Source organism: Arvicola amphibius, chromosome 1 (genome assembly GCF_903992535.2).
Source record: "Arvicola amphibius chromosome 1, mArvAmp1.2, whole genome shotgun sequence".
Classification (NCBI taxonomy): domain Eukaryota; kingdom Metazoa; phylum Chordata; class Mammalia; order Rodentia; family Cricetidae; genus Arvicola; species Arvicola amphibius.
Window position 1 is genome coordinate 147673991 of NC_052047.1, and position 71830 is coordinate 147745820.

The 71830-nt window shown below is 43.4% G+C and overlaps 1 protein-coding gene across 8 annotated transcripts; it reads left to right on the plus strand.

Moving 5' to 3' along the window:
• The first annotated feature begins 2904 nt into the window (after positions 1-2904).
• On the plus strand, positions 2905-52964 carry Kmt5b (lysine methyltransferase 5B). Of its 8 annotated transcripts, none has more exons than XM_038325866.2 (11): positions 2905-3102; positions 20683-20918; positions 26812-26959; positions 30062-30130; positions 36512-36677; positions 37284-37393; positions 39148-39314; positions 39557-39576; positions 39661-39797; positions 42226-42422; positions 48811-52964. In XM_038325866.2, the coding sequence occupies exons 2-11, from the start codon at positions 20759-20761 to the stop codon at positions 50286-50288; spliced, it is 2652 nt and encodes an 883-aa protein (XP_038181794.1). In that variant the 5' UTR covers positions 2905-3102; positions 20683-20758; the 3' UTR covers positions 50289-52964. The 8 variants fall into 8 exon arrangements, with proteins under 8 accessions (XP_038181794.1, XP_038181804.1, XP_038181786.1 ...); XM_038325876.2 differs by lacking the exon at positions 2905-3102 and adding an exon at positions 4295-4700; XM_038325858.2 differs by lacking the exon at positions 2905-3102 and adding an exon at positions 4295-4688.
• Positions 52965-71830: the final 18866 nt, after the last annotated feature.

Genomic DNA, 71830 nt, shown 5'->3' on the forward strand with positions numbered 1-71830 from the left:
TGCAAGCCAATGGCCATTCCTGGCCTTTCACATGGGTTCTGTAGGTTAAACTCAGGTCCTCAAACTTGACAGCAAGCACTTCAATGACAGAGCATCTCTCCAGCCCATGAGGAGCTTTATAAAATGTGAATCAGAGGGAAAGGAGAACTGGCTGAGTGGTTAAGATCACACTCTTCTCCAGAGGATCCAAGTTCAGTACCCAGTATCCCTCAGGTATTCACAGCTGCCTGCTGCTCTAGGGGACCTGATGCCGTCTTCTGGCCCCCAATGGCACATACTCACATGTGCAGAACCACACAAGTATGCATAATCAAAAATAAATCTTAAAAAAGAACAAAGACTTGAACTACCAGTGTTTTCCTGTCTCCCTGTGTGAAGAGCCATCCAGAAGGCAGACACCAGACATAGCATCATGGTCTCAGATTTGCCAGACTGCCCCAACTAATAAACTCCTACCCTTGTCAATGACCTAGCTGCTTAGCCACAGATATGTGGCTATCATAACAAAAGAAGGATGAATAGAGTCCTCTGTGCTTACTTCCAGGTGTGTGAGTTAAGAAAATAGTATCTTATTGAAAATACATTTGTAAATTTTGGAAATTAGTATTACAAATATAAATTGCTTCAAAAGGTCTAGATTTAGTTGTGTGTATGGGGGTGGTGTTAAATGATGCTGTGTTGTGGGAACCCTAAGAATGACATCTTTTGGCCACATTTAACTTGGTCTCTGATTATCCCAGGTAGATGCCCTGAACAAAAATCCAATGTTGTTCACCGCTTCCAAGTTCAAGAATATGAAGAAGAAATGCCATCAACTGAACAACATTGAACCCCTAGAGCTGGGAGAGGGGTCAGCTCCTTTATCCTTGGAGCACCAACTCTGGAACGTTAAATAACTCCTCCCCACTCCCTCCCATAAATCATAATTGAATGAGGATCTGTCCTCCACATGGCATTCCAGGGGCAGCCTTAAAGGCTGGAGAGGCAGCGATGAAAAAGACAAGGCCCCTTAGTGGGAAGGACTAAGGGCTCAAAGAGAGTCAGCTAATGGAACAGTAAGTCAAAGAGGTAAGGTCCTAGGCCACTGGTAATCTGTGCCAGTGCAGGCATTAAAGGACAAAGGGGACAGCACTGGAGCTGAGTGACAGAAGTGCCTGAGAGGAAGCAGTCCTCCAGGGACTTGGTGGTACCCAGACCCATGGCCAGGAAGCCAGCCAGTCACCCAGAGGGTCCCCAGAATGTCCAACTCTATCCTCCATTTCCCCCAGTTTCAGATACTTGTTTTCAGTAGAGCAGCCTTGTATTTGCTGGGAAAGAGGCTGGAGAGGTGCGCATAAGCATGTAAACACCCAGGTGGGCTGTGGTGGCGCATGCCTTTAATCCCAGCACTGGGGAGGCAGAGGCAGATGGATCTCCGAGTTAAAGGCCAGCCTGGTCTACAGAGTGAGTTCCAGGACAGCCAGGGCCACACAGAGAAAATATGTCTCAAAAAAAAAAAAAAAATCCAAACATCCAAACTGCTTTACAAGTAGAAGTGACTTCCCTAACCTGGAATTCCAGGGTCAGCTCCATCTGCAAATACTCTGGGTCTCAGCGAGCAATCCACTGCAGGCAACAGGAACTACTCAAACTGACCTTTTGAGAAGGGGTACCCTGGGGTGGGCCAGGCTGGGTGACCAGAGTGCTCCTGGGCATACTAATCACCGCCTGCTGGGGCCACCGGAACTGACTCTGTGGACTTTGTCTGTCCTGGCAAGGGTATTGCTTGCTCAGGGGACCTGTCAGTAGGACGGTGGCTCCCGCTGGTCAGCTCCAGGGTGCTTCTGCCAGGTCGCACTGAGACCCTCCCGCCAACTCAGCCTTTCTTTAGAGCTGTTAAGCCTTCGCAGTCCAAGCAGTCTGGGTGGGGGCCTAGGCTCTGTGGCTGGCTCTCCCACCATACAGCATCCAGAGGCTTCACGTTGTAAATGCCAAGGCTCCTGTCATGTGGGGGCCCAGCAGGTGCCTGGCCTTCTATTTCCTGACCTTGCTCCTTGCCAGCTGGCAGGAGGAGCCTCTAGATGGCAACTCTCACTACAGGGAAGTCTAATGTTCAGTTTTCCCCAGGAGGGTAGCTCCCAGCTGTGGCAAGGGCCAGCTCAGCCGTGACCTCCCTAGATCGAGACCTCTAAAAGCCCCAAGATTTCAGCACTGCTCAACAAAGGTCCTGAGCCCAGCCCAGTTTCACTAATGATCATGGTTGACTGAGGCCTCACAGGGGCCACAAAAGAGCAGCAGCTGATGTTAGGGACTCAGGACTCAGAAGAACAGCCCAGCACTGGGGGACTCAAGGCTGTGCTGTGCTCACGTGTCTTCCATACCTGGCTGGAATCCCAGCCCACTTCATTGGAAGGCAATGCCCATACCACCAGCCTGGCATTCAGTAGGGAATAAATGGAACCACTGGCATCTGGGAAGGTTAGAGCCTTACAGAGTTGGGAACTTGGGTGAGCCTGGAGGGTCATGTGCTAGTTTGGGGTGGAAAAGACAGGGGCACTTGGGGCCAAGGGATGCTGAGGTTTAGCTGGACTCAGAATCTGAGCACCACACCCCTGAAAGCCAATCTGGGACCATTGGTGCCCATCAGAGTAGATGGTGCCCCACGTGTGCTGACCTCCTCAACAATCAATTTCAGTGTCTCTGGCATGTATTTGGAGCCAAGCCCTACAGAAGTCTTTGGGAGAAAATGTTTAGTAAGAAACTAGGGGAAAAAAATCAAAACAAAGATCAAAAGAATTGTTAGCTGTATCAGCAAAAAGGGAATACAGCATGACAGACCTGATGCCACAGGTGACTGACTGCACTCTGAGCGAAAGGGCAGGAAGTAGACCTGGGCGTGGCAAGACCTGCTTCCCCTGTGGCTGGTCAAGGCTATGCCCACTGCCCACTCCTGACATGGTCTGTGGAGTGAGGATACAGGTCACACTTCTGAGTACCCTGCAGGAGTTTTGGTTTTGAAGAACTACACCCTCCCAGTTACGCGTCCTCACTGAGCCTGTTTCCCGTCGGTGGAAGGACAAACGTCATGTCTACCACTCAAGATCAAAGAGGAAGCAGTAGGAGGTAAGTTGGTAGTAGCTGGACGTTAGGACCACGTCCCTCGCTGAGCTATCTTCTAGAAAACGCCTACTGTGCCAGGGTACGTGCATGGGCGCAGGTGGTGGTGGTGTTTGCCGGGGAACCAAGGCAGGCTGGGGTTCTCCTGGAATCGCCTCAGCTGCCTGCCCTGTCCGATGCGTCTGCGGGATCGGCATGCTTTCTTCTCTTTCACCGCCAGAACATTTTCGTACGTTTCCCTAACACCCTCCACCTCACTCTGGGGTGCTTGCTTCTGTATGCGTGTGGCAATCACAGACGTCTCCTTGCAGGTCCCAACCACCAGCTTTACTAATTTAAAGTCTGAGTTTTAGACAGAGTAGTGTGCAAGGGGCTCTGGCTCCAGCCCGGACCAGTTGAAAAGTCACTTAACCAGTTCGTGCCTCAATTTCCCTGTGTGTAAACTAGGACCCACAATGCTCTCTATCTCCGGGATTACCCTGAGAAGTAAATAAGGTAGTGCACCAGCTCGCTGGGAACGATGTCTGGTTGGGGACGAAGATGTGACCCTAGTTATTGTTGCGTGACACCCCTTATCCGACTGCAAGATCCAAGGGGTGGGGCTTCGCCATACCCCAGGCGTGGGTGCAAGCCACTCCGGATCTTCCGCCCTAAGCTCCCTGAGGACCAAACCTCCTTCCTCGCGCCGGTGAAGCCCGAGGAGGGTGAGGAGTGGCCGTGTCGCGGAAAAGCTGGCACTCAGTAGGTGCTCAAGGAGCAGCCAGTGACAACACGGGTGACCAAACGCAACTCCTTCCCGCCTCCCGCATGGTAACGCTCCGGTGGCCCACATGGTCTTGAAGGGTGTTTCTGCTCCCAACGACACCCATCCCCACAACAAAGAAACTCGCCATCCCCGGCTGCCTCCCCTCGGTGCACCCCGGAGGCACAGCGGGCCCGGAGCGCCGCACGCCGGTAGCTGTCCCCCGAAATCGCGGCTCGGGAGCTGTCCCTGGTAGGTGCAGGTGCGCGCGGGACGGGGGCGGGCGCCGACCCCGAGGGGCAGCGAGCGGCCGGCGAACTAGGTGGCGCCCGCCGGGCGCGCGGCGACACCGCCTCCACCGAGATTTAAAGGGCAGCCGGGCGGAGGGATCTTCGAACGACTCTCGCTGCGATCCCTCCGCCTCGAGGCGCAGCGACGGCCAACGACGCGGCTCCTTCTCGGAAAATCGCTCCTGTGCCTCCGCCGTCGGGTGCCGCGGTGGGGAACTCCATTCTCTCTGGCGTCTCTCCGCCTCCTTCCGCAGAATTCCGTCGAAGCCACCGCGGCGACTGGCGTGGGGCAAAGGAGCGCGTACGCTCGTAGCCTGCGTGGTGTCCCTCCGCCGTCATCCGTGGACTTCTTTTCGTGTCCTTCCACCGAGCCCGGGCGGTGTCCGGGTGGCTCACCGGGGGCGGCGACGCGTCTGCGGCGCGGCAGCGAGGCTCGGGGGCTATGAGGTGAGGACACCCGGGGACCGGAGGCGGCACCCGGCGCTGCGCGAGAACGCAGGACGCGAAGCCCCGAAGCCGGCGGATGCCTCCCAGACCCCGCGGCTGCGCGCGAGGCGGAGGTGAGGCCCGAGGTCTGTGAGGTCGTAGTGGCCCAGCGCTGCGAGTCAGGGCTCGGGGACCGGGGCTGGGCGCGGGCCGCGGTGACGGCCGCGGCGGCGGGGTTGGGGGGGGGCGCTCGGCGGCCGCGGACTCCTTTCTCTCGCCCCCCCCCCCCGTCAGCGGAGGCAGCGGGCGGTGCTACGTCCATGCCGCCATATTGGATTCTACTCTCCAGTTTTTTTCTAAGGAAATATTTTTTTGGTGATTAATTTTCTGGAGGGACGGGAAAGTGTGGCCGGGCGCTTCGGGAGCCCGGTGGCGGGGGTCTCGGATGGGCCCGGTACTGGAAGGCGGGCCGTGCTGGCGGTGAGCCGCGGAGGGTGTGCGTGCGTGCGTGCTTGCGGGAACCGGGCCGCGCGCGGGGCGGGGCTGCGGGGCCGGGGCGGCCGGGCGAGCGAGCGGGCGAGCGCGGCCTGCAGTTGTGGCGGCGGCCGGAAGGGAGCGGTAGCGGTCGGCGGGGGCCGGGTCGCGGCCGCACGAGGGGAGCTGCTCGGCCGCTCGGGATTGGGGGACTGTGTTTTGCCTCTTCTCCAATGGGCGGCCGCGAAGCTTCTCGCCCAATCTGCTCGCGCTGGCGCGCCGAACTTTCGGTTGTTTTTGTTTTGGCCCGAGCCTGGTTTCCTGTCGCTCCAGGCTCAGCCTGTCGCTCTGCGGTACGCGCCCTCCCCTCGGTGCCGTCCCGCGGCGTCGCGGGGCCCGGCTCGGAGGCGCTGGCGTCACCCGGTCGGTCGTCCAGATCGTCCGACCTGGGGGTGCGAGAGGGAGACGAGAAGTTCGTTTTGAAGAACTTTCTGACGGAGTTCACTCTGAGAGACTTCTCTCCAGGGGAGCGGGCAAGATGAATTGCCTGGATTGGTGAAGAGTTTTTTGTTAACCTGCCTTCTAGACTTAAAACCGTGTGCCACAGTTGCCTGAGGGATCGGAAGTCTGCTGAGCGGACGGATCCCTTAGAAGAACTAGCTTCCCCTGCAACTTTTACCCGTTCCGTTTTTGTTTTTTGTTTTTAATCGACAGTAACGCCCGTCAGTTTGGGTAATTAGTAGACAAAACATAAACCCTTTCAGAGGCGAGGAAGAAGTTGTTTTTTTTTTTTTCCTGAAACTACCACAGACGATTTGTGTGTGAAGTCCATGCCTGAAGAATGAATTGCCAAATTCACACCCTTATTGTATAGATTCAGGTTTGACCGAGCCCCTCACTAGGAGCGCAATATGGTCCGGGGTTAAAGTTAGAGTGGAGAAAGCCCAGGCAGTGTTTGAGTCTACACCCTCTCCCAGGCTCACCTGCGCTAGTTTCCCGTCTCAGCACATACCCATCTTCAGAAAAGGCCCCGGAGAATGTGGCCCTCTGGAGCAAGCTTTCTGGCTGGCCCCCACAGAAAGCACCTCACGAAAGAGATAGTTTGTTAATCTCCAACTTGTCAGACTTGTTGGTAGTTTTTCAAAATGTATCCATCCAGTCAGCGCCATTGAAAGTATTCCTTAAATTGTTTTTAAAAAACCAGAAACAAAACCCTTACCTTCAGAGCATTTATACTCCAAGAGGAGAATAGGCCTCCACCCTTTCTCTGTGATTGAAACCAAACTCTTTCAAAAACCGTTTCCAAGGATTCTTTCCTTTCTTTCCCAAGTGCTCCCTAAAACGTGTTTGACTCACTGATGATACTGGGCTGCTACTCTGAGCTCCCCACATTTGTAGGAGATACCCTGGACCATGTCCCGGAAGGCTAGGTGGCAGAACTATATGCAGATGAGAGGGGTGTGTCCCGGGAGTTTGTGTGGTTGAGCAGGGGTTTTATAGGTGGGTGGGGGGGGGAGGAGTCCCTTTAGGCCTTCCTCTGATGTGAGTTCAGAAATGATTTTCTTTTCCATGGGTGTCAGCTTGTAGGTTTATAGGGCCGGCGATGTGGCTGGGTTGTACAACAGATTGTGTATAGTGTCTGAGCAGCTCCCTGTCTTCAGTACCTTTCCAGTGGCTTGCAGAGCAAATCCTCTTAGATGAGCATGGTTCCGTTCCTTTTGCTTTGTCTGCCACCTGTGAACTTTACCTTCTCTCCATTCACCAAAACCCTTCTCTGCTCAGAAGGTCTAGGACTTCGTTAGCTCTAGAGCATTCTTTTCTTGTAAAACAAGGGACCATGTGTCATTCCTCTATGGGGTAACATTATTGGCTACCTAGCATATATTAACTAGGCAGAGACAGCATGGAGTGGTTGTAGCTCAGGTAGAGCCAGCTCTGTGCACCGGAGACTAGCTTTATGTGTATGGTGTAACCTTTACTTTTTCTGCCTTGTTTTTAGTTACCTCTTTGTTTTGGGAGTGGACAAAACACCTGTTTTACTGGCATGTTAGTGAAGAAAGTGGATTTAGTTGTGGTAAGACTCATAAATCAAAGTTACTGCAAGGTCCTGACTTGTTCGCTAGGAATCCTTGTTTGTACAGTAAGTTTATGGAATTCAGCCATTCAAACTTGCTACGTTTGGGGTGTGGAGAGATGGCTCAGTGGTTATGAGTACTTGTTACACTTGCAAAGGATCCAAGTTCAGTTCTCAAAACCCACACTGTGGCTCCTAACCATCTGTAACTCCAGTTCTAAGGGATTGAATGCCCTCTTTGATCATTACCTTTAAATAGGCTCATGAAGAGGGAAAATAGTGTCTGTACTTAGTGAGTCTTGTAGTGACATTTTACTTTGCCATTCTCTTCCCATGGTGCTCAAGGACAGCCAAATCTGTTAGCATCTGCTGCCCCTTGCCTCAGGCCCTGAGTTGGGGATAGCTGGTGTGGGAATGGGACATGCACAGACATATTGCAGCTCTAGGGTTGTTAGTAAAATTGTGGTGCTGTTTATAAATATCATTTAGGGACTAGTCAGAGTACTGTGTAGTCTCTGCTGTCACTGTATTTATGGCACAGATAGGGCCAGGTCTTTCTATAGAATGACTAGACATTCTCACTGAAACTGCTTCTAGTCCTAAATTCTACTAAAGATGAATTCCAAATTCATCTTTCCATATCTTCCCATTTCTAAGAACCTCCTCAATCATATTTAACATCTCTAGTTGGTTTACTTAGCTCATCTGTAGACTTCATTTGGTCTTACATCTTTTGAAGTGTCAAGAAGCTTTGCAGTTCAGGTGGCTTTTCAAATTAAGATACTAGCATACATCAGTGGTCTGAAAATCTTGATATTTACGCCCCATATTGCTCCTATTGGCCATTACATCTTCGCAGCATCTCTTCATTTGTGTGTAGTAGGGCACACTAACCAAGTAAACAGACCCAGCTTCTGTAGGGTTTGCATGTGGTTCAGCCTGAGCTGAATTTAGACAAGAGCTTGAGACCCAGCATTGCCACCTAAGAACAGCTTTATTTGAACAGCAAAATTCACTCCTGAGCCTTCTTGTTTGTGATGCGAATACCTGCAGAGTAGGATAGCTGTACCGAGAGTCCTCAGTCACACATACTAGTGTGAACACTTGGTACAGGTGCTAGGACACCTACATTCTAACTGTGTGCATCTGTGTGTGGATATATATGTGCATGTGAGTACAGGTGGTCATGGAGTCCAGAAGAAGATCCACTGAAGCTAGAGTTACAGGAGGCTGTGAGATGCCTGATGTAGTTGCTGGATACTGAACTTAGTCCTCTGAAAGAGAAGCAAGTGTTCTTAACCACTGAGCCTTCATCTTTTCAACCTTTGGAGTTGTGGCTCTGCATGATTTTTTCTTAAAGTAGAAGCTCTCGGTGGCCCTCTAGTGTTCCATGGCCACAACAGCTATTCCAGCACCACGAACAGTGCCTGAAAGCTCCCAGCAGGCTTTTGCAATGTTTGTGGAAGTGAATGGATTCCAGATCTGCAGAATGAATCATTTCTTATGATCTATATGACTAGATGAATTATCTGGTGTGTCTTAATGACTCAGTTATCTCTGAAAAGTATTTTTGTTTTCAAGGTGATGCTTATGTTGCATCATGGGAAGTATATAGAAGCATAGCCCACACACTAAGAAGAAAGGGTCCTTGACCCTTTAGCCAGTGAACTAGTGGAGTCTGGGGATAGAGAAGCCATAGGAGACCTTTCCCCTTCAAGAAAGAAGCAGAAGTAGGCTTCACTCAGGGTCCTAGAAAGTTCAGGCAAAGTTAGTTGGCTCTTAACTTGTTTGGTGGATGGAAGTAAATAGCCAGAGTGCTTTTCTCTCTCACACCATAAACCTTTTTTATTTTTTCCTAATTAAAGTCTCTTAGTGTAGCTTTTGATTTCCTCAAGTCTTTGTAGTTCTTATCAGATTGTGCTTATTTAGATGCCTTCATATGGAGTCATTTCTTCCCACACTGGACTCAACTCCATGAACACAGAAGACATTACCATTCTGTTCTAGAATCTTCACAGTTAGGGCAAATATATCCAAGATTTGTTTTCATTGAGACCGTATTGCTTCTTTGTATAATACTAGGAGAGTAGTTTTTCAATCTGACCCTGGTTTAATCTTGCCTAATTCTCTTGGCCTTGTTCTCTTTAGTACATTGGGGATGACAGTGGTAGCATTGTGCATGTGTCACAGAGCTACATGTGGACACATGATGGTGTGCCGCCCAGTTCTTGGCACAGCTCTTGAGTGAAGCCATGGTGTGGAGTGCCCAGAACCCTAGTTAGGAGATTGCTTCTGTTGTGCCGGGCAGCCAGGTTCAGGTTTTCACTTTCATCTGAGCTAACGGCTGCATGTTGGACTTGGGTAGATACTCAGCCACACAGTCCTCGTTCACTCACTGTAGGTGGGGTACTACTTTGTAAGACATGGCTCTCTTGCTTAGTGCCCATGTGTCTTGTCATCCTTGTTCCCTTCCTTGTCATTGAACTTCCTGTGGTAAGCCTAGACTATTTTTGTTTTGTTGTGTACCATGTGTTACTGGATATGGTACTTTGTTGGAAGTAAATTACTTTAGTCAAATAACTTACTACTTAAGCCTGCTCAGGTTTTCAATTTATTTTATGAGAGCTCATTCAGTATTGTAGGTCGGCCTCAAACCTTAAGTATCCTTGCCTTAGCCTCCCAAGTAGTTGGGATTACAGATATGGACCAATATGCCCAGCTGAGCCTTTTTCTTTCTTTGGTTTTTATCTTTACCCATGTTTGTGTGAATTTATGCTGTATCTGAGAGTATCCACAGAGGTCAGAATAGGACATTGGACCCCTTGGAGCTGAAGTTACAGTTAGCCACCCAATGTGGGTGCTGGAATCCAAACTCAGTCTTCTGCAAGAGCAGTCTAGTCTCTTACCTGTTGACCCATCTCTCTAGCTCCTGAGCCTGAGACATTTTGCTAGAGATGATAAAATCTATAAAGAGTAGAAGTCTTTTTTTTTTTTAAATCTATTTAGTGGGGGTGGGAAGTGGGCATAGGCATGCCATACGGAGGTCAGAGGACAACTTGCAGACCTTGGTTCTCTCCTTCCACCGTGTGGGCCCTGAGATCAGACTCAGGTTGTCAGAGACAACTCACTGGTCAAATTTGTTGTTGTTAAAAATGAGTGACATAGTGGAGTTTTTTTGTTTTTTTTTTAATGTTTTTGTTGTTGTTTTTTATTTTGTGGGTGAGAAGATGGGAACACTATCTGGCCATCTTTGCTTTTGCCCTAGTTGCTTGGAAAGAACAGGTGGGTACTTTTATTAGTTATTTTTGCTCAGCCTATGTGTCAAACCTTGAAATTGGGACTTATGCTTGGTCACACTGTCAGTAAGCATGGGGTGAAGCCAGTGTGGGCTTCAGTTGTTTTGACTTCAGAATGGTCTCCTACCCACTGTGTGGGCAGCCTTTGGTGGAGCCTACCACTTGGCAAACTCAAGCATAACCCTGAAAGTACAGCCCAAGAACCACCCTTTTTGCTCAGTAGAAATTGAATACTGTTTGGAGCTATGGACAGCTGAGGCTGTACTTACAGGTATGCAGTGGTCAGTGGTATATGTTTCTGGAGGGGTGACTGGAAATACAGCAAAGGAAATGCTGGTTGTATTGGGTGTTCCTATTGAGTGAGCCCTGATCAGGTGGGAAGATGGAGACTCTCTCTCTCTCTGTGTGTGTGTGTGTGTGTGTGTGTGTGTGTGTGTGTGTATGTATACTTGGTTTTTGGTGTTTTGTTTTTGTGAAGTTTCTTTTTTTAAATAATTATTTAGCTTTTTTTTTTTTTTTTGGTGTAAGGGTGTCAGATCCCCTGGAACTAGAGTTACAGACAGTTGTGAACTGCCATATGGGTGCTGGGAATTGAACCCAGGTCCTTTGGAAGAGCAACTGCCAAGCCATCTCTCCAGCCTCTTGTGGAGTTTCTTTCTTTCTTTCTTTCTTTCTTTCTTTCTTTCTTTCTTTCTTTCTTTAAAGATTTATTTATTATTATGTATACAGTATTCTGTCTGTATGTATGCTTGCTGGCCAGAAGAGAGCACCAGATCTCATTACAGATGGCTGTGAGCCACCATGTGGTTGCTGGGAATTGAACTCAGGACATCTGGAAGAGCAGTCAGTGCTCTTAACTTCTGAGCCATCTCTCCAGCCCCTGGAGTTTCTTTAATAACTAAAACCTTTATTTTAGAAATACCTGTTGAGACTGTTAGAGTCAAGGGGTTCTTAGATAAACGCCATGATCAAGCACCCAAATAAACTGTCAATCAGTATTTTCTCTGCTGAACATTTTGGAGAGGACTGTATTTCAGGTCCAGCTCTAGATCGGCAGCCAAGTACTGTAGCTGCCTGTGAGAACTTACCAGTGGAGGGGGTTATTGTTTAAAATGTTTTGGTAAATTGAAATTTCTATCTCAATAGACTTTCCACAAATAGGATAATGTCAGTTATATCATTCTTAAGGAATTATGTTTATGTGGCTTAGCACACGCCACTTTAGTACCTAGATGTGTAGTTGAGAAGCCAGCTGTATTTTTGGAACCCATGTAAGTCTGAACCTGTGTCTCACACCTGTAGTCACAACGGGAAAATAACTGACGGTGTTTTCAATCTGTTGGTTATATAAGAACAGTGTCGATAGTGGTGGGATTTTGTGTGACTAGAAGTTTTTACCTTAGTGTACTTTGTTTGGTCTTTGTAGCAGTTTCCTGTGGCTGCTGGAACAAACTGCCTGGCTCTTGGTGGTTTAAAGCAAGTGAGTGTCACAGTGTGTTGTGGTATCACCTGGCTCTTCTCTGTCTCTCATTCAAGGATATTTTTTAGCATTAGGGTAGCTTACTTAGTAATGAACTATAGAAATGATCCCTGAGAGTATAGTCTTGGGGTAGCTTACTTAAATGATTCAGGATTAATCTTTTTATAAAGCCCTAAATTTAATTTAATAATAGCATCTTCAGAGAACCTTTTCCTCATAATAGGCACAAGTACCAGATGGTAGACTCTAACAAATGTTGCATTTTCAGCCCTCTGCCTTCTTCTTTAGAGTAAATTACCCTAGCCAACTTACCACAATCAATGGTTTTCGAAACTAGCCTTCATATTATCCTGAAAAGGTGGTAGGTGAGGCTCTATAGAGATGTTTTTGACCTCAGACCTGATTCTCTTGGTTCCACATGAAGGTATGACATCTGAGAGCATCTGGAAGTTCTTGATTGACAGAACAGGTACATCTGACCTTAGTTGTATAGAATCTAGAAATAGAAATTGGAAAGAAATTGCAGCTTGTTGGTGTGTGTGTATCTTGTCGTACAAGTATAGAGACCTGTTCTTTGATTCTTTGACTGTAGGTACTGATAAACACGTGTGGGACAGCTCCATTGTAGGTGGAGGCATCCTGTGAGTTTGTAGGAATAAATAAGCTTCCTTCTTTTGTTTCCTAACACTCTTACCAAGTCTCCTGGCTTCTCAGATGGGATGCTTTCCAACAGTACAGTCACAGAAGCAAGAACTGGCCATAAATTTATGGTTGCTGCTGGGCGGTGGTGGCGCATGCCTTTAATCCCAGCACTCTGGAGGCAGAGGCAGGTGGATCTCTGTGAGTTTGAGGCCATCCTGGTCTACAAGAGCTAGTTCCAGGACAGGTTCTAAATAGCTACAGAGAAACCCTGTCTCGAAAAACAAAACAAAACAAAACAAAAAATTCGTGGTTGCGTCCTAGAAAGCCGAGTATTTGTCCCATCAAACTGCCTGAAGTCTCTGTAAGAGCATCTAGTGCCCTTAACCTCTGAACCATCTCTCCACCCCTCTCTGCAGAATTTTTACAAGCAGTTTGTGTAAAACATTAAACAAAAAACTACCATCTTGAAGTTAAAAAGAATTGGAAGCAGAGTTCTCCAAGTGTGCCATGACTGTCAGCTCAGGAGCACTGACTAGCACTGCGCTTTCATCCAGAGACTGGGTGGGTCCATTGTTGGTGGACATAGGGCAGGTGTACTTCCTGAAACAAGTACATTTCCTAAGAAAACTATGCTTTCTTCTGAAATGGCCTAAACTATCTCAGCTTTGGTGTTTTTTCTGACTATAAGTAAGTAGATTCATTATAGTCGTTTAGGGAAAACAATCCCTCCTCCTGTAAATGCAGCTGCCGTGTTCTCATGGGAGTAGCCTGTGGTGGTAGATGGGTCCTCTTTTCCCTATTGATACTATAACACAATATGACTGCAAGTTTCCATTTCATTACTTTTGGAATTATTTTGTACTAGTTTTGAGGCAGGGGGTCATAGCTGGCCTCATTCATGATCTTTTGTTTAAGCTTCCAGAGTGCTGAGATTACAGGTTGTCATGCCTACCTAGCCTTTATCATCCTCCTCCCTCCCCCACAGGGTTTCTCTGTGCAGCCCTGGCTGTCCTGGAGCTCTGTAGACCAGGCTGGCCTTGAACTCACAGAGATCCACTTGCCTCTGCCTCCCAAGTGCTAGTATTAAAGGTGCTGCTACCACCCTGCAACCTTCCCTTCTTTTTAATTCCTTAAATTTTCATACTGGTCCTAAACAGCTCCCATGCTTCTGTTTAGTATTAGAACCTGAGAAACATTACCTCTTCCCCCAGTTGTTGATCCGCTCACTCTTTGTTCCTTAGTGTTGGTGAATTAGCCTCTTGGGAATGATACTGCCATTCCTAGTGCAATCACTGTATGTCTCCTCAGAACCTAGTTGCATCATTTTTAGATGCAGGGTCACCTCTTGGGACTTCATCATCTTCCAGCTAGATAAGCATGTTACCTCAGTCGGGAGAATTAACTTTTAAGTAGCAAATTCTTGATGTATTCTTTGGCAGTATCCTACACAGAAACAATGTATCTTGATCATACCACCAACTCCTCCCTTCTCTCCTCCCAGCAACCCCCAACACACCCTTTCTACTCCTTATGCCTCCCTGTCTTTGTAACCCACTGAGTGCAGTTAGTATTGCCTGTTGCCTGATGGAGTACTGACCGAGGCCACAGGTGACCACAACCGGAGTGCGCTCATGAGCGCAACGGCTCCATCGTGTCTAGAAGACAGCACTTACAGCACTCCTCCCCACCATCCTGCTCTTGCGTTCTTTCCACCCCTTCCTCTCCGATGCTCTCTGAGCCTTGGAGGTAGGAGTAGGTTTGATAGAGATATCCCATTTTGGACTGAGCACTCAATAATCATTTATTCTCAGCACTTTGGCCAGTTTTGAATCTCTGGATTAAGTGCTGACTATTGCAGAAATAACTTCTCTGCCCAAGGTTGAGGGCAACACTGACCTGTATATATAAACAAATATTTAGGAGGCAGTTTGACATGCCCATTTAGCAAGTCAGCAGTAATAGGTTCCCACCATCACTACCCTCCTCCCCATTTTCCTTTGAGGCAGGGGCTTATGTGTTCAGCTGACCTCAAGTTGAGGCTTGTGTTTTAACTACTAATCTTCCTGCTTCTGCATCCCAAGTTTTGGGATCATAGGCATCTATTACCATGTTCACCAGTTGTTAAAGTTTAGCACTAGAGCTAGACAGATGGCTCGGCAGTGTAGAGCACTTACTGCTTTTTCAGGGGCTCCAGGGTTAAGTCCTTCACAGCATCATGTAGCAGTTTACAGCATTCTGTAACTCCAGTTTGAGGTGGTCCAGTATCTCCAGGTAGCACACTCCCTGAAGCACTTTAAGTCCCAGCATTCCAGAGGCAGGGGTGAGGTAGATGGGTGATATTTGAGGCCAGCCTGGTCTACAGAGTGAGTTCAAGGACAGCCAGGGATACACAGAGAAGCCTTATCTCAAAATACCAAAATAAATAAATAAATTTTACTAAAAAGTAAAAAACAGTGCATGCTCTTAACTATTGAGCCATTTAAATCTTTAGTCTTCCAAATAAATAAATTAGACCCTAAAAGCCATCTCAAATTAATCAGTCTATTTATAGCATTCCTCAATCTTTGAGTTTAATTTTCATATATCTTTCCTGACATTTGAGATTTTTTTCTTTTGCTAATCTTCTTTCTCCTGCCATCTTTTTCAGTATATACTCTGTATTCTTCAGTGCATGTTTAGAGACACAAATCCATGTAGGATGCTTATTTCTTAGCAGGGCTATCATCAGTGGCCTGTCCTGACTTGACTTCTGAATCTCTGCAGCCTCTACCCAGATGACTCTTCCTTCAAGTGCTATTCCAGGCTGCTCTTTGTGCCTCCATCCTGCTCCTTGTCCTGGGGTGCTTTGTGCTCACCTTGCTCTTTTTTTTTTTATTGGTAAGATTTACTTATTTATTATGTATACAGTGTTCTGTCTGCATGTGTGCCTGCAGGCCAGAAGAGGGCATCTCGTCTCATTATAGATGGTTGTGAGCCACCATGTGGCTGCTGGGAATTGAATTTGGGACATCTGGAAGAGCAGTTTAGTGCTCTTAACCGCTGAGCCATCTTTCCAGCCCTAGCCCTTGACTTTTGATTATTAGCTGGCTTTCTCAGTTCTTAGACTTACTTTATCCCCATTCAGGCCTAGACAAATTTGGTTCTGTGACTTGAAGTGCCATCAGCACCGTGACACCACATGGTATCCCCAGCTTATTTCTTAGTCCTGTTTCAGTTGCTCTGGTCTACTTGGCTTTCTAGACAGTATTCTAGAAATGATCAAAGCCTGAGATTCCTGTAGTCTTTGTCAACTGCCTCAGGATTCTTCATTTAAACTTAATGAGTCCTCATTGTCTCACTTCCACATTTAGTTTCTCAGTAAGTGCTGTCCATGAAACATTCAGAGAAGATCCTGAAGCCAGCCATTTCTTACTACCTATGCAAGCCAGTGGTACATCTTTACTTTTAATTTGTGAGCTCTTCACAACAGTAACCTGCATGATTATTTAAAATAGAGGTGGATGCTAATACCACTCTGCTTCCTCTGTTTCTTAAGGAATAAATGCTATCTGCAATGGCTTCTAAAATTCTTCTTTCTGTAGCTTGTTCTTTTAGCCTCTCTGCCCTGCCCCTCTACCCTCTTGTCTGCTCAGCCACATTAGGCTGTAAAGGTGTTTCTGCCTTAGGCTGGTGTTTGCCTTCTCTGTTCCTAGTACACTTTTGATTGCAGCTAGCTTCCTCTCTTCCCTTAGCTTTCTGAGAAAAAAAGTCATCACACCTGCTTGACCAGAAACACTCCTGCTTATACTGCTTTTCTGTTCTTTAACAAGAATGTGCTGACAATCTTTTTAAATACTGTTATGAATATCAATGTACAGGTATCCGTGTAGTTCCTGCTTTCAGGGTTTTTAAAGAGATATATTTATGTGTGTGAGTGTTATGCCTACATATGTGTGTGATCTGTATGTAAGCGTGTTCCTGGGGAGGCCAGAAGAGGGTGGTGAATCTCCTGGAACTTGAGTTACAGACAGTTCTGAGCCACCATGTGGGTGCTGGGTGCTGAACCTGGTTCCTCTGCAAGAACAAGTGCTCTTAACTGCTGAGCCATCTCCTCAGCTTCTTAATTGAGTTATTTTTGTTTTTGCATATCCAAGTTTATTACTGCCATGGTGCACATGTGCAGGTCAGGACAACCTCTGCCTTTATGTAGGTCCTGGGAATGGAACTTAAGCTGCCAGGCCTATGAAGAAACCCCCTTATCCACTGAGCCATTTGAGTTTGCTTTGATTATTTATCGTTTCCTGGTGTTTTTCCCACAGCTGAGCTGGGGAGATGGGTCAGTTGGTAAAATTCCTGAGGAACTGAGTTCAGATCCCTAGCACCCATGTAAAAGCTGGATTTAGCAGTATATCATGAAATTAGATAGCAAGCCAGCTGGGTGTGGTGGTCCATGCCTTTAATCCTATGTCTGGGGAGGGAGAAGCAGAAAGGTTCTGTGAGTTTGAGGCCAGCCTTGTCTGTACAGCATGCGTCTATGTAGAACCCTTCCATTCCAACAGAGTCCCCTTCAGGAGCATCAGGTGAGCGGTAGACTCCTGGCACAAGTGCCCCCTATGCTGTGGACCTGTTTAGACACAGCATCATTGACCACAGTGGATCAGCCCTGCTGTAGTTGTTCTTGGCTGGTGATCTATGGCCTGTCACGGTGAGAGCAACTTGCAGTGACTGAAGTGCTGTTGCTGGGATGATTTGCTGCTAAGCTTTTCCTAGAACTCAGGAACAGATTTTTTTTTGGTAGAACTTCAGATATGTTAAATTTCTGTTTCATGAATTTTCTTTTTATATATATATATATATATATATATATATTTATTATGTATGCAGTATTCTGTCTTGTGTATGCCTGCAGGCCAGAAGAGGGCACTAGACCTCATTACAGATGGTTGTGAGCCACCATGTGGCTGCTGGGAATTCAGGACCTTTGGAAGGGCAGGCTATGCTCTTAACCTCTGAGCCATCTCTCCAGCCCCCATGGATTTTCTTGAAAAGAAAATTGGCCTCTTGTCTTTACCCTGGCAGATGGTACAATGAAGGAATGATTTAAAACAGTTGTTCTCAACGCTGTCGTGTGCACCATACTCAGGTTTCATCACAATGGGCTTCTTCGAGTCCCGAGTCGGACTCTCAGCTGGAATTTAAAGATTCTGCACAGAGTAGTTGCTGCTCTATTGGGACCTAAGTTCTGACCCAGCACTCAGGTCAGGCAGCTTACAAATCTGTAACTCCAGCTCTATGGGATATGATGCTCCTTTTTGGCCTTTGTGGGCACTGGCACAAACATCACATAAAAGCCATATCTATTAGTCCTGTTCTACAGAGTTAACACTTCGTACTCCTAAAAACACATTCTTCGGTCACTATTAATAAAGTGTGTGTCACGTGGGACATTCTTTGGACAGATTTCCAAAAGGACCAAAAGAACTTGAGGTTCTCTCTTTCTCTCTCTCTCTCTCTCCCTCCCTCTCTCCTCTCTTTCCTTCTTTTATTTTATTTTCTTCCCCCTAGAGGCACAGAACCAAAGTGCTGAGCCAAAAGCACAGATAGTAGCAAGAGAAGTAGGGAGGTCATAGGTGGTGTCTGTATGTCCTGCTGTATCTGTGTTTGAGCTTTAGCATTGTGGGTGTCTGATAAAAAAATCTATAAAGAGGTCAGGCAGTAACTAATTCACAATTTCAAGACAACATGGACATGTTTCTGCAGTGCATCAGTTTAGACCCCAACCTTTATTAATAGCTTAGAGTTCTGGTCCACTGGAGGTGGAGACAAGAACACTGAATTCTGGGCTGGAGAAATGGTTCAGTAATTAAGAACAGTGGCTGCTCTCACAGGAGACCAGGGTTTGATTCTCAGCACCCACATGGCAGCTCACAGCCATCTATAACTCAGTTTCAGGTGATCTAAAACTCTTCCTCTTTGGGTACCGGGCATGCATGTGGTGCACAAGCATTGCATGCAGGTAAAACATCCATACACAGAAAATAAAAATACTGATTCATTGGTTCTATAATACAAAAAACTTTTATTTGGCCAGTAGTGGTGGCACATGCCTTTAATGCACTCAACTCAAGGAAGCAGAAACAGGTGGATCTCATGAGTTTGGGGCGAACCTGGTCTACAGAGTGAGTTCCAGGACAGCCAGGACTGTTAACACAGAGAAACCCTGTCTTGAAAACAAACAAAAACAGTTTTGTTTTTTTTTTTTAAACTTAGGAGGGTAAGTTATGTAAAGCAGTGCTCATGTGGCAGTGAAAGGTTGTCTTTCAGGATATGGTTTTCTCCTTTTACTTTGTGGATTCTGGGCATCAAACAGGTTGTCAGCCTTGGTGACAAGCAGTCTCACCCACTCAGTCATCTTGTTGCTCTTCCAGAGTACCTGAGTTTGCTTCCCAGCACCCACACAGCTCCAGATGCTGCACACACATGGCTACTGTAATGTAATTCTTCCTTCCCAAGCTCAAACATTGTACACGGTATTTGATCATCAGTAAAAGGTCTTTGGACAAAATTCAAGGCTGAAGAGAGAGATGGTTTAGTGGTTAAAAGTATATACTGCTCTTGTAGAGGACCTGACCAATCTTAGTACCCACATCAAGTATCTCATAGCCCCTCTACCTCCATCTTCCAAGGACTTGATATCTCTGTCTTCCAAGGGCACCAGAATTTGCACATATTCCCACACAGAGACAAATACATATACATATACTTAATAAAAATATTTTGTTTCTAAACAAAATTTGCTGTTTAGATATTTAGCTTATATATGATGTTGTTCACTTACCCTGTCCTGCAGGAGCTTTTCTGAGTTTAATGAAGATCCTACAAGACCTGAAAGACAAGTACAATCAAAGTTCATCAGTGCTTGAATTAGAATAGGAACAGACCCAGAGGATAGTGCCTCGGAGACCGTTCCATCAGCCAGGCATCTTTTATCTGTCAGCTGAGCCTACCCACCCCCCGTTTTCCCTTCCTTGAAGTCATACAAAGAACTCTGAAGGCACATAGAAATCGATGCTTTGTGTTTGTATCATTCAAGGTGTGCATTCCTTGGCAGTCTTCAGAATTTATCATGAGGCAAGGGTTGTGGTTCAGTGCAGAATACATGTTCAGCCTGTGTGAGAGCCTGGCTTCAGTCATCACAACAACGGTTGTCACTTGGAGGTTTCTATGCCTTCGTGAAGAGAAAGATCCAATGTCTGCTGTTGATAAAACCGGGAGAGCTGTACTTGGAAGTGCTGAGTTGCGTTGTTTCTGTTGCAGGCTAGCTGCAGCATTTCACTGTGCACTGACGGGGTTGTGCTAGTATTACAAACTCCCTCCAGTTCTGAGGAACTGCAATTTTACACATTCTCACTTGTGCTCTTTTCTTTAGTCTGACTTGGACTAAAGTGTCATCCTTAGTGAAGTGACATCACAAGCAACATTGTCACTCATTCCATTAACAACAGCAAATGTGACCTATCAGACCCCAAATAAATCCCTATCCCCAAATCCAGTTCATTAAAGTTGAGATAGTGACTACTGTGTACATACACATTGCTTGCCTCAATTTTCTTGCCATTGTGAAGCACAGTAAGGCACATGTTTCCAAATGAGTATGACTGGTACTTGAATAGGGGTCATTAAATGCCTTCAAAGAGTGGAAAAATAGGAAATTCGTGTCATGAATCTGGAGATGAGAGGACACCTTGGGAAAGCTGGTTCTTTCCCACTTGTGGGCCTGGGAATCAGGTGTGGTGCTGGTCAGCTTCTCACACAGAGTGATATGGTAAAGGGTGCAGTAGTCCTTATTTCACCTAGATGCCTTTTCCCAAGCTTTTCTAGCCCCAAGAGAGGTTCATTCCCTGTAGTTTACTAACAGTTCCTAGAGCGTTACCATTGTATCAGCGGGTTCTTGAGCTGTGCCCAGGCAATAATGGTTTTTCTCTCTTGGTAACTGGAAAGGAAATGTTTATGGAGCTGGAGGCTGGCTGTGGGAAGTTTGGGGCACTGCAGTCTTGAGACAGCATGTGGTGGTGGAAGGGAGACAAGAGTGGTCTGTGTGTCTTTCTTACGGTCTGTTGACATAGTCTTTCATATATTTACCTCCCCGTTTTGTTTTGTTTCTCATGTTTTGTTTCTGTTAGGAGAGAACATTGAAATTATTCTCTAAGCTATCAGAAGAGAGTGACTAAATGCTCCTGGGTCAGGCTGTCTGTGGGTATGAAGTGGTTGGGAGACTCCAAGAACATGGTGGTGAATGGCAGGAGAAATGGAGGCAAGTTGTCTAATGACCATCAGCAGAATCAATCAAAATTACAGCACTCGGGCAAGGACACCCTGAAGACTGGCAGAAACGCCGTTGAGAGGCGGTCCAACAGATGTATGTACACGCTTCGTCTCTCTGTTTTCACTGTGGTGCCACCTTGTTCCTTCAGCTTCCACGTCCTCTTGTCATCACGCTCCCTCTGCTCTCACACAGCAGGAGTCTTCATTCTCTGAAGTCCATTCTGAGTCTTTTTCTTATTTTCTCTTTTTTGGTGTGTGTATGTGTGTGTGTGTGTGTGTGTGTGTGTGTGTATGTGTGTGTGTGTGTGTCCCATTATGTTGCCAGAGTTTGACTTAAACTCCTCGGCTCAAGTGATCCTCCTGCTCAGCCTCCCCATAGTTGGGACTACAGACACAATAGCAGTTTTGATTCTTATCATGTAAAATGTGAAACTTAAGTTTCATGCTTTATGTAATTTCTGTGATGCTTATTTACCCATAACTTATAGAAAGTTTATCTGTTCTGTAGGAGTTTTTAAGATGCTACTACTGAATTTCTTATATTTAAGTATAAATAAATGCCTTGATGTAAAATCCTTAAATACTTCATGGAGCAAGCTAAACCATACAGTCACCTCTTCTATATGAGGAGTGGACGAAGAAGAGATGGCTCTTAGGGCACCCTCACAGTCCTTGCCATCTGTTCAAATTTCATGGACTGCTGAAATTTGAAAGCCTATAAGATTGTTGTGACTGTCTATGGTTTTTGGTGGGGATGAGGCTACTTGTTTGAGAGTTGAAGAAATTGTAGGATGGTTCCTGTTTCTTGTCTCCCCTCCACAACACAATACCCTAGAACAAGCCTGTGCCTGAGTGGATAGTTACAGGAATATTATTCAGAAGTGTCTGCCCATGTTTAGGATGACTCTTTCAATTTCTACTTTTCCTAACATTGGTCAGTCATGAATTCCTTGGTTGTGTTGGCTGGGCTGCTGTAGTTCACAATATGGTCTCCTTAGCTTACTAGTCCATGCTGTTCTTTGGGCTCAGGTGCCTTTACTCTTTCCAGATCTGCTCAGATCACTGTTTCTATGGAAAATTGGGCATAATTCCTGTTTGAAATTAGAGTGTGAGGGAGCCCCAAACTAACTAGCTCTTCTCTGCGTGGATACCAGCTCCCCCCAAAACTGCTGTCAGCATAGGCTGAAAACTGTGCCCTCTCAGTGGTATTGTTGTAGTCCGAAAACTAGGCATTTCTGAAACTTTTAAATAAAATTGTTGACTTCTTGTTTCTTAGTAAAAGGTTTTCATTTAAGTTAAATCGTTGAAGATTTAGGATGTGGAGAAGACAGCATCATGCTGAATGTTGTTGGGCAGATTGAATGATGCAGAGAGCCAGTGACAGGAGAAGGAGCAAAGTGTTTGTGTCAAAGAAGATGGTCAACCTGACTTAAAACCAGGGCCCAGAACACATAAACCAAATGCTGACAGCACTTGAGAGAAAATGGACAGTGTAGCAGGAAATCAGGTACTGCAGCGATCCACTTTCAGCAGTGGGCCCAACAATAGGCCAAAGGTGAACAGGAAAAGGGTAGATTTAAACAGCCCCGTAAATGAACTAGACCAGTCAGATATCAGAAGAACATTCTGTTCACCAACAGTGTTACTCATTATTCTCAAAGTACACATGAAACATTCTCTAGGGCATATAATATGCCAGGCTATGTAAAAAAAATAAGCGAACTTAAAAAGATTGAAGTCATAAAAATTTCTACCATAGAATGAAAATTAGAATCAATACAGATTTTCTAGTACACCATCATAAATGACTATTGATTCAAAGAAAAAAATCAAAAAGGAAAGCAAGTTGAGTAAGGTGACACATAACCTTAATCCCAGCACTTGGGAAGCAGAGGCAGGCAGATCTCTTGAGTTCGGGGCCAGCCTGTTCTACAGAGTGAGCTCCAGGACAGGCTCCAAAGCTACACAGAGAAACCCTATCTCAAAAAACCAAAAGAAAAAAAAAACTGTTTCAGTTAATCAAAAATGAAGTGCAGGACTAGAGAGATGGCTCAGCAGTTAAAAGTGTTTACTGTTCTTTCAGAGAACCTAAGTTTAAAGTCTATCACCCTCTTCTGGCCTTGGCAGGCTCCCACATGTATGTGGTGCACATAAACTCAGACAGGCACACATTCATGGGTGTGAAGTACAGAACTTGGGCATAGTGGCACATGCTTGTAATCTTATCTCCTGGCAGGGTGAGGCAGAAAGATTGCCTAAGTTTGAAGTCAGCCTGTGCTATATAACAATATTTTGTCTCAGAAAACAAGCCAGTCAGTGGTCGTACACACCTTTAACCCCAGCACTTGGGAGGCAGAAGCAGGTGAATCTCTTGAGTTCAAGGCTAGCCTGGTCTACAGAGTGAATTCCAGGACAGTCAGGGCTACAAAGAGAAACCCTGTCTTGTGGGGGAAAAAGAGAAGAAGAAAACAAACAAAAACATAGAGATAGAGTTTAAAATTTTTTTCTTTTTCTTTTTTTTTTTAATCCCAACATTCTAAAGGATGAGGCAAGGGAATTGCTAGAGTTCAAGACTAGCCTAGACAACATGGCAAGAACCTTGCTCAAAAAAAAATAAAAACATGGGGCTGGAGAGATGGCTCAGAGGTTAAGAGCATTGCCTGGTCTTCCAAAGGCCCTGAGTTCAATTCCCAGCAACCACATGGTGGCTCACAACCATCTGTAATGGGGTCTGGCCTGCAGGTATACACACAGACAGAATATTGTATACATAAAAAATAAATAAATAAAATCAAAACACTAGTCAGACATGGTAATGAATGCCTTTAATCACAACTCTCGGGATACAGAGACAGGTAAACCACTATGAGTTTGAAGCCAGCCATGTTTACAAGATCCAGGACAGCAAGGGCTACACAGAGAAACTTGTCTTGAAAAACTACAAATGGTGGGGAAAAAAATGTAATTGAGGATATAGCTTTGTGATAGAGTGATTCACTTGTCATGTAGGAGACTCGGTTCAGCCCTGAGCACTCCTAACAGACATCTCATTTGTAGTGCACAAGAATCTGCTAAGTATTAAATGTATTTCTGACAACTGGAAAGCATTGTTAAAAAAATTGAAGCCTTAATAGGTGGACTAACATTGCTTGTTCACTGATACAAAACAAATGTCAATACTCTTCAGGTGTCACAATCCCACTGGCATATTTGAAAAAAAATGACAAATCCTAAAATACAGAAATTCAGGAAACCCAAAATAGCGAACAATGTTTGGGGTTGGGGGAAATGAAGTTAGGAAACTATGCTTTCTTTATTTCAAACGTTCTTAACAGACTGGAGAGCCAGCTCAGAGGTTAAGAACACTGGCTGTTCTTCCAGAGGTCCTTAGTTCAGTTCCCAGCAACCACATGGTGGCTCACAACCATCTATAATGAGATCTAGGCCCTCTTCTGGCATGCAGGGATACGTGCAGGCAGAACACTATACATAATAAATAAATCATTTTTTAAAATATCTCCTAACTGCTGCAGTAATTAGCACAAGGATGATCCAGCACATCTGTGTTCCTGGAATAGATTTGAGAACCAGAATAGATCTCACAGTTTTGATCTGTCTGCAAAGGTAGGAGGGTTTACTAGGATTAAAGCTCATGGTTTCTAGACAAGTGCCTTCCCACTGAACCGCATCCCTAGCCCTGTTTTGTTTCTTGGTTTTTTGTTTTTTATTAAGAGGCCAGGAAAAATACAGTGAAATAAAATCAAATTTCTGCATCCAGAATGAAGGGAACCTGGCACAATATGTGTGTGTGTAAAATTAAAAGTCCCAGGAACAAACATAGGCAACATTTTCCTGACTTCACATTAAGCAAATGTTAAGTAGGATGTTAAAAACACAAGAAACAAGAAAAAATTCAAAATCACAAACCATGTTACAGGTAATCATCAAAAAGTGAAAAGACAAACTTACAAAATATGTCTGTAAAGGGCTATCTCCAGAATATGCAAAAAACTCTTGAACACCAGGGTAAAAGACAAAATCCAATTTTAAAATGGACTAAAGATCTGAGTAGACATATTGCTCCAGAGATACACAAGCAGCCAGTAGCATATTTAGTGAGCCCAGCATATTTAGACAGCACTTCACTGTCTCCTGGATGGTTAGAATGAAGAGGACAGGCAGTAGCTGCTATTGACAAAGACTGGGAGCCTTGGACTTCCCCACTCTGGTGGAGATGAGAGCCCCACTGGGAAGACTTCGTGGACACACAGTATTTTACTGTGCCTGCATTATCCATAATAATCACCAAATGGAAAACAGGTCAGATGTATCTACCAGCTGCAGTGGAGTATTGTTTTACTCATAAGAACAAAAATATTGATAAATGGTGTAACATGATGAATTATGCCAGTTGGAAGAAACTAGTCTCAGAGGATCACACATACTATGGTTCCACCATGTGAGGTTCTCAGAACAGGCAAATTGAAAGAGACAAAGTAGATTAGTGGTTACTTGCAGTCTGAGCCGTTGGGGAGGACAGTAAGGCTTCTTTTGAGTCAAAGTGGAGGGCATGTTGAAAGAACAATTCTGTGACTCTGGTAACCATGGAGCTATTTGTTTCACCTGGTGAATTGTGTTGAAGATCAATTTCAACACAACTTTGAGAAAATGCAGCAGGTGTAGGCCTGAGGATATATAGAGCTCAGTGGTCATTTTGCATGCATGAGGCCCTAGGTTTGACCCAGGCAACAATTTAGATTGCTTTTTATTGTTGTGATTTTTATGTGTATGGGTGTTTTGCCTGCATGTGTGTCTGTATATGTACCTGGTGCCTTCAGAAGTCAGATCCCATGCCACACAGTGATAATACATGCCTTTAATCCCAGCACTCAGGAGTCAAGGCAGGAGGATCTCTCTGAGTTAGAGACCGGTGTGGTCTACAGAGTGAGTTCGAGGACAGCCAGAGCTACACAAAGAAACCCTGTCTCAAAAAAATAAGGGGGGGGGGGGTGGAGTCAGATCCCGTGGGACTGGAGTTGCAGACAGTTGTGAGCTGTTATATGAGTGCTAGGAATTGAACCCAGATCCTCTGGGAGAGTAGCCAGTGCTCTTAATGGCCGAGCCATCTCTCCAGCCTCTTTGATAATTAGGTAACTTTTCACATACCTGATTGCAACAGTCATATACCTACCCCTTAGCAAAGACTCGTATTTGTTTTGTGCAAGAACGGATGAAAAGGTTATACCTCCCACTGTGACTCATTCTTCATGTGCTGGTTTTGAGAACCTAAACTCAGCACTTTGTAAATTGTGTGCTGATTCCAGGAGTGGACTGAACACTACCCATCAGCCCTCACCAGCGTTGATGAAGCTTTGTGCATGCTCTCTGCATTGCTTCTCCACAGTGAAACCCAACCACTTCACGCTATCCATTCAGTTCTCTCATTGAGAATTCTCTCAGACGCAAGTTGGATAGAAATTAGCCTCTCATTTTCATTATACTTCTTTCCCTGCTTCTGTGTAACTCTAATCTCAGGCAAGTTTTTTAACATTTTGCCTTAGTTACTCCTAAAGAGAATATTGACCATTCACCTGCCCAAAAGCCCAAGAAGTGCCATTTAATACCTTCAGACCCTTTGTTTCCTGGAATCCACATTTATGGCCTTTCCTGTGCATCCTTTTTGCTTCCTTCTCCCCCAGCCCTGTCTGTAATGGCCTTGTGTGCTGTCTACTGTTTCTGAAGAGAAAAATAAAGCCAGCTCTCAATTCCCTGGACCCTGTTCTTAGGAAACCTAATATTGTCAACTGCCCACAATCTCTCAATCGTTGGATTATCTGCATCTGGTTGTTTTGCATAAGGGACACTGACTTCTTAATCACTAACAGTGATTGACGTAACTCCAGCTAACAATGCCAGTGGGGATGCAGTGGGGATTTGTTAGCAGATTGAGAAGTTTTCACCAAGTTATGTTTCTTTGTTTTTTACAGGTCATGGTAACTCAGGATTTGAAGGGCAGAGTCGCTATGTGCCGTCCTCTGGAATGTCAGCCAAGGAGCTCTGTGAGAACGACGACTTAGCAACCAGTTTGGTTCTTGATCCCTATTTAGGTTTTCAAACACACAAAATGAATACTAGGTAATTTTAAGTCTTTTTCCTGCATAGAACCAGTAATGATGTCAAGCTTAAGAAAACAGGTGATGAGCTGGTGGTGGCGCACACCTTTAATCCTAGCACCAGGGAGGCCGAGGCAGGCGGATCTCAGTGAGTTCAAGGCCAGCCGGCTCTGCAAAGTGAGTTCCCAGGACAGCTAGAACTGTTACACAGAGAAACCCAGTCAAAAAAAAAAAAAAAAAGATATTTAGAATTCTAAATGATAATAGAAGTAAAGTTCTTTGATGTAGAACAGTTTTCTTTGAGCCAAGAGAAGCAAGCAGAATCTGGAAAGACGACCTCCTTTCCTTCATGTGCTGGTGGGTCAGTTCATTACTTGTGTATTCCACAAGTAAGGAGGAACCTGTTTAGAGTCTAAGATGCTCTGTCAGAAGCTACTGCAGCAGTATTGGAATACCTCATCTGTGATATTGGAGTGTGGGGTCGTGTGTGTGTGTGTGAGAGAGAGAGAGAGAGAGAGAGAGAGAGAGAGAGATTTTCTTTCTGAGTGGTGCTAGGCATGCACCACCATGCCCAGCTGTGGTTCTGTGACATCTGAGGTCTCTGACTCTTAACTCTAGTTTGATCAGTTTATAAGTTTTTTCTCTTTCTGCTTCTGTGGCAAAGGGTTTTGGATCCAGTGGAATTGGTGCCACTGGGGATTTAGAGATAAGTCACAGACTGGGCCTTTTTCTTCTCATCTCCATCACACACAGAGGTTTCTTGTAGCCTAATGTCCATGAAAAATTGGAAAACCAGGTCAGTGAGCTCTAATTGTCAGGGGAGATAGGAACGAGAAGGAAGCCTTGCATACCCTTCCCCCTTTGAGATTTGTCCCTTTCTAGAAGTAAGAACGGGACATAGTTTTTTTCTCACTGCTCTGTTGTGTGCCTAGAAAGAATGACAGCACAAAGGTGTCTTTGGAATTCCATGATTCCTGCCACATGAAGTCATTCACTGAACAGAAATGAAACATGCAAAACTGCACCCTTGTGCCAACCTACGACCTTACACTGCTTTGAGTCCAGGTCCTCTTCTACTCAGTGAGATTGTCTCATTATCCTGGAAAATGATCCTGATAGGATTTCACTCACCCTCTAGTTGTATCCCTGGCTCTCTTGTGTTTTTTAAAATAAGTAGATTAAGTTGTCTTATGTTGGTAACTTCTTGTATGTTGAGATGCAGAGGCATATGAAACATTTTAGAAAGTTATTCCATTAAAAGCACAACAAAAGTTTTAGTGGCTTATGGAAGAATGTCTATTCTGAACCCCTGGCTCTGTTCCAGAGGATGAAGGGGTATACCTGCCATTGGCTGCCCACTAGGAAGTGTTGTGATTTCTTTCTGAGCCACTATGGGTGTTTCTCAGCCCATAGATGGAAACTGGGATTCTGTATTTCTAACAAGCTTTTGATCTGTATTTAGAGTATTTTAGTCTTAACTCAGGTTTCCTGAGACTCACTTAAAACCGTGTGGTCACAAAGTGAATAGAGTCCAGAGGGCTAAGGGTGAGACTCACAGGAGCACTTACCTGTCATGAGAAAAGTAGAGAGAGGAGAGAAGAAAAGAATCTCAGAATTGTCACATTTATTAATACTCTGGACTTTTTGTATGAGAGGACTCCTGAGTTAGCTGTGTTCTGTTCCCGTAGAAGCTAGAGCACCTAAAGTCAGTGTTTCTCACTGCAGCATTTAAGTCCACTCAGCTGAACCAATGTGGGGGAATGGACAGGGCTGCTCTGCCCCCAACAGCATGGCCCCAGGCTCTTCAGGGTCCTGGTACAGTTGACAGCTTCCTCACACAGGAGTTTCAGCAGCTCCTTCTAAGCTCTGTTGAGGAATGCAGTTTCTTCTCTCTTTGTCTCTCTTCCTCTGCTTGCTTCTGGTTCTGGGGATGGCCTCACACCTTCTAAGCAAGACTACCACTGGCCTATAATCTCAGCTCTATTCTCATCTACCATTTACCTCCTCTCTTCATCTTTCAGTGTGCTTTCAGGAATGTGTTTTAAAGAAATAGTAGTTTTATGATTTGAGAATTTACGAAGCCAGCTCTGTTTTGAATGCTTACGCTCTGACTTTTCATTTATTGATTTTTGGTTTTGAGGCAGGGTCTTGCTGTGTAGCCAAGATTGGCCTTCACATTTACAGTTCTTCTGCCTTGGCCTCCTGAGTGCTGTGTTAAAGGCGTGCGGTCCCATGCTTGGCTCAAGTGCTGATGTTTCAATCTGAGTGTCCCAGCAGAGCTATAGCATGAGAGCATAGTAAACATAAAATACAAATTTCCATTTGCTGAGATTTTTTGAGTTGCTTCTTGTCAACTATGAAACATATTTTCTTTGTAGCAATAGACAAGGGCAAGAGAGATGGGTTAGTGGTTAAGAGCACTGGCTGCCCTTCCAGAGAACCCAGGCTCAATTCCCAACACCCAAATGGCAGCTCACAACTGTCTGCAATTCCAGTTCCATGGTACCTGACATCCATAGCAAAACACCAATGCACATAAATTAAAAGGGAGTTGGGGTTAGACAGTGGTGGCACACGCCTTTAATCCCAGCAGAGCCAGGCAATCTGAGTTCAAGGCCAGCCTGGTCTACAGAGTTCCTGGACAGCTGGGACTACACAGAGAAACCCTGTCTTGGGAAGGGGCAGGTGGTTAAGGGCAGGTATAGGTAAAAGAATTGATGTTTATGAAGCAAGAATTATTGTCTGGAATTTTTACTTTGAAACTTTTCCTGATTTTTTTTTCAAGCTAAAGTTGCCTAAAGTCTTAGCTTTCCATCACTATAGCTGTGTAATAATTATCCTGCCATGTGTTTCCTTATGCATATCCTCTCCTGGATGTTCATTTATAAATTATATGTATTTAGAATTTGATGCTTAGAATATATATAAATTTTTTTTGTGAATCAGTAGTAAAGTGGAGAAAAGATTTTAACAACCTGGCATTGCTATGTGCAGAATATCCTTGTGGATTCATAAAATTGTAAATATTGGTGTTTTAAAGATTTGTGCTACTGTGAGTGTTTAGAGACAATGAATACAGATTGTACAAATGGTCTTTACTGTTGTTTGTTTTGCATTTGTATAGCGCTTTTCCTTCAAGGAGCTCAAGACATATTTCAAAAGCTGACGGTTTTTCTCACAGCAACCCTGCAAGGTAGGTAGCTCATGTTTCAGACGCGAGGCACCAGCCCATGGTTCTGTCCTTAGTAATGTGCGTTAATGCTAAGCCATTGGCCCTGTCATTGAACTAGAACGTCTTTTTAATGATTTATTTTTGTTTTATGTGCATTGGTGTTTTACCTGTATGTATGTCTGCCTGAGGGTTTCGGATCCCCTGGAACTGAAGTTACAGACAGTTAAAGGCTGCCATGTAGGTGCTGGGAATTGAACCCTGGTCCTCTGGAAGAACAGCCAATGCTCTTAACACTGAGCTGTCTCACCAGTCCCCTATAAAATAGGACTTTTATAACATTTAGTAAACCTTCTAAATAGTATAATTTTGCTTGGAGGCAGAGCCAGGCAGATCTCTGTGAGTTTGAGGCCAGCCTGGTCTACATAGCAAGTTCCATGCTAGTCAGGGTTACATGGTAACACCCTGCCTTCCTTAAAAAAGAGAGAGAGAGAATAGAATAGAAGGGGGAAGAAAATCTAGTCTTAGCAATTAGTAATTTAAACAAATTAAAAACATTGGTGGGCACCTTTAATCCCATCACTGAAGAGGCAGAGGCAGGCAGATCTCTGAGTTCAAGGCCAGCCTGGTCTACAAAGTCAGATCAGCCAGGGCTACACAGAGAAACCCTGTCTCAGAAAATCACAAAAACGAAAAGACTCCGACTCCAGGAAGAACAAGAAAGGGTCTGAAGTAATGGTCCATCTCCAATCCCATTAGGGAGCGCTTTTTAGCAATGCAAATTATTATAATTATGAATGTGTTGAGACACGGGTCTCACTGTGCAGCCCCTGGCTGATCTGGAACTTACTATGTAGACAGACTGAACCTAGCCAGCTGGCCAGGGTTAGTGAAGTCATGGATCCTAGTGGAGAGCCCACCACTGCCACTTTACTAAAGCAGCACAGTCCCTAACTACATTCTAAATACGTGTCCTTACGCCACAGATAAGGGTAGTCCCTGTCTTTGAAACAGACAGCGTCCATTACAGAAAACCACAACCAATCAAAATGTAGATTAATGCATCTAAAACACAGCTCCTGCACCTGAGGTTCAAGGGTCACTGTGAAAGAGGGGCAGGAAGACTGTAAGAGCCAGATCAGAAAGTCTGCCGTGAGATTGTATCTTCTAGGAAAGTTAGAGAAGCACTTGATTGGCAGAGGCAGGGACATCTCTGAGTTTGAGGCCAGCCTCGTCTACACAGTAATCTACATAATGAAGAAAAAACCTTATGGGCTGGAGAGATGGCTCAGAGGTTAAGAGCATTGCCTACTCTTCCACAGGTCCTGAGTTCAATTCCCAGCAACCACATGGTGGCTCACAACCATCTGTAATGGGGTCTGGTGCCCTCTTCTGGCCTGCAGGCATACACACAGACAGAATATTGTATACATTAATAAATTTTAAAAAAAGAAAGAAAAAACTTTATAACAACAAAAAAAAACCCCAACTTATAACAAGAATTCTCTTGCTTCTAAGATCCTCAGTGACTTTTGCTCTGGTTTTTAATAATTGTTAACAGTTTTGTGTGATTGAATAATTTTTATCTCTCACAGTATTGCTATAGCAGGATTTGACTTAAGCTGTTTGGTCAGGTGATGTTAGTATGTATCTGCAGGGCCACTGAAATACTATCTACCACCACCTCCCTTTCCTCGCCATCATTCATTTTTTTCCTTTTCCAGACAGGGATTCTCTGTGTAGCCCTGGTCTTCCTGGAACTCACAGGTATTTGCCTCCTCTGCCTCCAGAGTGCTGGGATTAAAGGTGTGCACCACCATGTCTGACTGATACAAAGATTCTTGTTTAGTGGGTAGCAAGGGATAATTTTGTGATTTTGTTTGAGGCAATACAAATCAGAAAATGAGAAACAGAGGTCATCTCAGGAGAGGCAGACCCCAGTAAGAATATTACAAACAGGGTTATTTTGTGTTGATTTTAGCTCCTAGGTAGTTTGACATTGTGAACCATGAAAACTAGGGTGCTTGGAAGACAAAGTCATCCTCTGACCTCATTATACATATGAACACACACATGAGCACATACATACACAAACTCATTCACTCTCTTAAGTGTGTGCATGCATGCATGCACCTGTCTCCATTTCAGGTCTGTAGCATATTTTTCTGTATTTTTGGATGAGTTTAGCCTTTTCTGTGATGCCCAGGATGGAGCTGACCTTACATGTTAGGCATATGTTCTACTCTGGCCCACATCCCCATGCTACATCATATCATTAATCTAAACAGAGTCACCATTGGTCACTTCTACATTAGACACAGGAGGACAACCATCTCCCTGTTGTCGGAAGTTTTGCCACTTCACATCATGGATGGCTTATTGGAGTTATTCAGTGCGGAATGTTGCTTTTCTGATCACTGAACACAGTGTATCTGTTTTCCACATTTCATCATTTGTACTGTTGGAAATATGAGGCCGTGACCAACATTTCTGTTTGGCATATCTGTGCTGTTGTGCTGATGTTGGATGATTTTTTAGACTGTACTAAATTGAACTGGGCTTTGTGCATTTAAATGGGAGATCTACCACTGACCTATAGTTCCCTGTTTAACTGTTGTTCATACACTTATTACCTTGTAATGTAGGGTTGCAGCAAGAATGGCTTAAATCTGATTTTAATCCATTGTGGTGGCTACAGATGAGTAGTCTGAAATGATTTGGTGCTTCCCCAACCCTGCACATCTTTAGATGTGCATTCCAGTCACTACGGCTGATTTCACCAGCAGACTCTTTAAAATTCTGCCATTATAAGTGTTATGTTCTGTTTGCAGTTAGGAAATCCACCTCAACTCAGAACTGAAAGTTGTTCTGAATTCTTTAGAAGACCCAAATTCATTAGTCTATGAGAATACATATACTGCCCAAATAGCAGTAAAACATTTCCTCTCGTATCTCGGGTGCATGTGAGTTTGAATTCTCAGATAGCTCCAGAATTATTAAAACTGAAGTATATAAGCTGCTCAGTGGTGGCGCACGCCTTTAATCCCAGCACTCAGGAGGTAGAGGCAGGCGGATCGCTGAGTTTGAGTCAGCCTGGTCTGTAATGTAAGTTCTAGAATAGCCTGGGCTATACAGACAAGCTCTGTCTCAGAAAAAACAAAGAAAGAAAAGCAAATAAGCCTTAATGAAATCTTGTTAATGGACGCTATCTGTGGTAGTGCACACCTATAATCCCAGCACTTGGGAGGTAGAGGCAAGAAAATTTAGCATTCAAAGCCATCCTGCTCTCCAGTGGGAGATCAAGAGCAGTCAGCCAGGGTTATATGAGATCCTGTCTCAAGAAACAGTTAATGCTTTGTGGTAGCTTATTTTGAAGAATGTGATGATGTGTGCTGAACTTGGATGGAGTCTGTGCTAGATCTTAATCTCATTGTTTTCAGACTCTTAAGGTCAGCACTTGAAGATTGATAAGTGTGTAGTTCAAATACTTTTTCGCTTAAGCCACTGATATTTTTTTCCATAGGCTTTATTTGAACAGCAATCTCTAATTCTATTGGGAGCTTTGTTTATTTATTTTTTTTTTTTAACATAAAACTCTATTTGAGAAAAGTAATCAGATGAAACTGACTTGCAAAGAAATTGTTTGCTCTTTTATTTTTGTTTTGTTGCCTTTTTTGTATTTTGAGATAAGGTTTTTCTATGTAGGCTGTCTAGGAACTGTTACTGTAGATCAGGCTGGCCTCGAACTCACAGAGATCTGCCTGCCTCTGCCTCGTGAGTGCTGGGATTAAAGGTGTGTGCCACCACTGCCTGTCAAGAAGAAACTCTACTAGAAGTTCAGTCTTTGCTGAGTGTGGTTCCAAAGGAAAGAACTTACAGAGCCTACGTGGAACCTGACTGTGCCACGTGCTCATATTCCAGTCATTACAGCTGATTTTACCAGCAAACTCTTTAAAATTCTGCCATTATAAGTGTTCTGTTTGCAGTTAGGAAATGCAGAATTCAAAGTGATCTCCTAGCTTGTAAGCAAACTGAGATGCACTATCCCTTTTCTATTAAAAATGAGCTGATGTGTCAGGAAACCAACGCAAGCAAAGTGGATTTCATATCCCCTTCCTTGTGTGTCTTACCTTATTGTTTTGGTTGTTAATATGGTAATAATTGAAATTCAAGTTGAAATTTAAATATTAATATTTCTGATTTATTGAGCTTTGAACTATGCCACAATGCTTATGTTAAAAAAAAAGTGGCGCCATGGTGAAACTTAACAAGACGTAGTTTTTCAGCTCTTATCAGTTTTGATTCTCTTTCCTGTGACCTCTTTCCGGGCTGTCTGGAACCATAGCAAAAGGATACTGCAACTCGTTACTGTAGTGCCGAGGTTATTGAAGTTACAGAAACACATCCAGTCTGTTTCTTAGAAAGGTGTCTGTTAAGTCTTGCTAGGTGACTGACAAGAAAAGTAAATGTGTTGGGGCTGGAGAATTGGCTCAGAGGTTAAGAGCATTTGCCTGTTCTTCCAAAGGTCCTGAGTTCAATTCCCAACAACCACATGGTGGCTCACAACCATCTGTAATGAGGTCTGGTGCCCTCTTCTGGCCTGCAGGCGTACACACAGACAGAATATTGCATGCATAATAAATAAATAAATAAATAAATAAATAAATACTCTTAAAATAAAAAAAAAGTAAATGTGTTTCATGTTTCACACACCAATGCAGCAGGGTTTGTATAACCATATGACTTCATAGTTGTTATCTCAAAGGAACTTCTTTCCTTTTTCTTGCAATTAATGTAAGAATATTCTACGTCTCTAAACTTCTGAAAAATGTTAGCGGTAGAGATGGTTTAGTAAAGATGTAATGTTTATCTATTTAGCATGTGTTTATTTCTCCTTCTGTTCTCAAGGTGATTTGTTCCTTCGACTCAGTGATATCGTAGCTAAAAATGATGAGCAACAATGCTCTCAACCAAACAAATCAGAAGTGATTCTTTTATATTGTGTTGAGTATTTGACTAACACTTTTTTACATTGAAAAGTTTCTTGAAGGTTCTTCATAATTGCATTATAGAAGAAATTATGTCATAAGTAGTTAATTGACATCCAGCTGAAGCATTCATATGTTGCTTAATTTCCCGACAAACCCCATTATGGAAAGACTTAAAAATGAACATGGAAATCTAATACTGAAATTAGATTATCAGGTTCTGTTAAATTGTAACATATGTCTTGCTTAATTTCTGTTTATTAATTTATATCCACCAATTATAAAATAAATTTGGAGGAAACGAAAAAAATTCTGCCATTAACAGTTTCATCCCCAAATTATGCTTTTGGAACTTCCCTGTTCTCTGGATGAAGTCCTAAGCCAGTAGGAGTGATTGGGACATCAGGGTATATTTACTATTTGGACCATGTTAGGGTTTTCTGCTGTGCACACAGCCATTTTGTTATGTCATTGCACTCTGCACTCATTGCCTTCCACTCTTCTATGTGAGTCCACCTGAAACTCCTGCCCTCCGACCTCCACTGGAATTGTTCTATTGTCTTTGATTTTGTGCTGTCCAAAGTAAGTGACTAGTGGAAGTAGGAGACTCGCAGCTTTTGAGTTGTCTCGTTTCACAGTTAATTAGCAGCTAAACAAAAATATCAAAATATTGTTTGAAAAGGAAATTAGGCCTTGGAGAGATGGCTCATTGAATAAAACATATGGCATATGAGTTGAGGACTGGTGTTCTGATTCCCAGAACCTTCATAAAAAGCCACGTAGATGTGGCAGTTTGCCTCTAATCCTAATACTCAAGAGGTGGAGTCAGGGCATTACCTGGGACAAGTGGCTAGCTTCACTAGCTGAATTAGCAATCTCTAAGTTCAGCCAAACACCCTATTTGAATACATAAAATGGAGAGTGATGGAGGAAGGTACCCAATATCAACCTTTGGTATTCGCTTGCACATATATATGCATCTACACATGCAAACATGCATGTGTACTACATGCATACAGAGGAAAAGAAAAAAGGAAGCTCTTAGGTGATTTTTGTAGTAATTGATGATTTAACCATTGAGATTATTGTTTTTTTTCTTTAAATCTTTGATGTAATCACCATGCTGACTATAGAATACTAGTTCCTTGAGATCTCTTCAGTTGGAAGAATTGTGATGGAGAGCTGGAGGGGATGGCTCAATGGTTAAAAGCACTGGTTACTCTTGCAGAGGACCCAGGTTCAGTTCCTAGCACTTATAACTGTCTGTACCTTCATTCTAAGGGATCGGACTTCTCTTGTGGATACACATGTGGTACGCATATGTACATGCAGGCCAAACACATAATACACATAATTTTAAAATTTTTTAAAAAGAATTGTGATAGATAATTAAACTTGCTGTTTTGATTTCTTTCAGATTTCGGCCTATTAAGGGAAGGCAAGAAGAGCTAAAGGAAGTAATTGAACGCTTTAAGAAAGATGAACACTTAGAGAAAGCCTTCAAATGTTTGACTTCAGGTGAATGGGCACGGCATTATTTTCTCAACAAAAACAAAATGCAGGAGAAATTATTCAAGGAACATGTAAGTTAAGTGTATTAATGCTGCTAACCTATGTCCAGATGAGTAGAAACTAGTAGTTGAGGCAGGAAGGTTGTCACAAATTTGAGGCCATCCTGGACTACATAGTGAATTTGGATCAGTTAGACTACAATGTTGAGGCTCTATCTCAAAACAAATCAAACAAAACAAAACCCATAGGCTTACACGTAAACTGAAGCCTGACTATTCATGAGCACTGAGACTTAAGTCTAGTAGTGATGGTGGTGGTTTACAGAGCCTCAGGTTGAGCCCAGGGCCCTGCACATGCTGGACAAGTGCTCTGCCACTGGACTAGTCCCAGCTCCTTGAGTTAGTTTTCATCAAAGCACTGGATGTAAGGAACTGTAGTGCGGATGGTGACGTGGCTGATAATCCAAGAAAAAAGTCTTCATTTAGGAGTGCAGTCTATTATGAGCTTCTAGAGAGCAGAACCAAGCCATTAGGTGCTCGCAGGAGTGAATGTTGAGACTGAAACTAATTTTTTCTTTATTACCCAATAGTTTACGTTGTTGCCAGTGGTATGCTTTTATAATTTTGAGAGAGTCTAGCATAATAGATAATTGTTATCACATTTTCCCCCTGCTTTAGGTCTTTATTTACTTGCGGATGTTTGCGACTGACAGTGGATTTGAAATATTGCCTTGTAATAGATACTCTTCAGAACAAAATGGAGCCAAGATAGTTGCAACAAAAGAGTGGTAATTATTAAACTAGTCAAAACTCAGTGTACTTCTGTTTAAAGATTTCTGACATTGTCCTTCAAGTATGTAAGAAGTCATGGTCAGCCAGAGCCAGTGCTTTCCTTGAGGGACAGTGCAGTACTCTGACCTGTTGATTTAGGGGGTAGTAAATTCAGAACTCTGGGTGACCTGGTCGCATCTCTAGGCCACAGTGTGTTGAGTCTAAATGACTACTCCATATTGGACTGCTGAAAGGTGGAGGATACAGGGTATTACCTGGCTTCCAGGGTTAGGCTGAAAGGTTGGGGATGAAGTCTTAGCAACCTGAGGTCACTTTACAGGCAAAGACACTTGAAAACGTTAACCTGCTTAAAAACATGCATGCATACCAGATTAAATAGAAATAGTAAAGACCATTTTTAATCCCAGCACTCAGGAGACAGAAACAAGCATATCTTGTGAGTTCAAGGCCAGTTTGGTATGCATAACGAGTTCCCAGCCAGCCAAGATATACAATGAGACTCTACCTCAAAATAAAGTCAAACCTCAGTAAGAGGCTTACAAGCCATAGAGGAGAAAGAAAGAGGAGAGAGAAGGTGTAGCTTTCTTTCCTATTAATAATGCCTGTTCCCTTCCTATGGTAGTATGTTCCAGGAAAAGAAGGCAGTCTCTGTGACCCTTACTTTATGTCCCGGGAGAAACAGGCAGTCTCTCTGACCCTTACCATATATCCTAGGAGAAATAGGCAGTCCCTCTGAAAGGTCTTGGCGAGTTTTTTGAGGGGGGGGGGTGAGTGGCCTTGTTTTGTTTTTGTTTTTTAAATGGTTTTTCAAGACAGGATTGTTTTCTCTGTGTAGTCCTGGCTGTCCTGGAACTCGTTCTGTAGACCAGGCTGACCTTGAACTCACAGACATTCATTCACCTACCTCTGCCTCCCAAGTGCTAGAATTACAGGCGTGCACAACCACCATCTAGCTCTGATAGTTCTATAGAATTTCAGTAGCAAAAATTTGAGAGGTCAGGTAACCATAAATAGAACGTACAAAAGAGCATTATTCCCAAATAAGCCCCTGGGGTGTATTTGAAGGTATAGATTGTGATTGAGGTGCTGACTAGCTCTGGTGGCTCCTGTGTTGCAGATGGCAGGCTTGAGATCTCATTTTGCAATAAAGTAGCCACTGGCCTCCTAGAGTCCTGGAAATGTAGTCTGTCTCCAGAGCTCACATTGTGTTTTCTTTTTCATTCATAGTTCCCATAGTGACTGCCTGCTAAAGTAGTATATATTATACTCTTGGATATGTGGACTTAAAATATGTTGAGAGGAATTTCACCTCCTCATCCTTGACGTGGCCACTAGGAAACTTAAGCTTGTAATTTGTGCTTGCAGAAAACACTACTAGATGAAAACAAAGTTCTGGGCCCCTCATATCCCACCACCATGGGACCCATTTGCAAATATGTAATACTGTACAGCGAGTAGTTGGGCTTTGCCTCCCGTGAGATGCTGATCCAGGCACTGCAGGGTGTTGAGAGTCACAAGTGGCACAATACCTGGCCTGGAGGAATTTCCATTCTCTCATGGGGATAGGATAAGAAATATCAGGCCATGGGGCTCCAGAGAGGAAGAGAGGGTTCTCAGGTACACTCCGTGTCCGTCAGCAGAGTGTGTGGAGCCAGGGCTGATCAGTTTCTGCTATTTAGTGGGAAGGCTTAATTTATTAAAAGAAGCCTTATTATAATTACTAGTAATTTTTATCACATATTTTAAATAGGAAACGAAATGACAAAATAGAATTACTGGTGGGTTGTATTGCCGAACTTTCAGAAATTGAGGAGAACATGCTACTTAGACATGGAGAAAACGACTTCAGTGTCATGTATTCCACAAGGAAAAACTGTGCTCAACTCTGGCTCGGTCCTGCTGCATTTATAAATCATGGTAAGCTGCCTTTTGAGGCGTCTACGCTGTGTGGGCTGGCTGCCCACGGCTAGCGTGGCCTGGCCATACTCGGGAGTTTGGAATGGCCATTGTCTTCAGATTTATTAAATATGCCCAGTGTAACTTGAGACCTAAACTGATGGAAATTGTGAAGTTGTCTGGAAAGCCTTTTCAGATTCTGTAACTTCGTGTTTCAGATCTTATCAGCAGTTAATTGACTTTCTCTTTTGGACATTTTTCAGATTGCAGACCTAACTGTAAGGTAAGCATAAAAGAAAACCAAATACCTCAGAGATTCTATGTCTGCCTTGGGTGTGAGACTCTTAACAAGTTACTTCTATTTCAGTTTGTGTCAACTGGCCGAGATACAGCATGTGTGAAGGCTCTGAGAGATATTGAACCTGGAGAAGAAATTTCTTGTTACTATGGAGATGGGTTTTTTGGAGAAAATAATGAGTTCTGCGAATGTTACACTTGTGAAAGGTAAAGGATCAGATTCCCCACTTCAACTTCATGACTGTCATGATGTTATGGTGCTGACCCTGCCCGACCATCCACATCATGTGAGCGTAGAGCTAGCACATGTGCTCTGTAGCACAGCACCCTGCAGTGTGAGAAGCAGAAGCATATGTGATGCAGCTGTTACTAGTGAGTCACCATGCAGAAGTGCTCAGGAGAACAGTAAGTGTGGAAAAAGACAGTGGTGAGTATAGTTAAGTTTCTACATAAGTTGTACGTACATCACTAGAGAAATTTTGGAAGATAAAATCTGATGATAGACCCTCAAAATAAGATCTGAGTAAGTCAGGCAATGGTGGTACATACACTTAGTCCTAGCACTCAGGAGGCAGAGGCAGGTGGATCTCTGTGAGTTTGAGGGCAGCCTGGTCTACAGAGTGAGTTCAGGACAGCCAAGGCTACACAATGGAACCGTTTCCAAAAACAAAAATCTGAGTAAAAAGAATTGTGATGTTAGCTGTTAAGGTATAGATACCATTCTTTTCATGATAAAATCTTGTTTGAGGCATTATATTTGGAATTGACCAAAACTATTTTAAAGGTTATAAAATAGTATATATAATAACAACCAAATCAAAAAAAAATCTAAAGAACCTTAGGGGAAGCCAGGCATAGTAGCTTATGCCTATAATCTCAGTACTTGGAAGACTGAGGCAGATGCATTAAAAAAAAATTCAAGGTAAGCCTAGGCTACATAGCAAGCTCTCTTTCAAAAACAAACATGAAAGAAACCTAGTCCCCAGCACCAAACAACAGTCAAAAAAGGTTAGGGGAGCGTTGGGGATATAGTCCAGTTGATACAGGGCTGTGTAGAGCACAGGAAACACTGGAAAGACTCCAGAGTTGTATTAGAGGCTGGTCTGTGGTGGCACATGCCTGTAATCCCAGCACTCAGAAGGTGAGGCAGGAAGATCATAATTTCTGGTCATTCTTGGTTCACAGAGCATATGAGACCCTATTTTAAAAAAAAACTAGGCAGATAGTAAAGATTATTATTTATAAAGCGAGTGATCAAACGATGTATTACTTAGGAATAGACAATAGCCAACAGAGTTCTAAAACAAGCAAGTATGTATGGCATCTTAGTGCACATGGGAAGTGAGCACTGCTTGTCCTCCTGGAGAAAATAAGTTAGACTCCAAATTAAAGTTTAAAAACAATATAAAATGATTAGGAAAATATCTGCCTAGGAGCTTGAGAGACGGCTCAAAATTCAAGAGCATGTTCTGCTCTTCAGAGGACCTAAGTTTAGTTCCTAACACCCATGTAGGGCTGTTCCTGCTACTCCAGGGGAACTGCTCCTCCTTTGTCCTCCGAGGGTGTGTGCATTCATATGCATGCACATAATTAAAAAGAAAATAAATCTTTACCAAAAAATTATCTGAGCTAAGCATGGTGACACAAACCTTTAATCCTAATACCCAGAATGCAAAGGCAGGCAGATCTCATGTAAGTTAAAGTCCAGCCAGGCCTACATAGACAGATAAAAAAAAAAAAAAAAAAAACAGTTTCTATCTAACTTTGGGGTTTTGAAGATCTTGTTAACATTAGTAAATCAAAAAATGCTTGAATGACCAGATTCTAGTCAAAGGCTAATAAAGAGATACCTGACAACTGAGTGCAGTGCGTACTATTCTTTCCAAAGGACCCAAGTTCCAGTACCAGCCCCTGTGTCATGCAGCACAACCCTCAGTAACTCCAGCTCCAGAGGATCTGATGTCACTTCTAGCCTCTCTAGTCACCTGTGTGAGCATATATGTGAGCGTGAGCACTTGCACGTGCATACACACATTAGTTACCACAGAACATTGAATGCTCATGCATGTTCTATGGAAATTTGAGCTTTCAAAACATGTTCATTGCAGGCTTACAGAGAGACATATGGTACAAGAAAGTTAAAGTGCTGGGTAAAATGGTAGTGTGGTATCTTAGTTTTGCTTGAAAATAAATATAAATGAAGAATTGGCCACATAGTATATCTACGGATACAGGTCCACAGGCAGCTAATGAATGATTGAGACATTCATTGTAAGTAATTTTAAAAGTGGTTTTGGTGTGCTGGAGCGAAGGTTCAACAGTTAAGACCACTGACAACTCTCCAGAAACGCACATGGCAGCTCACAGCTGTCTGTGACTCCAGTTCAAGGGGACCTGAAACCCATGATGAAATACTACTGCACATAAAATAAAAATTTTTAAAAATTTTTTAAAAGTGTTTGTGGTAGATGCATGCTAGATCTCCCTGAGAACTCTAGAGCTGGTAGTTGTCTGTGGTTGAGGTCTCAGCAGTTCATCTCAGCCCTTGACCTGATGTGGCCAAGTAACCTCAGCAGCCAAGCTTGTTTTAAGTAGTCTGTTCCATTTATTTGACCTTTGCTGTTTTCTCTTTCAGACGGGGAACTGGTGCTTTTAAATCCAGAGTAGGACTGCCTGCGCCTGCTCCTGTTATCAATAGCAAATACGGACTCAGAGAAACAGATAAACGCTTAAATAGGCTTAAAAAGTTAGGGGACAGCAGCAAAAATTCAGACAGTCAGTCTGTCAGCTCTAACACTGACGCAGACACCACTCAGGAAAAAGACAATGCAAGTAAGTAAGGGAGCTTTACCATAAGGTGCTGGTTACAGTCTTTATTGCTCACAAAGCATGCTTCAGTAGTTTTGAAGCTTTAAATACTGATAGAAACTGGGACTTGAGGCTTCAGCTGCACTGCAAATAATAGAAATGCTTTGAGTCCATAGCAGTTTGTGTCCACTCCACATTCAGGGCCAACCTCTATATGTATTTTTGAATACTTGGTAATTGAGTGTTGAAGTATTCAACATATGTTCCAGAACCACCATCTTTGAGGAAAACATTTTCAAGTCATCAGTGATGGTATAATGGTGTTTTAGGCCCTGCAAGCGCTTGACTAGTTAATCAGGCTGCTTATGTCCATCTCTAGCCAGTCTAGGAACAGGGTGGACTCAGAGTTCATTATGCTTCAAGGCTTCCATCTTTTTACTACTTGCTTAGCAGTTTTTGAAGTGCATCAGCCTGGTTCACTATGCTCAGAAGTATGCCAGAGGAGTATTTGGATGTGGCTGTGTTGTGGGGTGTGTGATTACCACTGGAGGAAGTAGCAAGCCAGATGAAAAGGAAAAGGAAGCAAGCTGTGAGCTGCCAGTACGATGTTAATGGAATTTCTCATAGAAACTGGGGTGGTAGTGAATAACAGAGAAAAGAAAGAAAAGAAACGCTCCATAAACCAAAGACAGCACAGCAATTGTGGAGCTTGAAGTGTGGGACATCTGTGGCTGCTGTCCTTCATCTGGGTAACACTAGTGTTCTCTAGATGCCACTACAACAGCAGGTTCTCCTTCTGATGTGTCTCAACCAGAGTCGTCTGTGAGAAAGGTTTGCCTTGGTTGCCAGAGTGCCTATTTCAGGACTCTAGTATCCAGTGACTCTGAGCACGTAGGAGCCCCCTCAGGCACTGGGTGTTCCAGGATCTTCTCTATGCCTTCAGATGTTTTCAGTCCACACACGGGTACTCCCTTCCCTTACAGAAAATTTTGAAGAAAGGGGACGGTGTCTCCATGATGGCAAATGCCACTGCGTGGATATCTGAATCTGCTTGCTACTTGAAGTCCAAAGCCAGGCATAGCCTCTTGTATAAAAGCAATAGTGTAGCTCAAATTCACACTTCTTAGCTGAGCCCAAAGTGAACAAAGAGGAGGTATTAGTCTCTCATTTACTGTTGACTGTTGGTTCTATTAATAAAGGCAGTGTAATGAACTTTGTTTTCTTGAGTCTGGTTCCTTGAAGACACTGGAGGCTTGTGAAGCCCATTTCATAAATACTTACATGGAAACACTGAGGTGTATGCTGCCTTCCAGACAGCCACAAAGCTGCTCTCAGAGAATGGCTCTGATGAAATGAGAGAGTTCCTGTGTTTTTGTGTATGAACTTGATCACTAGAATATACATTTTAAACTCAGCACACCACTTAGCTTAAATACGTAAGCTTTAAGTACTTAAGTACAAATAGTTTCTGAAGGGGTTGTGTGTGCTGATATGTTACGACATAAGAAATATTTATTACTCAAACCAGTAGTTTTGGAGAAGTACCAAGATGTGGGTGGTTCTGGACCCTCCTGGAAAGCTTATGCCTCATCTCCAAGACAAGTGCAAAGTCACTGCAGAGCTGACTTTGACACAGCTTTTTCTCAAGGGGAGAAAGAATGCATAGCACCTTTGAACTGTAGTCTCAGCACCTTAGAATAGAAAGCTCATCCTTGCTAGTGGCTGCTTGTGTTAGGTGCTTGATTTATTCAAAAGGCCTTTTTGCAGCATGAGTGGTAGAGTAAGCCAAAGCTGTCAGTTATCTGGAGGCATGGCCTGGGGGTCAGAGGGAACAAGGCCTGGGTATTCTTTTTCCACTCTCATGTCTGTCCATAAAGATGGTCCCACAGTGCTTAGGATTTTGATGACATCTAGAAGTGTACGGGTCAGCCACATAGTGTGTCCTTCACCCTCTACAACCATTGTGCATTAAATCATGTTCACATAAGTACTTCTCTATTTCTTACATACATTTTAACTGTTTTGTAGTTCTTTTTACTTTTTACTTTGTTTTGCCTGGAGAGTGGAGGCATGACCCATGTCACATGTGTGGAGGTTAGAGAACAAGTCAGTACTGTCCTACTGTGTTGATCCCAGGAATGGAGCTCAGGTCATCAGGCTTTGCCTGCACGTGCATGTACCTATTACGTGTTTTTTAAAAGACACAGTCTTACTAGATAGTCCAAACCATACACTCAAGTACTCCTGCCTCATCCTCTAAGTGTTAGGATTTACAGATGTTGGTCCTCGCTTGCCTTTTTACATGTTTTCTTCAAGTCTGTATTTGTGTTTATGCTTCATCTTTACCCTGTAAAAAAGGAAGTGAGATAAAAACAGGCTGAGACAGGTAATGAGCATCAGAACTTCCTCGTAGGCCTTCAGGCATGCCTAGTGTGTAGCCAGGGACTGCTTTTGCCCTGCCTGCTTCTCTTCCCCTGCCTTCACCTAACAATTTGGCAACATTGCTACCTAGGCATGAGGAAAACATTCTTGCTTGATACAAGGCTGAGAGATGATGTCCTAAGAGCTTCAGCTTGACTTTCTGCTTTAGCACCCAGGAGTGGAGGCAGCAAGAAATCCCATGTCCAAAGTGAGTCTTCCAGTCTAAGCTCCAGTACCCTCTGGAGGTCCTGGATTTCCAGGCCTTGGTGACTGATAATGAGTGATAAGCTGTGTGAAACACAGATACTCAAGCAGCACCCAGAGCTGTAGACAGTCACTGCCCAGGGCCCAGCAGACATGGCCAGTAGGGTGCGTTTGTGTAGGCTGAAGGAGCACCCGGGTGGCATGAAGGCAGCGCTGCCCCTTGTCTGTGACAGTGCTGCCTCTAGTTGACATGTACCACTGCCAGGCCTGCCTTTCCATTCAGTCGCTCACGTCAGGCAAAGGGACTTGGAAAATAGGAGCCTTTAGAGTGCTGCTGAGGGTTTTCTGTTTCCTAACTTAGACATGGCCCTTGTGAAAACTTGATTCGCATGCCTTGACAGCCTAGCTTGAGAGCTCAGGAGAGCACTGGTGTTCTTCTGTCATGTTTCTTCATGGTGCACACTAAATGTCATACTTATGATTTAAATGACACCTTGGAGCCACCACAGTCAGTGGCCATACAATGTCTCCTGAGTTTGGACTGAAGCCATATTATAGGCAACGTAATGGTGATCGGGAACTCAGGGTCTGGGGCCACAACCAAGCCCTGGTCCCACTTCTCAGCAGATGGAGTTTTGGGACTTACCAAACCATGAGAGCTTGGTTCCTTCATAGGTGTGGTAAGAGCCCCTTTAGGTCTTCATATGACTTGTGCACAGTGTCTGGCATGTAGCAGGAGGAATGTACACCCCACCAAAGTTACCATCCATGATATACACTTGGGGTTTATTGATCAAAAGAGAGTGGCTGCACCAGGGGCACGCCTGCCTTTGTGAATATAAGGACCCTGAGTCTGAATACCCTTTGAAGTGTTTGACTAAGTTTGTCATTGTGGCTACCAGCTTCTTCCTCTAGCCTTACCATCACTGAATCTCCATCCCCCACTCACACACACAAGTGTCTGCATGGTGATTGGCCCCTGGCACTTTAGGAGAGTCTCGGGTACATTGCTCATTTTTCTCTATGAACTTACCTTTTCACTGGGCTTTGGATGAGATGGTACTTTTCAAACAAACCATGACAAACACATAAGGGCAAATCTATCAAAATAATGTACCATCTAAGTGCAATCCATTTTGTGCTGGTTCAGGTCACAAACACAAGAACCACTCTTTCAGCAGGGACCCTAAGGAAGGAGGAGGGGCTGGGAGAATACAGACTCAGAATCACCTTAAAATAGAATTTAGCTAATAAGTTGAATTTATTAAGTACTAACTTCAGAGAGAGAGAGAGAGAGAGAGCGCTTTGGATGGCAGGAGTGCAGTCGGAAAATGCTCCCTAAATGATGAGCTGGCCAGGTGAAGCATGTCCACAGCAGAGGGACTCACATGCACATGCCCACAAGTTGAGGGCTTTAGTCAGAAAGCCCGTGGCTTCTGCAGATGGAAAGGATAAAGGATGTGACTTAGCTGAAGAGTTCAGGTTTTATTCTCAAGGCATTGGGTAGTGAAAAGGTTATGTTCCACAGTGACATGAGATAGTAGCCTGCACATCATTCTGGCCTTGGAGGAATGAGGGACAGGCAAGTGCTATGCACAGTCCAGACAGGAGGTAGATGGGATTCCAGTGACACTGCAGGGGTGGACGGTGCTGCAGGACTGGCAAGAAGAGTCAAGGGTGGCCAACTTCTTGCTTGAGTCATGGGCAGAAGGTCGGCATCAACAAGGGGCGAAGCTGCCACAGCTCTAGGGGACAGTGCAAGCCTGTCATCTCTGGAGCAACTGTAGTCAGTTGTTAGCACTCTGGATCTGTAGTTCAGAAGAGAGGGACTAGAAGCTTGGAAACTGCCAGAATCTAAATGGTAGTAACTGACCAGGTGATACCTGTCACCTGGAAAAATATTGTCAAGGGGCTTGAGCTGGCAGGTGTCTGAAGAATGGCAGTTGGGTGGCCAGGGTCAAAGGAAGTCCAGGAGCATATGCTCTTAGCATATGGTTACCATCATCCGGTCCATAGAAATGAAAAAGAGGGCTGGAAAGTGAACACTGGTTTTTGTGCCGTGGTCCACCACACAAAGGCTGTCCCACTGGAGGGACAGAATCCAGGCTATAGAGGGGTTCTAACAAGAGCATGTCATGGATCCTGTCATTGTGTGGGTTGATTTCATTTTCAGAGCAACAGTGGCATGGGAAGGGAAAATGAAAGGCTAGAGACTGTAAAGCCTGGTCATAGATAGTCCTGCAAGAACCCGTGTTTGAGAGATGCAGTCTCGGCTTGTGCCTGGAAGCAGCCAGAACATTAATGTGTTTAGATGGCTTGTCAGAGTCATCTATTTGCTAAGTATTCCCTAAATATCCCGTCTTTTAACACACACACACTCATCTATATATGAAAGAAAGCATGCAATGCAAGTGTGTGCAGTTGTAGGACTTCCTGGTCTATAAGTCACTTAGCCTTGAGTGGAATCCACATGACTCTAGAAATAAGTCATATCCTTGGCAGCAACCCACACAGATATGTGGATGCTTGGTCCACTCAGCAGCTCTCATCACTGGGGACTCCGCTGGTTTGGGTAGGGCATGTTGTAGCTGCTGGCAAGCCAGTCCCTGAAGTAGATAGCCTTCTACTCCTGGTGGTTTATATGCTTGTTACACATTCTTGTACCTTTCTGTTGGTAAAGAGTACTGCTAGCTCCGTGCTTTGCTGTATGGGGAAAAGGAAGTCTGTCCCTACAAACTGTCATTGAATAGACCCCATGCTTCTGCCTTTACCCTGGTTTTTTTGTGAGGGTTCTGATCCCTTGGTCACCACAACTTCTCTGCTGACTAGTTTTAATAAAGGAGGATTTGTTTGCTTTTTAACTGTGGAACTAAAAAGTCATTAAAACAACTGACTAATGTAAAATTTTGTGATCACCTAGGACGTAGATCACTGTGGCAGCATGACCTTGGACCACAGCCTCCTAAGAGGCACTCAGCGGTCACCTAAGGTTGTACAGCTTTTCTGTCTGTTTTGGAAGAAGTTAGATCTGTTGTCCTGAGTTGCTTGTTGCCGTCAGGACTCTGCAGCTCTTGAGCTAATAGGCACCTGCTGTAGCTTCTTATCCTTAAAGGTGAGGGGAGCAGTGTGATACTGTGCTTCCTTACTGATGTATGAGTATTGGAGGAAACAACATATGGTTCTTAGAATCTGTTCACCTTATACCGCTGGAGAGGTGTCTCCTAGAGTCCAGTGGTTAGTGGAGCTCATCTCTCTGATGCTATACTGGCTAAGTAACATACTGTAGGTAGATTTAAATGGTGACTAAGAGTTCAGGAGAGAAGCTGGATATTGCATCACACACCTGTGACCCTAGCACCGGAGTCAGAGGCAGGAGGATTGCTGAGAGTTGGGCCAGCCTGGTCTATCAAGTCAAGATGATATACTCAGACACATACACACATTCATATAGAAAATGAAGGCAGAAACCATGGTTTTCATTTACCTTCCTTTCAATACCTTCTTTTATGCAAGAGAACTACCTAGTCTGGAGCAGTAAGCCCTGATGTGAGAGATACCAGGAAAAAGCAGCCTGGGCCCTGTTGTCCTGGTGTCCTTGAACCATAACAGAGGCACTGTAGGGAGTAAGTCTGCCTGAGGGCTGCCTTGCACGCATTGTGTGTCAGCAGTTTGTAGCCAATGAATTGCTTTGGGGATTGTTTAACCATGTCATGTTGTAGTACCAAGCTTGTTTCGTTTTTTTTTTTTTTTTTTAATTTTTTTTATTTTTGTCTTCTAAACTTCACAGCTTCTAACCGAAAATCTTCAGTTGGTGTAAAAAAGAGCAGCAAGAGCAGAACACTGACCAGGCAGTCCATGCCGAGAGTCCCATCTGCTTCCAACTCTACCTCACCTAAGCTAGCGCACATGAACAATTCCAGGGTACCAAAGAAACTGAGAAAGCCGGCAAAGCCTTTACTTTCCAAGATCAAACTGAGGAATCACTGCAAGCGGCTGGACCAGAAGAGCACATCACGGAAGCTTGAGATGGGGAACTTAGTGCTGAAGGAGCCCAAAGTTGTGCTATATAAGAATTTGCCAATTAAGAAAGAGAAGGAGCCAGAGGGACCAGTGCATGCTGCAGTGGGAAGTGGGTGCTTGACTAGGCATGCTGCAAGAGAACACAGACAGAACCCTGGCAGAGGTGCTCACTTGCAGGGCGACAGTTTGCCCTGCACCTACACAACCCGGCGCTCATTGAGGACAAGGACAGGTCTGAAGGAGACCACTGACATCAAGCTTGAACTAAGTCCCTTGGATGGCTATAAAAATGGCATTCTGGAACCTTGCCCAGACAGTGGCCAGCAGGTGACCCCAGAGGTGCTGGAAGAACTGGCTCCTGAGACTGCACACAGGGAGGAAGCTTCCCAGGAGTGTCCCAAGAGTGACCCATGCCCGTCAAGAAAGAAATTTCGACAAGGGAAACCCATGAAACACTTAGCCAAGGCAGAGGACTGCAGTCTGGAGCCCAGCTTCCCTGGGAAAGATGGGCTGCCAGATTTGTCGGGGCCCCATCCTGACCAGGGTGAGCCCAGTGGCACCACTGGGGTGCCTGTGAGCTACACAGACTCTGCTCCCTCACCTGTTGGCTGTTCTGTTGTTACATCTGACAGCTTCACAACAAAAGACAGCTTCAGAACTGCACAAAGTAAAAAGAAGCGGCGGGTCACCCGGTATGATGCACAGCTGATACTGGAGAACAGCTCTGGGATCCCCAAGCTGACGCTTCGCAGGCGGCATGACAGCAGCAGCAAGACAAACGACCACGAGAGCGACGGAGTGAACTCCTCAAAAATCAGCATCAAGCTCAGTAAAGACCATGAAAGTGACAGCAACCTTTATGTCGCCAAGCTCAGTAATGGGGTTAGCTCGGGGCCAGGTGGCAGCTCTACCAAGCTCAAAATCCAGCTCAAGCGGGATGAGGAGAGCAGGGGGCCATATGCAGAGGGGCTTCATGAGAATGGAGTGTGCTGCAGCGATCCCCTCTCCCTGCTGGAGTCCCAGATGGAAGTGGACGACTACAGTCAGTATGAGGAGGACAGCACAGATGACTCTTCATCTTCTGAGGGGGAGGAGGACGAGGAGGACTGCGAGGACGACTTCGATGATGACTTCATCCCTCTTCCTCCCGCGAAGCGGCTGAGGCTAATTGTAGGTAAAGACTCCATAGATATCGACATTTCTTCAAGGAGAAGAGAAGATCAGTCTCTAAGGCTGAACGCATGAGCTCTCACTCTGCAGTTGTCCTGGGGAAGTAAAAGTAATCCCAGCCACAGCTTCTCAGCGCAGCACTTCTGTGGTCTTTTCACCTGTAGGCGTAATACTGTAGAAAGTGTACAGCATCCCAACTCTTAAGTCTGATTTGTGCAAATTTGTATCGTACTTTTTAAATAGCCTTCTTATGTGCAATTCCGAGTTAGAGGGAAAGCCCTGTTGTAAGATAGAGGCTCCAGCAGACTGTGCATTGACAGCAGCTCTCCACAGGACTGTCAGACACTACTGTGCTTACACCATGTTGTAACTTACCTGTAAGAGCAGTGCCAGCCCTCTTCCATACATGACTAAGCTGTAGTTAGGGCGGAGCAGAGCAGCCTCGTGGGAAGGGTTTCCAGCATCTGCTCGTTTCACCAGCAACGACCTCTGGCTTTTGGTTTATTTGCTAGATGTTTCTCCTTGGAGGTGTCGGTTTCACACTGTTTACCGGCCCAGGTGTCCTGTCCGTGGCCTTCGTTATCACAGAGACCATTTGGCTGGAAGTCAGATTGATTTCTTTGAAGAAAAGAAACTAAATTAAAATGCAGTCTTCTGCGTGACAGCTCATTTTCAGTACATTATATGTACGAGGCTGGTGGTGTGCAGGATGAGTTTTCAGAGCAGCTTATTTATTGCTTGTCATGTAAATTAAAGACCGTGTATTTAACACTTTCCAATCCTTTTAGATAAAATTGTTCTTTGCAAGAATGATTGGTGCTTATTTTTTCAAACCTTTGCTGTGAACAGCGTGGCAACAGCAAGCAACGTTTGTCTGATGAACTCCAGCTATCTTAATTTGGGTCTTCAAGTTTCTGTTGCACTTGTAAAATGCTACAAGGAATATTAAAGAAATCTATTCACTTTAACTTATAATAGTTGATGGAGTAAAAACATGAGCCACAGCTTTTGTTCTGTGGTAATATACAAACATTTGTCTTTGGGGTTCAGTGTAAAGAGCTGAAAATGATGCTTATGTTGTAAATATTTGTGTGTTGTGAGAAATTTTTGTCATAAGAAATTAAAAGAACTTACCAGGAAGGTTTTTAAGTTTAGAAATATTCATGCCAATAAAATAGGAAATTATAAATATATAGTGTAAGCACTGCATCAGTGGACATTCTTGGCTTATGTTAATTATGAAAATATCAGATTTTTTTGATTATATTATCAGTCAGACAAAAAAGAGGAGTCAGATTTAATTTGTTTTTGAAGCACTTTGAGAAGAGAAATTAATTTTAAGTAACTTAATGAGCAATTTTTGATTACTGCTTTATGTTCAGTACCAGGCTTATTTGTTTCTCTGGATTATTTTGCAAATCAAAGAATTTAAAACTATCAGTTTGTAGCAGGTGTTTGACACCAGTGGGTCTGTTTATTTACTGGGAAATGTGTAGGTGTCCTTTTAGATATACAGTGTTCCTGAACGACACAAGCTAACGGACTCAGTGTTGAGCAGGTCAGAGGGGACCTGCAGGGAGCGAAAGGTCCCACAGAGCATCTCGGTGCCTCCCTGTTGCTGGTGATACCTACTAGTGTTCAGCTGGGGACACTTGAATCCTTAAAACTGTGACCAGTAGGTTCCAGGTAGTGAGATTCGTGAGCATTTCTAGGATTCAGATGTCTTTGCTTCTGTGCATGAGAGACTCCCTGCTGTGGTCCTCTCAGTCTTGTTCTTGTTGCCAGGCAGTCTGACCCTCGAGCATCTCCCGTTTGGCAGCAGGAGGGAGACTGTATGCCTGCATATACACACAACCTTTTGCTATAGTCATGAAGTAGGGCAGCCCTGTGTCTCAGGACCTCCTGTCTCAAGGCACCGAGAGCACCTTCCATCTGTGTAAGTGAGAGCCCCGTGCCACCTCTAGGAAGCTGAAGGTGGGCTCAGAAGCCTGCACGGGGCAGCAGGTCACCCTCATTCCCTAATGTTCACTGGGCTATTTGGAGAGGCTCAGAGACTAAATCCTCCCATTTCTTTGAAATCCAACAATAGACATTTCAGGAATTTCCGTCTTATAGAAAAGGTAACAAAATAACACATTTCTCACTTTCTCCATGTTTAAGCTTAATTTTAGTAACTTATTTATGATGTTTATTTTAGTTTTGTGGCCTCGTCTTTGGAGGCTGACCTTCCATGGGTCTAGGAGCAGTGACATCGTGAGGAGTTGCTGCCTCTCAGGAGTCGTATGCACAAGCATTCAGCAGCGCTGCTGATGCCTTCTAGGGAACCTTATTTCCGTTTCTCAAGGCAGGGGCCTCGGACTGTTCTCTATCTGCTGTAGAACTTCACTGTGGGGTGCCAGCACCCACACGCTTGACCAGTCTGGAAGAGGTCACACTCAATAAAACTCTCAGCTTGAGCTTATGCAATGATTGGTAACGTTTTTGGCAATTGTAAGAATTAGGAAATGATCCTAGAAATATATGTAAAGTATTCAATTTTCAATCATTTTTCAAATTACTGTTTTAAATTGTTTTGCTGAGTTGTAATACTTTTGAGATACAATGTATTCCTTGTACTGAAAGAATGAAAAGGACTTTTTCAGCATTTGAGGTAAGTTCTTTAACGTTTCATTAAAAACATTTTTTACAGATCTTTTGTACATGCACTTGCAGTATTGAGGTTAATCATTTTAATAAATTCGGAAATTAAAATGATTTCGTCAGTGTTCACTGTATCTTGAGAAGAAAAGTGAGTCTTCCACCAGATACTTACAGGAAGCAGGAGTTGTGAGTTGAAGAGAGCCATTATAGCACGCCTTTAATCCCAGAACTTGGGAGGCAGGCTCAGACAGATCTCTGTGAGTTCTAGGACAGCCAGGACTGTTACACAAAGAAACTCTCTCAAAAAAAAAATTTTTTTTAAACTAACTCTGGTGGGCATGTGTGCACAGTGACTCACAGAGTGGAGGGCAGCCTGTCCTCCCACAGAAAGGCTGCTTTCAGCATCCCAAACCCACATGCTTTGCCCTCAGCGTGACACTGGAAGCGTTCCACCGCCCAGCTAGCTTGCGCCAAGTTGCCCAGAAACCTTGCAAATCCTCAGTTCTGTGTCACCAGTGTGCAGCCTACTGCCAATCTGGGATACAATGACACTGCCAGGCTCCAGGACGCCTATGGTCCCTACAAGAGGGCAAGTGCGCTCTAGGCATGCATGAGAAGACCTCCCTAGTGTCCCAGAGCATGTGGGTGTTGGTTAGAAATAGATCCCAAAACGGAGAGCAACAGAAGGTCAGGTGTATGACCACCACCCCCTCTACCCACCTCTGCCATCCTCACCCTCCAAGATCATTGTGCTTATATATAACCCAAACAGTCAATCCGAGGACAGGTTACAAGATGACTTGACACACTATGAGAATTACTCTGTGTATGTCATCAGATCTTCGCGTTTCCTGCTTAGGCACAGCCATGGTAGATGGGGCTGGCCCAACACAGTCTGCTCTGCTGAAAGGAAGCTGTGCTTTGCTGGGCCACATGGGCAGGAGCCCCAGTCTGAGATCTGAACAGGCATGTGTTACAATAACCCACAGAATCTGTTAAAAGGGTCTTAAAATTTTATTTAGATACAAGATAAGGATAAACACTGATACAGAACAGATTAGATGCTGCTGTGATCCTGCCATTCTGCCCTTCCCTCAGCACTTACGTGGTTGTGTATGTAGACAAGATCACGCCCTAGGGCTTGCTGCCCCAAAAGCCCTTGGCTAAAGGAGTTGAAATTCCACATTCCCCCCCCCTTTTTTTCAAAATAAGAAGGTTCTAATCCTAACATAAAACTATGTACCATGAGAGCAACTATCAAGTATTGTGCAGAAGAAAGAAAAGGTAATAACACAAACATAAATGAAACTACAACCATCAAGAACATCAAGCAAGGCCGGGCGATGGTGGCGCATGCCTTTAATTCCAGCACTCGGGAGGCAGAGGCAGGCGGATCTCTGAGTTCGAGGCCAGCCTGGTCTACAAGAGCTAGTTCCAGGACAGGCTCTAGAAACTACAGGGAAACCCTGTCTCAAAAAAACAAAAACAAAAACAAAAAAAAAAAATCAAGCAAGAAACACAGACTGTGTTTAGGCTATAGGTAAATGACAAATTATAGAGATTTTTCCAATAGCTGTCCTATCCTGGAAGGCCTAAGTTTTATACCTAATATGCCCTAACTAAGATATAAGAGGATGGTAACTGTAATTATTTAATCTTCCACCCCATCAAAGACCTGAGAAGGAAAATAATGTTACCTGAGTAAGTAGAAAGTACAAGCAAGTGAATTCCAAAAGATGCAAGAAATGAGAGAGACTGCTGGCTGCCTGAACAGTCACCCAATGTTTCTCTGTAACATTGGGGCAACCAATTTTGGCTATAGGCCTAGAATATCTGACAGACCATTTTCAGAAATAGGAAAATTTGAAAGACTGTCCTACCCTGTCTTGGCACCAGTTTAGCAGTTGCTTTACCTTGTATCCTGCTTGTCTGGATTGGACAGCATGCTTACTGTCAGCAGTCAAGGCAAAGGAAGTTCTTTGCCTGATAAGCCAGTTTTGCCAAGAAGAAAACAAGCTCCATATGGAGTGTCTTCAGTGCTCACCATTCACTCTTCAGTACTGCCTGGAGCCGTTGTGTCTCGTGTAAACAGAATTCTAAGTTATTAAAACATTTAAATACCATATCTGATAGATCTTTGAAGCATTTGAGGATTACCTATCCAGACAGAATATGTCACTGCATCTAGAAAGCCTAACATAAGTATGGCAGATATGGGTGACTATTAGCTTGTAATTCTTAATAACATATCTTAAAGACTAAACCTTCACATTATAAAAATAATCTGTAAACAGATATACAGTATATTTCTATTGTCAGTTTCGAGGACAATGACCTCAAAACTGACAATAGAAATATATAGTGCAATATGACAAAAATATTCTTAATTTGTATTAATATATATAATATAAAAAATATCCTAAACAAGTAGAAACATATATAATATGACAAAAATAATTTTGTTTGATTTTTCAAGAGAGAGTTTCTCTGTGTGATAGCCCTGGCTATCCTGGAGCTTGTTTTGTAGATCAGGCTGGCCTTGAACTCAGAGATTCAACTTCCTCTGCCTCCCAAGTGCTGGCATAGTATGCTTAGAATTGCTTCCTGCTGTCTGTGGGTGACTATGGGATCCTGTAAAAAACTAAAGCAATGGTTAAACCTCATGAGGACTAGCTGGAACATTTGTAGCCAGTCTCTGAGTAATGACTAAGACTTATCTGAAGTTCTGGCTAGTGTAGTATAAAAAAGTGGATCATCTCAGCTAGCCACTTTGGAATTGTCTTGAGCAGTTTATAGTCAAAAACTGATCTCTGAATGGTGATTATTGTCTTAAAGGCATTATAATGGACAAGGTCTCCATAATGCTTTATTTGTAAACTTATGGTGATGCCACAAAGGGCTCTTTCAGAGACAAAGAATGTTTCACAGCCTGTGGCACCCTCCACGCTGAAAGGAGATGGGGGAGGGGAGAGCAGCATTCCCAGGGTCCCTGGGAGACCCATAATCTTTTAGGAGACTTCAGAGATCACTGTTAGGAAAATTATTAATATCAAAACAGAAAGTTTACATTTTAAGATAGATACATATCCAAAGAAAGGTTCTAAAGAGTCAAAAAGTATGACGAGAAAGAGATTTGTGACAATAGAGGGCTCAGGTTTCATTGGGCGCCACTTGTTACATGAACCCACAAGAGTCTGTTAAAGGGTCTCAAGAACTTATATTTAGGGCCAGGCAGTGGTGGCACATGCCTTTAATCTCAGCACTTGAGAGGTGGAGGCAGGCGGATCTCTGTGAGTTTGAGCTAGCCTTGCCTACAAGAGCTAGTTCCAGGACAGGCACCAAAGCTACAGAGAAACCTTGTCTCAAAAAAACAAAAAACAAAACAAAACAAAACAAAACAAAAAAGAACTTATTTAGGTATAAGATACCGATAAACAAAGATACAGAATAGACTAGATGCTGCTGCAGTCCAGCTGCGGCTCCTTGCTCTGGCTCCGACCACCAGCCCTTCGTGGCAGGAGTGGTGCACCCTTTTCACATGTGTCGAGCACCTGTTAGACACCTGAAGTTGGAGAGGTGGGATCTGAGCTAAAGTTGAGTGTCTCTTGAGTACAGACAGCCCAGACCTCCCACACAGGAAGTGCTGAACAAAAGGCCACTTGGCCTCTATGACCTTAGAGAGCAGCTGGGGGTTCCTTTAGGAGGATCTAGGCTAGTGAAAGACTGGAGAAGTCCTGCTGGGGGATGACTAACTTTCTGAAAAGATGAGCAAGCTTAACCTAAGACACAGGAAGCTTCCACAGAGCTAAGAAAAGTGCTGACAAGACAGGAGTTACTCAGAGCTGAAGAATAATGAACGAGTTAGAAATTATCTTCCTGACTTGCAGATACAAAATGAGTTCCCTGGACTGGAGGGATGGTTCAGTTGTTAAGAGCACTTGTTCTTAGCAGAAGACCCACATTGGTTTCCAGCACCCACATGGTGGTTCACAACCTTCAGTAACTACAGCTCTGAGGGATCCAATGCCCTCTTCTGGCCTCCATGTGTGGCAAGCACACATGTGATGCAATACATACATACATAATACATACATACATACATGTAAGCAAAACACCAATATACATAAATAAGTTTTTGTATTAAAAAAAAAAGAACTGGGTGTAGTGGCATATCCCTTTAATCCCAGCACTTGGGAGCAGAAGCAGGCAGATTTCTGAGTTCAGTTCTAGACTGGTCTATGTAGGGAGTTCCAGACCAGCCAGGGCTACACTAAGACCAGGTCTCAAAAATAAATACATAAATAAATGAGGCAAGTGGGAGTAGAGGTCCACACCTTACCAGGCTTCCCATGAGAGTGCCAACAAGAAAGGCAAAAGCTGAGCTAGGCATAATAGTGCACATCTATAATTTTAGCACTTGGGAGGTGAAGAAGAAGGATCAGGAGTTCAAGGCCAGCTAAACTACATGAGGCCTTGCTTCTGAGAGAGAGGCAAGAGAATAGACACAGAGAGTTGTTGAACATATAGAATCAGGGGCTGGAGAGATGGCTCTGCAGTTAAGAACATTGCTTGCTCTTCCAAAGGACCAGAGTTCAATTCCCAGCAACCACATGGTGGCTCACAACCATCTATAGTGAGGTCTGGCACCCTCTTCTGGTCTGCAGGCATACACATAGACAGAACATTGTATACATAATAAATAAATAAACAAACAAACAAATAAATAAATAAATAAATTTTTAAAAATACATATAGAATCAGACATACAGGGAGGATAAGAAAGATGAGTCTAGCTCCCAAGCTCACTCTGGACAAGCAACTGGTGAGCATAGACAAGGGGTAGGTCAGAGGAAGGTCAGGAGCTCTGGAGTGGGGGTCTTGCATTTTCTGATTGTGACAAAGTTCATATGAGAAAAAGCTGATGGCAATGAGGAAGTCACAGTTCTCAGGAACTGTGATGGGGAAGCCTTGTTAACCAGTTATCATCAAGAGGTGGGACCAAGTTAGGGTGTGGTTTTCTGGGACCCAGGTGCCATCTCTCTCTGTGTGGTTCCCTCATGGCACAGCTGAGCTTAGACTTCTTGTTCCTGTTTCATGAGATTTCCCCTTTTAATAAATAAAAATATAATTGTTTTATCTTTTAGCTAGCCTAGTTATTTCCCGAATTGAGTTAACTTCTACAGCTGGCGCCCCGAATCATGGGGCTCGGATCTTAAGCGGCTCTAGCCAGTTGCTGTCAGGCTCCATGCCATTCATTTGGGTGTAGAATTCCCACGCAGCGGCCCTGAGTAGCCACTAGCCATGATCCTCCATGTTTTCTCATTAAACATCTCAAAGCACCTTGGCCACCCATGACTGTGCGGCTGACTTCTGGGTCCAGTTTGGATGCGGCTTCCCTGCTTTCTTGCTCTGCTGTGCTCATGTTGCTGTTGACCAGTCAGGGACATCTGCGGAATGCACAGTCTGTGATTTACACTGAATAATTCTTTTTAATCTGAGTATATTTTTCAGCATTTAATGATAAAATCAGATTCAAAGTGGCCACACGGCTACAAGTGTGCCATGACACCTACTGGCAGGTAACGTCTATTGTACCTACTCCAGCTCAAACTCAACCACAGGTAAGATGTATAATTTAAAGTATAAATTATTTATAATTTAAAAGGGCAAGATTAATGACAATTTAACAATCCAGGAATTCAATAGCTTTTTTACTTATACCATGTATGATGTTATGTAAGGTTTATATGTTTTCCCTCTTATATCCCTCTATTTGATTCTGGGATTTAGCTTTGTCCTTCATATTTTCTCCTTAAAAGCATAGTTTGATAATAGGGCCAAAAATGAGGCACTTTTAGAAATATTGACCAACTAAAAGGGAAATTCAGCACTCTGGAAAAGGATATAGCCAATTTGACAAACAAAACCCAGTCAATGACAGAGGGTACTGAGACATTGTCTGAGAGAATTTGTACTGTTGAATGTATTAATCAGACTCTCTCAAAGGATTATGATATATTGACTGATAGAATGTCTCTCCAGGAAGGTAATATACATGCTACAAAAATTATGTCCCAGGATGAGACCTTATCTTTATTGGACAGACTTTACACCTTGGAATCCTCAATGAGGGCATTAAAACAGAACATGGGACAGGAGATCCAGACTTTACAAAAGGCAGTGGTAAAAAGATTTGAAAAGATTGAGGAATTTAGGGCTGGAGAGATGGCTCAGTGGTTAAGAGCATTGCCTGCTCTTCCAAAGGTCCTGAGTTCAATTCCCAGCAACCACATGGAGGCTCACAGCCATCTGTAATGAGGTCTGGTTCCCTCTTCTGGCCTGCAGACATACACACAGACAGAATATTGTATACATAATAAATAAATATTTTTTTAAAAAAAAAGATTGAGGAATTTATTGAATTTGATGACCAGAGACAAAAGATACGAAGACAAAATGTAGCCTCATCAATATGTACCAAACTCTGGGATAGCTTACCCTTTCCGGTTATATCATCAGAAAGAGCATCTGGCACCAAATACCCTAAGGTAGTCAAAGAATATACATGGGAGCCCATACATATGCCTGATCTAAAGAAAAAAATTAAACAAGCAATTGTATCTTATGGAATATATTCATCCTTCATTAGGGAAATGGTCAAAACGTGGGCTTCAAATAACAAGGCAATACCACAAGATTGGATTCGGTTAATCTCAGCAGTCCTAGAAAATGGACCTTATCTGCTGTGGAAGTGTTATTGGAGAGAAGAAGCAAAAAATTTTACAACAATAGGGAAAAGCCAAAGGACTTGAGATTTCCCAAGATCAAATTCTGGACGAGGGATTTTACTCTGATCCTCAGGATCAGGTTCTTTACAATGAACACAGCTTGTCCCTATGTAGCAAAGCAGCTTTAAATGCTTGGGACAGGATTCAGGAATAGGAAAGAGAATTGAATCATATATTAGTGTTAAACAGGGTCAGAGAGAACCCTTTACTAACTTCTTACAAAGGTTAACTCAAGTTGTACAAATAGGATTAACACACCCAGAATATAGACATGTACTAACTGAATCTTTGGCTTTTGAGGACGGAAACTTAGAATGCAAAAAGAGCCTTGGGACTTTAAAGGTCAGATCAGTAACAATTGATGAATGCATCTTGCATACAAAGAATGTTGAGACACTTGACTATAGTACTGAAGCTTGGGTAGGAGAAGCAATTTCCAATGGTATGAAGAGACATCAAAATACAAAATGCTTTAACTGTGGTAGAATAGGATATCTGAGAAGGGATTATAGACAAGGAATTCCTAAGAATAATGTCCCCTCTAGGAATGGCAGGAATAGGAGGACTCAGCCTTCAGGTATATGTAGGAGGTGTGGCAAAGGCTGACATTGGACCAATGAATGTAGGTCAACAAAAGACAGACAAGGCAACCTGATACCATCAGGATACTCCTTGGTTGGCCTCTCACAGGCTCCAATGACGAACGTGGTCCAATCATTACCAGTTACTGTGGAGAATGTGTCTCAGCAGGAAAATTAAAAAATCCAGTGCTTTCTGAAAAAAAAAAAAAAAAGTAAAAAAAATACTGATCTGGATGGGGGGATAGATGTGGAGGATGAACCAAACACTCCAGTAGGACATAGGAAACGTATATTCTGGCAGACTTCTATAAATGATCAAAGCTAAGAGTGTGTATAAATGGCATTTTTATTGAAGGCTTACTAAACACGGGTGCAGATGTAATCTTGGCATCAGAATTGGCCTCTTTAAGAGGTAGATGTTCAGTTCCTAGAAACTGGAACCCTATCTCAAGTGAAACAAAGCATGAGATGGGTCAAATGCACAGGGACAGAAGGACAGAGAGAAAGGCTGAGGCCATATGTAGCTAACATTGCAGTGAATTTGTGGGGTCATGACCTATTGCAAAAGTGAAATACCCAAATTAGCATTTCTGCAGCCCACAAAGTTATGTTTCTGGGAAAGCTATTAGAAGATATTATAGACAAAGGTCACCAGTCATTCAGGCTGTACAAGAACACAAGGCAATTGACAAACATTCAGGTACTAACAGCCCTGCCTTTAAAATGGTTAACTGAGAAACCAATATGGGTTAAACAGTGGCCTTTAACAGAAGAAAAGCTGCAGGCTTTAGAACAGCTTTACAAGAGCAACTCGATGCTCACCATATTGAAGAATCTATCAGCCCTTGGAAGTTTCCTGTATTTGTCGTTAAAAAGAAATCTGGAGATATATGCTCGAGCTAAATTTGGATTCCTAAATTGTCCCAAATTATGACCTCAGCATCTGTGATGTATCTGTGACTCAGGAGGGGACATGACCTGCATCCATCAGGAAGCATCGTCTCCCACTGTGAAGAGACTGTATTGTCAACTCCATCACTGAGTCCTGATGCTTTGTGACTCTCATAGGATTCTGACTGCATGTTGATGTACTATGTTGGCTCTTGGCTTTGGGCTTTCTGGTGGTTATTCACACTCAGGAGAGTTGTGATGTGCCACCTAGGAAATTAATCTTGTACTATTCATTAGTTTGAGTTTCTGGGCAACATCATATTGTGTGTGTACACACATGTGTATTTAAAACTTTCATTTAAATGTTTTTGTCTCTGAGTAGTGTTAGATAACATATTTTAATAATTCATTGTTAAAAATTGTGGAGAATTAAAAAGAATTGACCTTTTTTAAGACAAAAAAAGTGGGTGGTAGGAAAGATGAATGTGTTTCTGAAGATTTTATTAGTGTATTCTGGTGAGGAATACCAAGAAAATGTATCTTTGGCCATTTCTAATATGACATATACCATTTTATATTTATTTGTTCAAGTGTCTTTTCAAGAGGAGAATAAATAATAAGGAATTTTCAAGAGGAGAATAAATAATAAGGAATTATGGATCCATAAAAAAAGAAATCTGAAAAATGGAGAATGTTGACAGATCTTAGAGCTATCAACAAGGATATTCAGCCTATGGGCTCTCTACAATCTGGAATTCCTCTGCCTTCTCTGTTACCAAAGGGATGGCCTCTTGTAGTTACTGATTTAAAGGATTGTTTCTGCAGTATACCTTTACAAGAAAAGGATAAAGAAAAATTTTCCTTCAGCACATGTGGATAAGGTGAATCCAAATCCTAACTATATTCTAGTCATATTGCCTTCCAGGATATCAGCATTTCAGAGGCAGAGACAAGCAGTTCTCTGTGAGTTTGAGGCTAGTCTAGTCTACAGTGAGTTCCAGGACAGGTTCCCAAGCTACCTCAAAAAACTACAAAAAAGGAAGGAAGGGAGGGAAGGAGGGAGAGAGAAAGAAGAATTCAAACACATCACTAGCAATGAGAGAACACACAGTTTGAAACTCCTTTGCTGAGTTGCAGAGGTGGCTCGTTGCCTAGAGTACTTGGTGCTCTTGCAAAGGACCAGGGTTCAGTTCCCAGCACCCATCTGGCAGCTCACAACCATCCGTAACTCCAATTCTAGGGGATTTCACACTCTTTGTGACCACTGAGAACATGAACATTGTGTGCATACTGATGGAGGAGGGTCATCTGTCTATGTGTTACTTTCATTGGTTAATAAAGAAACTGCCTTGACCCTTTAATAGGACAGAAAATTAGGTAGGCAGAGTAGACAGAACAGAATTGTGGGAGAAAGAAAGCAGAGTCAGGCAGACGCCATGCCTCTCCTCTCCGAGACAGACGCAGGTTAAGATCTCTCCTGGTAAGCTACCATCTCATGGTGCTACACAGATTATTAGAAATGGGTTAAGCAAGATGTGAAAATTAGCCAATAAGAGGCTAAAACTAATGGGCCAGGCAGTGTTTAAATGAATACAGTTTCCATGTAATTATTTTGGGTAAAGCTAGCCGGGTGGCAGACGCAGCCCGCCACTCCCATCACTACAGAATACATACATGTAGACAAAGCACTCACACACATAAAAAAACTTTTTTTAACACTTTGAAATTCCATCTCACCCCAGTGAGAGTACACAACATCAAGGAAGAAAACACAGGAGGATGTCGGAAAGGATATCTTTTTTAAAAGAAGATTTTCTTTATTATGTGTACAGTGTTCTGCCTGCATGGATGCCTGCAATCCAGAAGAGGGCACCAGATCTCATTACAGATGGTTGTGAGCCACCACGTGGTTGCTGGGAATTGAACTCAGGACCTTTGGAAGATCAGGCAGTGCTCTTATCCACTGAGCTATCTGTCCAGCCCAGGAAAGGATATCTTCACTCGTTGTTAGCAGTAGTGTAACTGGTGTGGCCATCATGGAAGTCAGTGCAGAGGCTTCTCTAAAGAGTAAAAGCTGGGCCAGTGAGACGGCTCAGCAGATAAAGACGCTGACACTAAACCTGATAAAGTGCGTCTGAGCCCCAGGATTCTTCAGTAGAACGAGAGAACCAACTCCTATAAGCTGTCCTCTGACCTCCACAATGCATACACCATGCAATGAGCTCACTCACCCACATACATAGTGCGCGCACACGCGCGCGCGCACACACACACACACACACAATAAATAAATAAATAAAATCTAAAAGGCGGGAGGTGGTAGCACACACCTTTAATCCTAGCACTCTGGAGGCAGAGGCAAGTGGATGTCTGAGTTCAGGGCTAGCCTAGTCTACAGAGTAAGTTCCAGGAGAACCAGAACAACACAGAGAAACCCTGTTCTGAAAAAAGCAAAACAACAACAAAAAGTAGTAAAATATCTTTTAAAAAGGCACAAAAGCAGAACTGCCATAGCCATATGACCTAGCTAAGCCATACACTCAGAGGACTCTATATTCTACTATTGAGATACTTGCTCACCCATGTTCACTGCACACTGTGGTATCTTGTTTGTAATAAAGCTTGCCTGAAGGTCAGAGGACAGAGCTAGCCACTATTTAACCATAGAGGTCTGGAGGTCTATATAGACAGACAGGAAGTGATAAACGGTTTGGGTGAAGAGAAGAATATGAGGCAGGAGGAGACAGTAGTTTGGCCCTTTTTCAGCTGAGGAGTTAGAGTTGACTGTGACTTGCTCCTTTCTCTGATCTTTGAGCATTCGCCCCAATATCTGGCTCTGGATTTTTATTAATAAGACCAAGTAGAACTCGTGCAGCATCTGACGTGCAGCTTTACTGCATGAATTCACACAAAAAGGTTGCTTGCCTGTGGCTTTGCAGCCAATGGCACACTCTGGAGCAGCACACGGGGGGAGGGGGTTGGGGGAGGGTGTCTCCCTCTAGCTAAATTTTCTTTTCTCTTTTCCCCAAGCCTCTGATTGGGATTTTCCTGTTGTAGCTTCTCTACAACAGTCTCCAGCTGCCACTGGCTGATGCCACGGGGCTCATCCGCCCTAGACCAGCTGGTTCTGCCTGCAGGCAGCTCCTGCCACACATGCTTCTTCTGCACAACGCCATGTGCACTTCGCAGTCAGCTGGCTCCCTCTACCCTGTGGCTTGTGGCATCCCCTGAGCCCCTCCTTGAGCTGCTGCCTTGACACCTGCTCAGAATTTTACTGTTGTAACCACCACACATTCTCAGCTCACAGCTACACTAGCAGCTGCAGCTGTCCTCAGCCAGGCTGTTTGTTTACCACCTGTGTTCTCCACTCAGATGTGCCACACAGCAACAGCCTCATGCTCTACCACAAGCAATTTAGGAGACAACTGGGAATCCTTTGTCTTGTTTGCTGTCTGTACATATGTTCGCATGCCAGAAGAGGGTATCAGATGCTATTATTGTGAACCACCATATGGTTGCTGGGAAATGAACTCAGGACCCCTGGAAGATCATTGTAAACAATGAGCCATCTCTCCAGCTCACAATTGGGAATTCTTAAAGGAGGGGATGAGTTTTAAAAAGAGAGAGATTTTTTTACAAATTATAGGCTCGATGTCCTTTATTTATGGCTAGAAACCAATTATGAGTGAGTACATCCCATGTTCATCTTTTTAAACCAGACTCTCTGAATGTGGCTGGCGGTGGAGGAGGACTGAGAAACCAAGGACAACGGCGATGAGCTTGAACTCTACAGCATGGACTGGCTCACTGTGAGCCTTGTCAGTCTGGTTGATCACTTTCCTGGACTTAGGGGGAGCTGGGAGGACCTTGGACTTAACATAGGGAAGGGAACCCTGATGGCTCTTTGGCTTGGAGAGGGAGGGAGTGGGGGTATGGGTGGAGGGGAGGGGAGGGAAGGGGAAGGAGGAGGGGAAGAGATGGAAATTTTTTATAAAAAAAATAAAGAATTAAAAAAAGAGAGAGAGGGCTGGAGAGATGGCTCAGAGGATAAGAACACTGACTGCTCTTCCAGAGGTCCTGAGTTCAATTCCCAGCAACCACATGGTGGCTCACAACCATCTGTAATGAGATCTGGCGCCCTCTTCTGGCATACAGGCATACATGGAGGCAGAATGTTGTATACATAATAAATAAATCTTTAAAAAGAGAGAGAGAGAGAGAGAGAGAGAGAGAGAGAGAGAGACGGGCTGGTGAGATGGCTCAGTGGTTAAGAGCACTGACTGCTCCTCCAGAGGACCCGGGGTTCAATTCCCAGCACCCACATGGCAGCTCACAGCTGTCTTTAACTCCAGTGTGCATGAAATAAAGTTAAATAAAGTTTTAAAAAAGAGAGAGAGAGAAAGAGAGAGAGAGAATTTCTCCCCCACATTAAAAAATGCGAAAAACGACGGAGTTCGATTTCCCCTCTGAATACACAGTGGATGGTTTAAAATTGAAATAATTAAATGAAGGGATAACCAATTTAACTGTGATTGACATAATGTTAACTGTCATTTTGATAATCTTTATTGTTGGTTTGATAATTCTTGGTTTATCTCTAAAAAAAAGTTGGTCAGTATGAGTGCAAAATTCAGGCCTTAGAAAAACTTAATAAAACACATCATAGAGATTTTGAGATCCAGACAGAGGAATTTAATGGGGAACCAATTTCGGTATTGAATTGTAAGATTAGAGAGGAACAGCCTAAAGTTTTCAAGCTACCAACTTTAGTTTATCCAGTTACCTTACAGGAACAACTGCCAAGTGACAGATATCCCAAGGCTGTGCAAGAGTCAAACAGACTCCCGAAGAAATGTTATATTTTAAGGAGATTCAAGGAAGTGAGAGTCTCAGGACAGGCATTCACCTTTTGTGAAGCAAATGTTAAATTCAAGGTCAACTTGTAATAGAATTATCCCTCAAAAACCGAGCTGAGAGGTGGCTCAGCGGCTAAGAGCAGTGCCTGCGTGTCCAGAGGTCCTGAGTTCGATTCCCAGCTGTAACAGAGTGGCTTTTGGGCATCTGTTCTGAGTCCCTGCGCCCTCTTGTGGCGTTCGTGGGGAAAAAAGAATTATCCCTCAAGACTAGAGAGACTTGGTTAAAGCAGTCTTAGGACCTGGTCCTCAGTTATAATGGATGACCTAGTTGAAAGAAGAGGCTAAGACCATTGAACAATGAACTAGGGTTGAGGTATGGAAATCTCACAAGATCAATTTCTTGGAGAGGGAGATTTTGTTAATAAAGAAAGACAATCATCTATATGATGACCAAGCCCTTGATTTATGCTATACAGCAGCTTTGAATGCTTGGAACAGATTTGGAGAAGTAGGAAAGAAAATTGAGTCATTTACTGAAGTTATGCAGGGCCCAAAGGAAATCTTCACAGATTTCTTACAGAGATTGACTTCAGTAATAAATAGAATGATACCAAATTCAGAAGCTAGGCAAATAATAATTGAATCTGGCTTTTGAAAATGCTAATGTACATTCATTAAGTCATTAAAGACAAGATCCCTTGGAGGAATGGATCTGAGATAGAATCAATATTGAATTTATAACCATGATGATGCTTGGGTTGGAGAGGTGATTTCCAGAGGTTTGAAGAAAAATCAGAATATCAGTTGTTTCAATTGCAGTAAACACAGTGACCTAAAAAGTGATTGTAAACAGGGAGTTCTTAGAAACAATGTTTTTCTAAGCATAATTCAAACAGAACTACCCCTCCTGGATTATGCAGAAGGTATGACAAAGGCAGGCATTGGACTATTGAATGTAGGTCAACAAGGGACAGTCAAGGTAACCCTTTGCCATCAGGAAACACCAACTCCTTCCCAGAACAACTAAAGAATCTAGGCGGTGGTGGCGCACACCTTTAATCCCAGCACTCGGGAGGCAGAGGCAGGCAGATCTCTGAATTCGAGGCTAGCCTGGTCTACAAGAGCTAGTTCCAGGACAGGCTCTAGAAACTACAGGGAAATCCTGTCTCGAAAAACCAAAAAAAAAAAAAAAAGAATCTAATGCCTTCAGTAAGAAACCATGCTGCTCTGGATCATAGAACAGGTATAGAAGAGAAAACAAAAATTTCAGGAGAAACCATGAATCAAAATTGATAAAGGTTCCAACAAGAGAGACCTCTGAATTAGAAGAGATGATCGTTCATCAAACAACATGGCTTTTCAATATAAACTAACTAATAAAACTAACAAAGGCTTGTCATTTGATCAGATATAACTTGCCAAAAGGGAATCTCCCCTAAATTCGGGTTGGGGAAGGGCTTTGTTTTTGTCTTTTCCAGCTAAGGAATTTGAAGAACACTGAACAAATGAGACATATGAAGAAAATGGACAAATCATCCAGAAAAAAAATGTCCTAAGAAAAAAATAAATTGAACTATTGGTATATTACATTTCAACAGGATAAAATTTCATAAATCTTTCCAAGTGTTTGTTTCTGCTGTTCTCTACAGACATAAAATGCAAATGGTCTTCTGTAGTCCCAGTCCAATTAGAAATTAAAGCTGGCTTTGGAGTTGGAGTGTGGCTCTCTCATTCTCTAAACTCAAGCATGCTTGTTAAAGTAAAATCCAAAATCTTGGTCTCATGTCAGAAGAACCATTTGAAATGGGACAGAAGAAAAACCAAAATTAAGTGACTATTTTATTGCTAGTAATTTCATAATCCTTTCATTTTATTTTGAGTTTTTGACAGATTTTCTTAAGATATAAATAATATCTCAAAATTTGTAAGATATATATACATATATATTAAACTTTTGATCATGACATTAATGGTCATATAGGCACTAACTAATTCTAGAAAAAGGATTCATCTAGTTTCCTGTAAGTTTGAGTCTCTATCAAGTAACTAGAAATTAAGTTTTTGTACTCTGGATATGCATAACAAAGTATGGTCCTTTAACCTTTTTGAGATCTGCTGCATATGGCATTTAAAATGTTTGTTTTTTGCAGTGAACCAAGGCCATACCTAACAGCAACCTTTGAAATGTTCCAAAATAGGATGGGTTCCCACAACAATGATTCCACCAGGACAGATAACACCACTGTTAAGTTGGGAGTGTAGGCTCCAGCCCCTTGCATCTATCCCAGCCCCCTGTTAAGTTGGGAGTGTAGGCTCCAGCCCCTTGCATCTATCCCAGCCCCCAGGCCTGAGAGTTATGTTGGTCTGAACTCCAAATCCCAGCAGGTCTGGTCCCAAAGAGTATTTAAATGAACTCCCAAAAGAGGAACATGTGGTCTCTTTTCCTTCCTCCCTGGGGTTGAATTCGCGGCTCCTCGGGGCCACCTGAGGGTGCAGAACTCCCATTAAACCTGGATATTTCTTAATTTGGCTTGTTTTGATTTGGTTTGATTGGGAATTTGTGTTGGCAGAGAGCTTGCATTAGGAAATATTCCTAACATCTTATTAGGAAATATTCCTAACAACCACTAAACTGAAAAAACATCACCTAAAGATTGGCTTTGAACTACAAACAGCTCAGGACAATTTTGAGAAAGCTAACCGAGATGATCCAGTCTCACAGACTACTTTAGCCAGGTCTTGAGACAAACCCTGAATTTTCTCATTACACAGAGAGTAGACAACAAAAAATACAGCTTCCTCTCCAAGAACTTGACAATTAACCCAAATTTTTCTTTCTAGGATGCCCTAAAGATGCCACTGCCCCTAGACAGCTGAAAGTAAATTTAAGAATATGATACCCACATTCCCAAGAGGTGAGGTGGGTGGATTTTGGTCTTTCATTGGGTATGGATAGTTGTCATTATTTTGAGGGATTGGTTATAAGTTGTTATTGGTAATGGTCAGGAAAAAACTGAACAAAGCAGTTTAGATTCAAGTTCTTGTTTTTTTAAAGATTTATTTATCTTGTATACAGTACTCTGTCTCCATATATGCCTGCACGACTAAAGAGGGCATCAGATCTCATTCTAGATGGTTGTGGGCCACCATGTGGTTACTGGGAATTGAACTCAGGACCTCTGGGAGAGCATCTGTAGTGATGAGCTGCAGGCAGGCCTGCTTTTCATCCTGCCCGGCTCTTGGCCGCTGGCTAGCTTATGCCCCAAAATAACAACACACAAACTATTCATTTAAACACTGCCTAGCCCATTAGTTCCAGCCTCTTACTCACATCTTGATTAACCCATATCTAATAATCTGTGTAGCACCACGAAGTGGTGCCTTACAGGGAAGATTCTAGCGTACGTCCATCTTGGGCCAGAGCTTCATCGCATCTGTCTCAGAGAGGAGAGGCATGGCATCTGCCCCAGAGAGGCCAGGCATGGTGATTGCCTGAGGCATCTGCCTGAGCCATCTACCTCACTTCCTTCTTCCTGTTCTGTCTACTCCACCCACCTAAGGGCTGGCCTATTAAATGGGCAGAGGCAGTTTCTTTATTAATAAATGAAATCAACACAAACAGAAGACTCTCCCACATCAAGCATCCAGTGCTCTTAACCTCTGAGCCATCTCCACAGCCCTCAGAGTTCTTGATTTAAAGAGGAAAAGGGGGATAGAGATATATGATATAAAGGTAGATTATTGAGTCTACTTTTAAACAAAAAATAAACTATTTGTTTTAAATATTTTACATTGATGTGGATTTTTACATATTGATAAAAACTTGAGATTAATTTTGTTAGAACATATTGTACATACATTTCTAATCTTGTTCAAGGTATTGTACCTACACAGCTTATTTAACAATGTAATGCAAATTTCTAATCCTTGAAAGTTATTATTACCAACTAAATAGGATATAAAGAAATGCAAGTTAGTAGTTAATCATTACAATCTAGCTTGTAGTCATATTAGGTATGTTTTCAAGGTCAAACAAATATATTTTAGATAGATAGGTCACCTTCAGACACTTCAGATATCTATAGAATATGGCATTTAAGATGTTTTAGCAACATAGGTTCTTTTTCTTATGACAATGAGACACATTTGCTCCTGGCAGCACCAATCTACTTTAGAGAAGAAGATCAAAGAATCTCCATATGGAGTTGTTTTCTTTGTGACAAAAGTTAGTCACCGGGCAAGAAAATGTCTTTGCCTCAACTGCTGACAGCATGCTATCCAAATTGGACAAGCAGGACACAAAGAGAGTGACTGCCAAACCTTGCCAAGACAAGGAGGGACAGTCCTTCAAAAAGCCTGCTTCATAGAAAAGTTTGTTGAATATTATAGTCCTGTAGGCTGAAGATGGATGCCCCAACATTGCAGAGGAACCTTGGGTGACTGTCCAGGAAGCTAGCTGTTTCTCACATTTTTTGGAAGTTGCTTGCTAGCACTTCCTGCTTACTCAGGTAATATTACCTCATTCTTGGGTCTCTGATGGAGTTGAAGACTTTATAGTTTTCCTTGTTACCAGATTCAAAAGAAAAATTCACCAAAAAGGTGTAAAGTGTATAAGGTTGAGAGATGTTAAAAGATAGTTCTGGTAATACAAGTTAGAATAGAAAGTGAATTAGGTACAACCTTTTGGACTCATCAAGATAGAATAGATATGGAGCATTTTCTCTGAATTTGTCAACTGCTAATGGACCAGATATTGTTGATGTACTTATTGCCAGTATATATTATATATAGTTATTGTACTTATTGTATATAGTTTTTCTTATAATCTTCTTTATTTTAAACAAAAGAGGGAAAATATGGTGATATCTTGTTGTAATCTAACAAATAAAGCTTGCCTGAAGATAAGAGGGCAGAGCTAGCCACTAGTTAACCATAGAGGTCTGGAGGTCTGTACAGACAGACAGGGAGGGATATAGTTGAGCGGAAAGAGGAATATAAGGTGGGAAGAGACAGTGGTTCAACCCTTTTTAGCTGCAGAGTTAGCAAGGTAAGAGTTGGCTGTGGCTTGCTCCTTTCTCTCTGATCTTTCAGCATTTGTCTCGTTATCTGGCTCTGGGTTTTTATTAATAAGACCAATTAAAACTCGTGCAACAGCGCTAGTCACATTAGCACAAGATGGAATCGACTTAGATGTCTGCCAGCTGAGGAACGCGCAATGAAAACATGGGCCATAGGGTGGAGGAGTTCCTTCTGTTTGTGTGTTACTTTCATTGGGTTAAGAATAAAGAAACTGCCTTGGCCTAGTTGATAGGACAGAACTTAAGTAGGCAGAGTAGACAGAACTGAATGCTGGGAAGAAGGGCAGAGTATCAGACTCCATGGATCTCCTGCATGAGACAGATGCTGGTTAGAATCTTGCCGGTAAGCCACAGTCACGTGGCAATACACAGATTAATGGAGATGGGTTAAACTAATATGTAAGAGTTAGCCAATAAGAAGTTAGAGCTATTGGGCCAGGCAGTGTTTAAATGAATACAGTTTCTGTGTGATTATTTCGGGTATGAGCTAGCCAGGCAGCCAGGATAGAACAAAAGGGCCCGCTCTCCATGCAACAGGCCATAGACACATCCAACTTTATTCATTCATAAAGAGAGATGACAGTTTCAGGACACTCGTTAGAGTAAGCCAGGTTATCCATATTCAGAAATACGAATGCCCTAGATTCTCTCTCACCTGAGACTCTAGTCTCAGGCTGTTAAATATGTGTGTGTTGGTGGGAATAAACATGGGGAAAGATCTGGAAACTGGGAAGGAGGCCCATGAGACTGGAAATGATAAAGTCTAGGAGAGATGTTTGGGGA

Bases quoted from the DNA above. Each gene is read 5' to 3' on its own strand.
- Kmt5b (XM_038325866.2), top strand. From the start codon at position 20,759: ATGAAGTGGTTGGGAGACTCCAAGAACATGGTGGTGAATGGCAGGAGA. The intron at 39,577-39,660 runs GTAAGCATAAAA...CTTCTATTTCAG, and splicing joins ATTGCAGACCTAACTGTAAG to TTTGTGTCAACTGGCCGAGA. The intron at 42,423-48,810 runs GTAAGTAAGGGA...TAAACTTCACAG, and splicing joins TCAGGAAAAAGACAATGCAA to CTTCTAACCGAAAATCTTCA.